We start from the raw sequence: 54052 nt of genomic DNA on the forward strand, positions 1-54052 counted from the left end.
AATGCTTTGTTTTTTAATTGACACCAAAAATCGATTTGATAAACAAAATAAACTGTTAACACTGATATGTGTCTCGTCTATTTGTTATTTTGATAATGCAAATGTTGAAATTAAAATAGCAATACTTTAACATGTAAGTTATGCAAATATTCAAAGTCAATGAACCATGACTGAAGGTACAGGGTTAAACAATCTCCATGGAAATGAGATGTGCCAATGCTAATACAACTGCAAACCAAATACCATTGACTTTTCATAAGTCGTTCCCTTTAAACAAACCTAAACACAAACATTAACTTGTAAACTATGTAAAAGTTTCAAAGTCAATGAACCATAATTAGGGGGTGGGGTTTTATAATCTCCATGGAAATGAAACTTGCAAATGCCAACCGAATATCATTGACTTAACATTAGTGGTTCATCTTAAACTGAACTAATCACAAACTAATACATGCAAACTAAGCAAAAGTTTCAAAGTCAATAGACCATGAATGAGGGGTAGAAACCAAATATTCTCCATGGAAATGAGATGTGCTAATGCTTATACAACTGCATACCAATTATCATTTACCTACCACTAACGGTTCCCCTTAAACTGACCTAATCACAAAATAATACATGAAAACTAAGCAAAAGTTTCAAAGTCAATAGACCATGAATGAGGGGGCTGGGCCAAATAATCTCCATTGAAATGAGATATACCGATGCTTATACAACTGCATACCAAATATCATTGACTTACCACTAGTGGTTCCCCATAAACTGACCTAATCACAAACTATTACATGTAAACTAAGCAAAGTTTCAAAGTCAATAGACCTTGAATGAGGGGGCAGGGCCAAATAATGTCCATGGTAATGAGATGTGCCAATGCTAATACAACTGCATACCAAATATCATTGACCTACCACTAGTGGTTCACCATGAACTAGACCTAATCACAAACTAATACATTGTTGACGCCGCCACCGACGCCAGAAACAATATACCTATGTCTCGTTTTTTGACTCCGTCAAGGCGAGACAATAAAACCGGAGGTACTTGGAATAAAATGAACATTAGAGAATTATGTGTGGACAAACTTTATAAGTATAAATGATAAAGTGGATTTTTTGCTAGGGAAAACTAAAAAAATCAATCAATAGGAGGTACACAACTACATGTGGTATGAAGTTGTTCTATTTTAACAGATTGCTTTCAGATATTTTTAAGACAGAAAAAAGCAATATAGTTCTTGAATCATAGGAGGGGGATAAGAGCAGGTATATAAGAAATTAATAATAATGGTATAGATAGCAAATCTTTCAATTAAATGATAGCAAATGTTAATAAATATTTCTTTTTGCAGATTTTCAAAAAATAGAAGCAAAATGAAAGCAATAGCTTATAAATATTTCAACTCCATGTTTATAACAGTGGAAATATCAGAAACAGATCTAACATTGACTGTGGAAAAAGTTACAAGTAGAGTCACAGAAAATATTGCATATTTTTTGTTTTGGTATGTCCCCTTTCAATGGCTTCAATCCACTTTTGATTATGTTACACAATTTTACCAACAAAACTGATTAATTGTGTTTTCATTGAAACCAGAGCTCTCTGGATAGTATCCCTGTCTGCATCACTAGGATCTTTCTTCAGAAACAGTTCAAAGTGTTGAATAACTTTCTTCAGAATTTCCTTCTTGTTGTATTTACTTTCTATATGCATCATTCTTTCACAAACCAGGGCAAAGTTTTTGTGCCAGTAGCTTGGAACATTAACATTTCTCTTGATTGCTGAATCATAAATCTGAAAATAAATTAAAATGTAATAACAATCATTTGGTTTACTAAATTCAAAAGCATTCCATCACTATCATTGATAATTGAGAACAAACTAAAAACTTTGAATCTCTGTTGATTACATGATCCTTGCCACCACATTTAGAAGCATTCTTTGATGTCTGTTTTTCTTAATACAAATTGAAAACCAAATTCAAAGAAAAAATAACAATTTTTTTGTTTATTACAATGTAAGATTAAATAAAATAGTTTTCATATTTAAACATTATTAAGAGAAATATATGTAATATAATGTATACTGTATTATATATACAAGTAAGAGCAGAAGCTTGGGTCTCATCTATAAAATCACAATTACAACAAATGTATTTGCAATATTTACCCCTTTTCATTGACATGCATTGTACTTTTAAAGATTAAATTCATAAAAACGTCAATTTTATTCTGTTTTCCCTTTTATGTCTTATTTATTGTTTAAGGATTTCCCACTTCAACTTCATCATTTGACTTTAAGGAGTCTATCTTTTCTTGTTTTACCTGATAAGAGGCTATTAAATATTCTGATTTTTTCTTGGCAATATTTGTCTCTTCAGCCATCTGATATAGTTGGAAAGCATTGCTAATTCTAAAAAGAAAAGTTTGATATCTTGTATGATGTAAAAAATGTTCTTTAAAATACATTTTATTTCAATCCCCACCTTACTATTACATCTGTTTAGAATCAATTTTATCTTACATGAACCATATTTGATAATTGCAAGTGAACAACTTATGACTAAATAATATTCTGGAAATAAACAAAAGGGTCTAAGGAGCCTTATAAAATGAAAACAACACGTTATAAATTCATGCGTCCGCATCAATTTTCTGGATTTTCCTTCATCATGGAAGCTCAAAGCCGAATATTTGAAAGCCAAAGATGTATAAGAACCGCTACAGCAAATGAGCTATATGACCAAAAAGGACATAAAAATAGCTGAATCCATCTAAGGTCAACTTTGCCTGAGGGAGTTGAAATCTTGAGTTTCTTTACAATTTGAAAATTTATAAAGGACAATTACTGTTAAGTGCTCACCTATCAAAAATATAGCTTGCATTGATCTTTTTGTTGTTCATAGTTTATATGTATCTATTATAGTTTTAGATCTTGTATTCCTACATTTACAGTTTCTACCTATCTATCATAATTTTTGAGATAATATGCAGCAATTAAACAAGAGTGCACACACTGAAATGCCTCGCCTGTTTAACTAACCACGATTGATTTTATGTTTATAGTCCTAAAGATAAAGTTTTACTACAAGTATCACATAAAGTTAACATTATCAATGATCTGTATAAATGAGGTCAAGGTCAGATATTAAAACAAAGCCAGACAGACATTTAACTTTACAATAATTCCATACACTGAATATAATTGACCTTACTGCTTATAGTATCTAAGCAACAGATTAAACCAGGAAAACTAAACATTGACCAATGAACCATGAAAATGAAGTCAAGGACGGTTGATAACAGCCAGAATGACGTGTACACCTTACAATCATGCCATACACCAAATATAGCTGAACTATTGCTTGTAGTATTTGAAAAACAGACCAAAACACAAAAACTTAACATTGACTAATGAACCATAAATATGAGGTCAAGGTCAGATGATAACTACCAGACAGACATGTACATCTTACAATCATTCCAAACACCAAATATAGCTGACCTATTGCTTATGGTATTTGCAAAACAGACCAAAACACAAAAACTTAACATTGATCAATGAACCATGAAAATGAGGTAAAGATCAGATGAAACTTGCCAGACTGACATGTACCCCTTACAATCATTCCTTACACCACATACAGTTGACCTACTGCTTATAGTATCTGAGAAACGGACCTAATCATGTAACTTTAACCGTGATCGGTGATTCATGAATTGAGGTTGAGGTCAGGTGAACCCTGTCTGACAGACATGTAGACATTGCAAGGAACCCATATTCCAAATATAGTTATCCTTCTACTCAAGTGAGAAATTCACATGACAAAAAACTAAAAAAAAATTCAAGCAGTTGATGAACCATGAAAATGAGGTCATGGACAATGGACATAAACTTCGTAGGCGAGACAAAAAAATTATCAAAAATCCTTATTTAGGCACCAATCATTCATTGTCTGTGGGGGGCATGGGTTTTCCTCTTCTCTGGACAAACAATTTTAAAAATATAGATATATAAAACTAGAGGCTCTCAAGAGCCTGTGTCGCTCACCTGATTCTACTTTGGTTTTGGAAATCATGTAAAAATAGATTAAAATCATAACACATACCCTAATAATGAGTGAGGCCAAATTTGGTTTAATATTGGTCCTGTAATTTAATAAAAAATCCTGGTGACCATCTTGAACAGTAAATCGGCAACAAAGTAGCAACACTTAATCAGCACCTCATAAGAAACATTTATGCCATGTTTTGGTTTCATTCCATTCAGTGCACTTTTAGAAGAAGCATTTGTATGTATTTCCCATAGGGTCTTATGTTAAAGGAAGTCCTGGATGAAGGATCAGCTTCAAAGTAACAAAACTTAGTCAGCACCTCATAAGGAACATTCATGCCATGTTTGGTTTCAATCCATTCAGTATGTGGTTCTCTAAAAGAAGACATTTGTATGTATTGTCCATAGGGTCCTTTGTTAAACATTGTCCCCATCTGGCAGCCTTCATGGATGAAGGATCAGCTTCAAAGTAACAACACTTGGTCAGCTACTCAAAAGGAACATGCATGCCATGTTTGGTTTCATTCCATTCAATGGTTTTCTTAAAGAAGACATTTGTATGTATTTCCCTTAGGGTCCCATGTTAAACTAAGTCCCCCGCTGGCTGCCATCTTGGATGATGGATCAGCTTCAAAGTAACAACACTTGGTCAGCACCTCATAAGGAACATTTTTGTCATACTTGGTTTCATTCCATTCAGTGGTTCTCTAAAAGAAGACGTTTGTATGTATTTCCCAAAGGGTCCCATGTTAAACTAAGTCCCCCGCTGGCGGCCATCTTGGATTATGGATCGGCTTCAAAGTAACAACACTCGGTCAGCACCTCATAAGGAACATTCATGCCATGTTTGGTTTCATTCCATTCAGTGGTTCTCTAAAAGAAGACATTTGTATGTATTTCTCATAGGGTCCCATGTAAAACTAAGTCCCCTGCAGGCGGCCATCTTGGATTATGGATCGGCTTCAAAGTAACAACACTCGGTCAGCACCTCATAAGAAACATTCATGCCATGTTTGGTTTCATTCCATTCAGTGGTTCTCTAAAAAAAATTTGTATGTATTTCCCATAGGGTCCAATGTTAAACTAAGTCCCCCGCTGGCGGCCATCTTGGATTATGGATCAGCTTCATAGTAACAACACTTGGTCAGCACCTCATAAGGAACATTCATGCCATGTTTTGTTTCATTCCATTCAGTGGTTCTCTAAAAGAAGACATTTGTATGTATTTCCCTTAGGGTCCCATGTTAAACTACGTCCCCCGCTGGCGGCCATCTTGGATTATGGATCGGCTTCAAAGTAACAACACTCGGTCAACACCTCATAAGGAACACACATGCCATGTTTGGTTTCATTCCATTCAGTGGTTCTCTAAAAGAAGACATTTGTATGTATTTCCCATAGGGTCCTATGTTAAACTAAGTCCCCCGCTGGTGGCCATCTTGGATTATGGATCGGCTTCAAAGTAACAACACTCGGTCAGCACCTCGTAAGAAACATTCATGCCATGTTTGGTTTCATTCCATTCAGTGGTTCTCTAAAAGAAGACATTTGTATGTATTTCCCATAGGGTCCTATGTTAAACTAAGTCCCCCGCTGGCGGCCATCTTGGATGATGGATCCGCTACAAAGTAACAACACTTGGTCAGCACCTCATAAGGAACATTCATGCCATGTTTGGTTTCATTCCATTCAGTGGTTCTCTAGAAGAAGTTCAAAATGTAAAAAGTTAACGCCGACGACGGACGATGACGGATGACGGACGCCAAGTGATGAGAAAAGTTCACTTGGCCCTTTGGGCCAGGTGAGCTAAAAATAAAACTGTGATGACTAAAGGATGTCATCTTTTACTACTGCTGGCTTTTATATTAATTTTTCTCTTTCTTTCCTTTTGTTGTTTCTTTTTTTTCTGTGTTTTTTGGGAGGGAAGGGGAGGTTTTCAGCAATGAAGAGGTAAACAATATCAGGAAATTCTTTAGTAATTATCTTTAAAACATAGTTTGTAGAAGTATATGACCTACATTAAATGTCGCATTTATTGCTCCATTTAAATCCCACATTTTATATTTATGACTACCGGTAGCTTTTGTACCTTGACCTCGAACAAGGAAGTTATTTATCTGTAACATATAGATACAGTGATATGCATAAAAAACATCAAGGATTTTCTTAGATCATAAAGAAATGGCATTTTCTCAACCTACAGATGAAGCCCAGACACCAGCTTTGTGTCAGTTCTGTGAAGAGTCATCAGATCTAAGGTGGAAATGCATAAACTGTGATGTATTTATGTGTCAACTTTGTATAACAAAGATTCATAGTAAAATTAAATCATCTGATCAACATGAATTAATTAATCTTAAAGACTTTGGAAGTGAAAATGCTGCAAGAACAATTCATAAGGTGAATATAAAAAACATGACATGTACAATTCACAGTGATCAAATATGCTGTGCATTCTGTACAGATTGTGACAAACCAGTTTGTATAAACTGTTTAATTGAGTCCCATCAAAAACACAAATATAGAACACTGAATGAAGTTTATGATACGGCCATTTCTGAAATGAAGGAATTACAAAATAAACTTGAAACTTGTCTTCAATTTTTTGGTGACCAAAAGGAAAGACTAGAAAAACTACTTCTAGATGGTGATAAAAAATACCAAGAAATAAAAGATAAAATTCTACTAAATGAGAAGAAAATGATAGAAACAGTATCAAAATATGCCAAAGAACTTTTACAGGAACTTGAATCAAAATGGAAGCCTACCGAAAATAAGATCAAAACAGAACTCTCTGCCGCGCAGAAGACCGAAGAAGACTTAATAGCAAGGGAAGAAAATTTGAAGAAGACCTTGCAGTCTCATCAAGCTTCAGAAATTTTCTCTTCAAGAAAAAAGCTGGATAAGACTTTGCCAAAAAAATCAGAAGAAAGAATTAACTGTGACATTCTTAAAACAAAATTTATTTCTGGAAATATATTCGAAAAACAAAACACAAGAAGTACGATATTTGGTGACCTGTATGCAGTTCCTGATTTAGAACTAGTCAGTACCTATCAAAGTGATCTTCGAAATGTACTGGACATACTTAATTGTGATAACAAAACTGCATTCATTGCATGCTATACTGAGAAAAAACTACAAAAAGTAAAATTTGAGGAAAATAATATCAAAGTAGAGGAAAACCTTAGTATATCTGTACTTACTATGGCAAAATTAAATAATAATGACATTCTTTTGTCAACAGGGGAAAGTGAACTACAAGTTTATTCTATTGATAAACAGTTTAAAACATTTAAGTCCTTTTCTCCCTTAAAATCTGTAAGTGTTCATGTTTCTAAAAACAATAAAATATTTGTGGGGTTGACTGCAAGCTATCCTGTCACATATCCCGCTACAGAAGACAGTGTGGGAAGAGTGGTGGTTCTTAATCAGGATGCAGACCTTCAATATACCTATGAATATGACAAAGATAATCAGAGACTGTTAACATCACCACGGAGAATAATAACCTTGAATGACAATATTTACATAATTGATAGTGTAAATGAAAATAGGGAAGGGAGGGCAGTGGTGTTAGACTATGGGGGAAAACTGCTGTGGACATATAATGGTTGTGATATCAAGTTAGATTCAGCAAAATTTTATCCTATTGACATATCAGCAACATCTTCTGGTATGATTTTAGTTTCAGATCAATACAATCATACTATACATGTTTTAAATTCTGCTGGGGAAGTTATTGTATGTAAGAATGTAAAAGCCTTAGGGATTGAATTACCACTTAGTCTTAGTATTGACAAAGATGGAATTTTGTGGATTAGCTGCAATTCATGGACAGCTGACAAAGAAAGTAAAGGGAAAATATTTGCTGTAAAACTATTTTAGTCCACATCTTTTTTAAGTAAATATTGGTTGATAATTTTGTGACACAGAATATATTTTATGTATACAATCTGACTTTTGGCTGAATTAACTAATTACCCTGGTAATGGGAATACCAGGGTTGGCAAAGTATTACCCGGGCCCGGGTTTTCCCGGGCTGGGCAATACTCCTAGAAAGGGGCAATACTGGGCAATACGATTTTTCAAACTTATTTTTACACAAAATAGTAAAGACTTGTTGTGGTTTAATAGTATTATAGCTAAATATATACATTTTATACAGATAACCATTGAGAGTCAATCCTGATGATTGAAAATTCAATTTCTTCCTTTTCTCCACTAATTCTATGTAGGCAGAATACAAGTTTTGGACATTTCAGGATACCTTGTTAATTTCCAAGCTTTGTTTCAATATAAATTCAAGTTGAAAAAATGCATTATATTGCAGTGTTTAAGTGAATTGTAAATTTTAATTGTTATACAATCATATTGCTAAATAAACACCCTATGTGGACAGGCCATGAACACTTATAGAAATCAAAAGTCTGATTATTGTTATATAAACAAATCTGTATTATAATCTGAATAATTACTTATTGATTAGTGATGTACATAAACATATTCAAAAACTTAGTAAGCATTTTTAGTAATGAACAAAAAATGTTTAAAAGTAATTTTCCTTACATAGAATTGTTAATCATGTTAATTCTTAATATTAGTTATATTTATTTAAAAAAAAAACAAAATTGAATTCTTCGACTTTAATGCATTGCATTTGTGATTAATCACTGAATCCTCTTTGAAATTCAGGCCAGTATTTCATATTACCCAGTATTGGCCGGTATTATCCAGTAAAACCCAGTAAAACCTGGGTTTTCCCAGTATTTCCCACTGGGCTGGGCAATACTCATAAAACCTGGGGTTTTGCAAACCCTGGGGAATACATATTTCGTTAAAGGGACATTAGCTACATAGTTGACAAAAAAAGAAAATTATTATAATATGATTTATTTAAGTGAAATTGTGAAATTATATTTTGCTATTAGCAGTCAGTTTTGGTGCAATTTTGTCAAAATAAGTTCAAAAACATTGATGCTGTATTATTGGCTTGCAAGTCAATAATTCAACTCAAATTTGAATCAGTATTCATGCGAACTTGAATTTAACCTTTAACTAGGGCAAAGCATATTTAGTTATTTAAAAGCATGATTAGTAATTCAAAAGAAAAGAATGTCAACATTAATAAACAAGCTGCGCCATGAGCGCATGATACGCCCATTGCTTTTTCAAAGAATAAAGTTCAATAACTTTTAAAAGATATAAACCAGTCACCAAAGATTCATGAAAACTGCTCAAAGCACTTTTGAGTTATTGTCTGAAAACTGGAAAATCACCCCTTTCTTATGAATAAAATCCCATAACTCGGAAAGGTAAAATCTACAAATGGAAAAATTGCTGAAATATAAATGGAAAAATTGCTGAAATATTTGTTTCTGTTCTCTAACTTTAGTTTGCCTCAACCCAATGTTATGAAACTTATGCACAATGCCAATTACCACAAAACACAGATCATGATCGGATTTTTGTGGCGTCACTTTTACCGTTCTAGAGTTATGCCCCTTTACACATGAAAAATTTACAGGGTAATTAATTATTTCGGCCAAAAGTCAGATTGTGGTAACTTAGTTAATAATTAAGAAATAACTGAGTCTGCTCCAAACCCAAATCAAAGTAGAAGTTGAGTTAAATTTTTATTAAGAAGTTTTATGTAGTCATTGTAGATACATTGCAGTAGAATTTTATATGACAGTATATTTTTTGTGAAATTGAATATCTAAATTATCTTAATAACATGATTTTAGTCATAGAATTACTTTAGTATTTGTCTTATTATTACATTAGGGAGTGATATCTTTATTTAGCATTTGTTAAGCTGATAGTAAGTCAACATCACTTTTCTTATTGCTATACATGTACCAGTACTAGTAATAAGATCCATCATCAAATACATACATGTACATGTAGAACACTTCATTGCAACTATGGGGTATATGTCAATGACTTCTTAGCAGAGTCAAAACAGCTACATGTATTTGGACAACAACTTTATCTTCATTACACCACAAAGCATGCTAATCAGATGTTTTTGTGCTTTGTATCGATCCGATGAGTTAAGTCCTTTTCAACTGAATTTTATAGTTTGTTCATATGTTGTACTGTTACACCACTGTCACAGGTTAGGGGGAGGGTTGGACGCCCGCTAACATGTTAAACCCCGCCACATTCTGTATGTGCCTGTCCCAAGTCAGGAGCCTGTATTTTCAGTGGTTGTCGTTTGTTGCTGTATATCATATTTGTTTTTCGTTCATTATTTTGTACATAAATCAGGCCATTAGTTTTCCCGTTTGAATTGTTTTACATATGTCATTTCTGGGCCTTTTATAGCTGACTATGCAGTATGGGTTTTACTCATTGTTGAAGGCCGTAGGGTGACCTATAGTTGTTAAATTCTGTGTCATTTGGTCTCTTTTGGAGAGTTGTCTCATTGGCAATCATACCACATCTTCTTATTTTTATAACCACATTGTTTTAAATTTAAGTCTTACATCAAGTGGTACTTTTACATAGCAATATAAATGGGCATGGTTTATTGGATAAAGCTCAACACGAGCTTACATGAAAGTCAGTTTTGCAATTATAAAAAAATACCTCATTATGATACTGAGCAAACAATGTACTACATATAAGCTACATTTTTGTACATTTGTTGCAAGTGTGTGTTATGTCATGATTACATTGAAATCATGTTAGGTTTTTCATTGGGATGGTACAGATTAAAGATACAATACAAACTAATAAGGATTCTAAGTCATGATTTATTTATAGTATTCATAATTGGGTACAAATACAGCCATGTCCTGTTTATGACTTCAGTCGACGATGATGGAATGAATAAACTAGAGTTTCTGTCCAAGTCTGGCATTTTCTACATGTGTTTTATCAGAAAATTACAAATAAATATTTATGTTCAGGCTAATGAAAATTGATTGCTTACTGTCAAATATTTTATATGACAAAAAGATTGATTGATTGATTGATTGGTGTTTAACGCCACTTTCAACACTATTGTGCTATTTTGTGGTGGTCAGTTTTTATTGGTGGAGGAAACCGGAGTGCCCAGAGAGAACGATCGACCTTCGGTAAGAAAACTGACAATCCTAGTCAATTAAGATTGGAGTCGAGTACACCTGCCCCGTGCAGGATTCGAACTCACAATCTCAGTGTTGACTGGCTAGTGATACAGTAGTTCAACTACTTAGACCACTCGTCCACTGAGACCCCATGACAAAAAGAAGATTGAGAAATATTCCAATGAGACAGCAACCCAACCACAATAATAACAAAAAAACAAATTGAGGGCACTATTCTTGTTCTGAATATGCATGAAATATTTGCAACAGTACATTAAGCAAACAACAACCAATCAACATAGTGGCAAAACAAGAGGCAGAAGAGACCAAAGGGACAATATAAAAAAGTCAGTAGACTTAGTCAAATAAAAAAAAGACAAAACAATGTTAAAAAATAAAAGAAGAATGTGTGCATGGGACACAGATGGCCCCACTTGTAAGTATGTGGCAAAATCAGCAATTTTTCCATTCATAAAGGACATAGCTCAAGAATGATGAAATTGATGCAACCCAAATTCAAAATTTATCTGTGTTTGGTGGTTATAAGCATTGTGTATAAATTTCATAACATTTGGTTGAGGGAAAGTAAAGTTAGAGTGCAGAAAAATTCAGCAGTTATTCCATTTATACAGGGACATAACTCAAAAACGGTGAAAGCGAAGCTACCAAATTTGAACTTCATCAGTGTTTGGTAGTAATAATCATAGTGTATAAGCTTCATAACATTTAATTGAGATAAACTAAAGTTAGAGAACTGAAACCATTTTTGGGATGTATGGACAGACAGACAGATAAACGGACAAGAAAAAATCTTAATGCCCCTGTCCTGTCAGCAGCAACACTCTATCAAGGAAATCATCATAGGAAAGCAAACTCTAGAATTTCCCATCAACTGTAAGATATTTTCTCCATTCACAGGGGCTGATGAAATGTTGATACACAGAAATGGAAAGTTTACAATAGGACAGTTGGAATCATTTAAATATAACAAGAATGTGTCCATAGTACATGGATGCCCCACTCGCACTATCATTTTCTATATTCAGTGGACTGTAAAAATTGGGGTCAAAACTCTAATTTGGCATTAAAATTAGAAAGATCGTGTCACAGGGAACATGTGTACTAAGTTTCAAGTTGATTGGACTTCAACTTCATCAAAAACTACCTTGATCAAAAACTTTAACCTGAAGCGGGACAGACGGACGGAGGAACGAACGAACGGACACACAGACCGAAAAACATAATGCCCCTAGTTGGGGCATAAAAATAAGAAGATGTGGTATGATTGCCAATGAGAACTCTCCACCCGAGATCACAGGACATAGAAGTTAACAATTATAGGTCACCGTACCACCTTCAACAATGAGCAAAACCCATACCGCATAGACAGCTATAAAAGGCCCTGACATGACAAATGTAAAACAATTCAAACAAGTAAACTAATGGCCTGATTTATGTACAAAACATTGAACAAAAAAAGATATATGATATACTGAGTGAGTGAGCAACAAACGACAATAACTGAATTACAGGCTCCTGACTTGGGACAGGCACATACATAATGTGGCGGAGTTAAACATGTTTTGAGGGAGCCAAACCCTCCCCTAACCTGGGACAGTGGTATAACAGCACAATATTTGAACAAACACTAAAAATCAGTTGAAAAGGGCTTAACTCATCAGATCAATACAGAGCAGAAAAACAAGTAACAAAAACACAGACCGGACATGGCAGGGCATTCTAATATACATCCCCACAACAAAAAGGACACCAAGTACAGATCTGAGAGTACTCGCAGTTACTGACAGATAGTTCAAAGCCAATAACAACTAATAAAAAAACTTTAACCACAGACTGAACCCAAATGTTGATGCCGCCGACAGAATCTAGGGTGGCTATGTCACACTTTCGCGACATTTATGTCGCAGGCTTGACAAAATTCATGTACCGGTATCTAACACTAAAATACCAATCTGACAGTACATATCCAACATTCAATTGATATAGCTTGAAGACATCATTAACAGTCAGAGAAAAACATGACCTTGTGCAATGCCAAAATACAGACATCGACAGATTGTAGAACTGTGAATGTGCATATGTATTTGTATATATCATTAAATATAAGAATAAGAAGATGTGGTATGATTGCCAATGAGACAACTCTCCACAAAGGACCAAATGAAACAGAAATTAACAACTATAGGTCACTGTACGGCCTTCAACAATGAGAAAAGCCCAAGTTTAGTTCTTATCTGACCCTAATTGTCAAGGACTCAAGATATATCCTTTATTTCAAGTTTGATGGGATAAATAAATTCAACAAAGATGGCAAACTTTGAATTATTAAATGAGAGGACATTATCGTTATAGCAGAACATGACGCTAAAGGATATTGCTAGATTCTTTTCTTTCTCTCTGAGAAGCTTCTATATGAAATCGACCTCATATACATAAATTAACAAGTCTGCAAGAAGAGATGCACAGTTGGTTCCCATATGCTGGACAATGTCTTTTTTAAATAAACGTTCTCTAAATGTTACAAATATGTTGTCAATTACATAATCAGGCATTTTGGTGATGTCAGTTTCACAATATTTTTTGTTTGCATAAAAGTCAGGTTTTTAACAAAGTAGGATTTATCCCTTCCTAAAATAAGATATGTGTATCTACCTTGGCCATTCTTTTTTTATGAAACAAAGTTGTTGAACTAATTCTTTCCTTCTGTCTTTAAGTTTATAATAAGGAATACTAAAGTAAAGGGTAGAGAAGTGAAATGTTTTATGCTATTGAACAAGGAAAGACATAGATTGTATGTACTCTAACAGATCTAAGCACCATCCTTAGAGTAGGTAGTTTCACAGTAACTCTGAAGCCCTGTTTTGATTGCTGATAAAATAGATGTTAATAATTTGGAAAGGTTTTTTTTTCAAGCATTTGGCAGACCCAGCAATATGACCTTGTGTGTAAGGACTTTTCCAGTACAGAGCGGGAAGATCTCATTCTTCATCTTAAAAAAATTCTTTGGTTGAAAGTCCTAAGGAACATAGAACAAACCAGGATTGTTCAGGATTTCCTATTGTAGATTAAACAGAAACAATCACAAATACTTATTCAGGACAGGAACAAATTAAGGTACCAATGAATTCGAAAGGTAGATTTTGCATGGAAATGTAAGATTTTAAAGTTAATTTCTTAAAAAAATAAATCTAATTGCTTCTAAAGTTGAATAAAAAGTACATTTATTTTAAAAGGGTCCATATCATGCCTAATAGTAAAGTGTGCACTTATCAATCTGATAATTTAAAATTCAAACCATTTTCATGACTGATTGTTTGCAGTCATATTATAAAGAAAAATGTGTTTAAAGACACAATGCCCTCCAGCTCTGCAATTTTCCAAGTTAAAAAGGGGTATTACTCTAGAACGGTAAATGACTCACTGCCCAAATTCGAACTCTGTCTGTGTTGTGGTTCTTAGCATTGTGTATGAGTTTCATAAAAAATTTGGATTAGACAAACTTAAGTTAGAGTACTGAAACTAAAAAAATTGCAATTTTCCAAGTTATAAAGGGGCATAACTCTAGAACAGTTAAAGACATACTGCCAAAATTTATCTGCTGTCTGTTTGCTGTGGTTTTTAGTAGTGTGTACGAGTTTCATAAAATTTGGATGAGGCAAATTTAAGTAAGAATCCGGAAACAAACAAATTTGCAAGTTATAAAGGGGCATAACTCTAGAATGGTTAATGACATACTGCCAAAATTCTAACTCTGTCTGCAACTTTTCGTTCTTAGAATTGTGTACGAGTTTCATAAAATTTGGATGAGGTAAATTTAAATTAGAGTGTGGAAACGAAAAAATTTGCAATTTTCAAAGTTATAAAGGGGCATAACTCTAGAACAGTAAATGACTCACTGCCCAAATAAGAACTGTCTGCTTGTTTTAGTTCTAAGCATTGTGTATGAGTTTCATAAAATTTGGATGAGAAAACAAAAATGGGACAAATGGAAGGACGGTCAAGGGTTACACTTAATGCGCCTGTTGCCTACAGCCGGGCCATAAAAAAGATCACATCAATCCTGTAGCTCTGAGAGACTTGTAGAGTTTTTAAAACAAATACTGTCCCTGAAACTGGAAAATTTCAGAGAACTTTTGATTAACATTTTTTTCTTTTTTCAAATAACTGAAAAGAGGTAAATTTTCAAACCTTGACATCAAAAAGCAATGGTGGAATATCCCTGGTTTGATCGCGATCGTGCCCACATTTTTAGAATGAAGCGTGTTATGCGCTTCATACAAAATGTACTTTGGTCAATGCTTTTAGACCCCAATAAAATTATAAAAAGAAGCATTCAATTCTTAAATGAATTAATCCACTGATGCAACTACTATAGACAGCCAGTATTGCTATGTAGGGAGTACACACATGGAACTATATATAAACACATAATACATACTTAGCATGCCACATTTCATTGGTAGCTACTCTTTCCCAGGATGAGTCTTCAAAGCTAAAAATAATGATTAAATAAGAATATGTAGAAAAAAAAACTGGTAATACTTGTACCTTCGTAACACAAAAAATCATTACCCTTAATTAGAAGCATACAGACATTTATTTGCTTTTCTTACTTTACAAAACCTTGACTGATTAAATCTTAAATGCAGCACATGATTATTTTCATTAATTTTTAGAAGAGACCGAGTCTACTTCTTTATCATATCGTTTATGATAATTTTCCACTCTCAAATTTTTAAAATATAACTATCTTAAGTGGACCAATATTATAATCAATGGTATTTTGGTAGAGTCTATATTTAAGTGTGAATTCAATTAATTTCTTTGTTTCCAATTGTCTGGAATGAGGAAAAATTGTTTTTTGGTGGATACTATTTTTCAAGGTTTTAACAGTTTGCATACAAGCTTATAGAAAAGCATTTTGTAGAACACTGAAATTCGTGGTAAAACTTTACTGCCAAAATCTGCAAAAAACAGTATCCAACAAATAATAATAAATCTACAGTAATCAAATGAAAATGAAAATTTCCCGATTTTTATCTCATTTGTACTTTTTCTAGTTTGTAAATGCTATTTTTATATTCAATATGTTGTTAACTTGTGTCAATCCTTTACTGATCAAAATCTAATAATGATGAAAAATTTCCATGCTTTAAAAAATGAAAAAAATAGAAATATGGTATCTCATTTCGAAGAAGAGGTGTACTTTATATTTATCTTACCCATTATAAGGATGAGTCCAGTTTTCTGCTATATTTTGTGTCTGTTTTGTATACTGAGACAAATTAATGCTGGAACCTTTCTTAATAAACTGTGAACATACTCCAAACGGCAGTAAATCATAACTAGATTTCCAGGAATTCTCATGGTCTTGTACGCCAATGCAGCCATATATAGACCTACTGTTAATAAAAAAGAAAATATGAGTAAATTTCTGATGTACCAGTAAAAGTTTAACCAAAAATTTAGCAACTGTTGATTCCATGTCTTAAAGACTTCAAATAAGCTTTTTCTTAACCATAAACATGAGCAGTATGAACATCCATTTCATACAATTTTCACAATATCTTAATTTCTCCAAGCTTCATTGCATAATGATACATTTAATGAGAATGTTGCTACTTTGAAGCAAATATGTAAATTAATTGATTCATTTAATATGAAATAAGGATATCTGGTAGGATTGCCAATGAGACAACTATCCACAAACGATGTAGTTGTTAGCCACAATAGATCATCGTAAAAAGAACATTCATTTTGTACCCCGTTATGGCAGTTTACCTCACAAGAGGCTGTTGCATGATTTTCTGATATGATCATTCTCTTCAAAACCGTATTGTAGAATAAGGCAATGATTGATTTTCTCAAAAGTTAGTAAGAAATGGAATAAATTCAGCATATTTCGGTAAAGTGACTAAACATGCGAATTGTCACACTTAATGTTTTATCTTCTGTCATATTGCTATAATTATCAATAAAGTATGTTTTTAAAAGGTTAAAGTATTATTACCTTTGTGAGTTAACATCTAAGAATCTTTTGAAGCTAAATGCAGTCCTTCCATCTGACATTATTGCATCTTGTGTGTATAAATGATCTCCTGGGAATACTATATCTGGGTATACTGTTTTCATCATAGAAACTGACCAATCATAGGTCAAAATCTGTAACAGTTATTAGAAATATTACATCTTATAATCGCAACATGCATGCATGGTAGCCTTGCCATTTGATTTGAATTACATTTGTAATGTCCTTTGGTAACATTTATAATTGGAAAAGGTTAACAGTTATTCCTACACAAGAAAAGACCTTGCTTGTATTTTAGCCAATATTTTTTCTACATAATAAAATAAGTGAAAGAATCTTACAAATAAAAAAGCAAAAAAAAGCCTAATTGTCAGTACATTATAAGAACAAGAGTGCACATGCTGAAATGTCTCGCCTTCTTTACTAACCATTGATTTTATATTGATAGTCCTAAATATAAAGCTTTACTACAAGTAACACATAAACATAACATGATCCAAGAAAATGAGGTCAAGGTCAGATAAACCTAACAAGAAATACATGTACACCTTACAATCATTCAATAAATCAAACATAGTTGCCCTATTGCTTATAGTTTCTAAGAAACAGTCTTAACCAAGAAAACTTAACATTGACCAATGAACCATGAAAATGAGGTCAAGGTCAGATGAACCTTGCCAGACAGACATGTACACCTTACAATCAATTTATGCATTAAATATAGTTGACCTATTGCTTATATTATCTAAGAAACAAACTTAACCATGAAAACTAAACATTAACCAAAGCACCATACAACAAATATAGTTGATCTATTGCTTATAGTTGAAGAAAAACAGACCAAAACACAAAAACTTAACACTGAGAAATGAATCGTGAAAATGAGGTCAAGGTCAAATAAAACCTATGAGACTGACATGTACATCATAAAATATTTCAATACACCAAATATAGTTGACCTATTGCATATAGTATTAGAAAAAAAGACCAAAACTCAAAAACTTAACTTTGACCACTGAAGCATGAAAATGAGGCCAAGGTCAGATGACTACTACCAGTTGGACATGTACACCTTACAATCATTCCATATACCAAATATAGTAGACCTACTGCTTATAGTATCTGATATATGGACTTGACCACAAAAACTTAACCTTGTTCACGGATCCATGAAATGAGGTTGAGGTCAAATGAAAATTGTCTGACGGGCATGAGGACCTTGCAAGGTACGCACATACTAAATATAGTTATCCTATTACTCATAATAAGAAAGAAATTAACATTACAAAAAAAGTTGACTTTTTTTTCAAGTAGTTACTGAACCATGAAAATGAGGTCAAGGTCAATGGACATATGACAGACGGTAACTTCGTAACATAAGGCATCTATATACAAAGTATGAAGCATTCAGGTCTTCTAGCTTCTAAAATATAAAAGCTTTTAAGAAGTTAGATAACGCCGCCGCATCACTATCCCTATGTCGAGCTTTCTGCGACAAAAGTCGCAGGCTCGACAAAAATGAAAAGATATGACACTATTTCTAGAGAAAAAATTTGCATGCTAAAGATGCCACAAAAAATATAACCCTTATAAATGTCCCACACATAAACCCTCGTGAAGATTTTTAAAAGTTGGCAAGTATTTTTAACATTAATTTTGTCCAATATATTTTGTACAAATATGCAGAGACCAAGACTTCCAAAACGGTCATATATTCTGGACATTTGTATAATGTCCGGTAAAAGTCCGGCTGGGCAAAGCATGAAACGGTTATCTACTTTTTAGTTTTCAAGGCTTTCTTAAGAGACGGTCATTTTAACATAATTCGCGATCTTTTTGACCCAACCTTTTGCCTTTAATAGCCACACATTTCCGGTCATAAAAGTGACATGATCATTAAGTACTATCAAAACAACCCCTACTTTAATACCTTCTCATTTTAATCAAGGCTAATTAGTTGTTGAACAGCTGAAATTGACCTGTTCAGGTGACAGGTAAACTATTTTGAACCGGACATTGATCGGTCTATTCAAAGTTATTTTCTTACATTTCACCGGTTTGCATCTTATTAATTTAGTCAAAAAGATTTAAATTATCAGAAATACATTTACAAATATGATTTGATGAAAAAATTAAAAAGGTGAAAATGAAAAATCGTCATAACCACGTTGTTTGAACCAGAGACATGTCTCTGTTTGAACTAGTACATGTGTGCGCATGTGCGCAGGTGTGAAATTTAATTATGCATCCTAATTTCTTCAAAAAATGCTTAAATTGTCATTAATACCTTTATCTCACGTTTATTTCGAATATTTTCTTGAAGAAATAACGTAGAATGAGCTACTTATACACTCATTCATGCTTTGCAAACGTACACGGAATTTACGTATTCGTCTCTGGTCCATGTTTTACCATTGTCAAGATATCATCCGGTAGATTTAAATACGAAAGTAAAGTTTTTGACAATGTTATTTTGCACAAATAAAAAGTCTAAGGCAGATATAAGTACGGTGATGTTGCAAACTTCGAATGATGCACTGCCAATTTAACAGTTTACGTCAGAACTTCGAATTTGAATCAAAGAAAGTTTAATATCGTTTTCTTTTTAATGTCAATCATTGGGATGGCCAACTCGGCAACTGATTACCATAATTGCCTTTTCTTTATTTAGTCTTAAGGGATTAAAATCGGGATAATATTTAAAATGTCCGGCTGGCTAAAAATAATTTTGGAAGCCCTGGCAGAGACATCTTTTCACAACTGAAATTTATTATTTTCAAAATTCTTATATCTCCATAACTAACACATGGGCCTTTCTTTATCTTCCATAGTTTTGATGAATAATACATTATTTATTGAAATGACATTTTTTATGAACATATTTTATTTTAAATTTTATTAGTGACTAGCAATAATCCTAACAATAAACAGCTTGTGAGTTCGATTACCAATTCAATTTCCTATGACAAATAAATATTCCAGTTGGAATTTCACTCATTAAAACAAAATTTGGTTAGCTTACCTCTTGATCAAACAGTAATAAATCTGGTCTAACATTTTCACACAAGTATAAATATCTGTAATAAATAGTAATGAAGTCATAAATAATGAAGCACAATCACAGACTACAAAACTAGACCTATATCAAAGGGCTGGAATAAGTGGTCAGGTTAAGTCACAACATCATCAGTTCTGAGCTGCTTTAGACCTCTATGATATCATGTTAAAAAAAATTGCTCCATCAATGTTAAATTGCCACCAATCCCACTAAATCGTACTCAAATGATATGAAAACAAACAGTGTATCTTCCTGAAAATATATTGGGTGATAGTTGGTTGCTTAATGTTCAGTGGCAAATATTTCATACATGTTCAGGACGGGAACAAATTACAGTGCTTATCTAGAAGGCTGTGTCCCCGTGCCTGTAGTGTATGCCCTTATATTTTTACAGTTAGGGGTTTTTTGCTTGTGAGAGAGCTGTCTACATATTCCATTGGTCTCTTGTGGAGAGTTGTCTCATTGGCAATCATACCACATCTTCTTTTTTATATTTACTGCAGGGTTTGTTACTCGTGCTGTGTGGATGCAGTAGAATGTGTTCCCGTGCCTGTAGTGTATGCCCTTATATTTTTACAGTTAGGGGTTTCTTGCTTGTGAGAGAGCTGTCTACATATTCCATTGGTATCTTGTGGAGAGTTGTCTCATTGGCAATCATACCACATCTTCTTTTTTATATTTACTGCAGGGTTTGTTACTCGTGCTGTGTGGATGCAGTAGAATGTGTCCCTGTGCCTGTAGTGTATGCCCTTATATTTTTATAGTCAGGGGTTTTTTGCTTGTGAGAGAGCTGTCTACATTTTCCATTGGTCTCTTGTGGAGAGTTGTCTCATCGGCAATCATACCACATCTTCTTTTTTTATATTTAGCCTTTAACTATACCAATTGCTTAAAAAAAGTTTTACACAATTGCAGTATGTATTCACCTCAACTGGTAAGACAGTTTACCTAATTGCTTTAGTAAAAGGTTGTAAGTGTTCAGTGAAATAAAAATTATGCTTACCATCCAATTCCAGTTATTTAATGTCTGTGTCATGAAATTGAAATTAAAAATCACCTCCGATAATATAAGGCACTTGTTTTTAAAGGTCTAACTTGGATATGAAAACTTTTATCCTAATGACTTTTTATACATAGTTAGTTCTGAAAATTGTTTGGTAGGTCAATAATTTACTAATAAATATAATAGGTATGTGCTGTAATAGAGGCCATCCAGGATGAGGGTTGAGGAAATTTGGACTGCCACATGAAAATGAGGGTATATTGGATAGGTACAGAAATTTTGCCTGCAACAGACCCCTGAATAGATAAGGAGATAGTTTATGTTGGAAACTTGGCAAGTTAATTCATTTTTTTTCTTTATTAGTTGTGCCTTTTTCAAAATTAAGGAATGCTATTCTACCCTTTAGTTTTCTTTAACATGATTTCATTACTTGATTATATATGGATTATTTTTTTTTGCTTGAACTTTTGTCAGAGTGAATTATCATGCAAATATGTATGAGATCTATTAGGGCAGTTCAATCTAATCATTAAACAGACAGGTTTTGGTGGAATACTTGTAAATTTCATGACTTCTGTAAATACTGTAAGATATAAATCCAATCTAGATATGTAAAAAATCATAAAAACTAGTAGTACCCAGTAAAAGAAAGATTTCAACAATAATGAGAAATCTCAATACTAAAATAATCTATGTTTATTATTGTGGATTCATTATTATTCTATGGATACTAATTCTTAAAAGTTAAGATGAATGGTGAATTTAAGTGTTCAACAAAATAAAAAATGTCCTGTAGCTTGTAAGCAGAATTTGTCAAAACAATGAAATTAAGCATTCATTGATCAAAAATAATTCAATTTATATTCAATTAAAAAAATTGGTTCCCACAAAAATCCACAGTACCTGAGTGTATTAGAAGGTAGATCTCCTTTAGACAAAACTAATGATCCATTTGGTATTGTACTGATAACATCCATTCCAAACTCATACACAGCTGTGTTCCGACTCTGATTACAGGATGAATAATTTCTATTCTGAAATACAAAGCAATGTAACTGACTTGAAGGCAACACATCTATCTAAGTACCAGTAGTTACCTTTTTTTTATTTCAGTAACAAGAATATGTGTACATAGGACACAAAGTCCATTTCACGCTATCACATTTCCATGTTCAATGAACTGTGAAATGGGCAAAACCTTAACTTGGCATATAAATTAAAAAGTTTACAGCATAAATTTTTATGTAATAAGGTTCAAGATGATGGGACCACAACTTTATGGTAAACTATCTTGACCAAAAACTTTAACCTGATATGGGACAGACAGAAGAACAGACAAACCATCGCACAGACCAGAAAAACATAATGTCCCCTGTCCCCTACTATTGTAGGTTAGGCATTTAAATTTGCAAGCTATATTTGTTACTGTTACACTTGACCTCATATGCAATACCATAGAATCTGCATGCCATTTTTAAAATAGTATGACCATCATTGTCATTGACATCACAGCAAAATTTTGAATAGAAGTAGTCTTATATGAGAAAATATGAAATTTATTTAAGAGAGAGATGTAATGAATTTCTATTATCACTAATGGATTGACTGATGTTCTATAGGATTCAAGTTAGACAGAAAATCTGTTGCTCAATTACAGATAATAAACAAGAGGCTGTCAGATTAACACCAAACCGGATCTTCCTGCATGAAAATGTTATTTGTAAATATGCCCCCCCCCCCCGAACAGGATCAAGAAAAAAATTAATGAAATTTTGTAGAGTTCAGAAATGGAAAGGCCAAAATCAATTTAAGTATCACTTTTCATTACTTAAAGGTCTCAACAACTCAACAACAATAGAAGTTAAAATCGTGAAAATTGAACTTGAACTTCATTTAGTCAGAGGAAACAACATATCTAAATTTAGAAAGATTTCGTCAGAGCGTTTTCAAGTTATTGCACAATAACACTCTAAGTATCACTTTTCGCTACTTACAGGTCTACAACTCAACAACGATAAAAGCTTAAATCTTGAAATTCGAACTTGACCTTCATATAGTCACAGAAAACAACATATCTAAATTTGAAAATATTTCGTCAGAGCGTTTTCAAGTTAATGCACAGACACTGTTTGGCAGCCGCCCGACCGCCTGCAGTACATCAACAAATTAATAACCAATATTTTCCTTCGGAAATCCGGTTAAAAATTGTTCAATAGACAATATTGTTACCAGATATTTGTGTTTGTGACCCGGTTTTTTGCAATACTTGACCAACTGATGCCATACACTTTTGCTTTGATGGGTCAGATATTTTCTGTTGTGACATCAAAATTGCATGGGAACGTCTGTGATATCCTATATAGTTTGACTTACAGCAATAAGGTGTATTTAGTTCTGTGAATGAATGGGCAAAAGTACAACAATATGATTTTTTATGTACAAAAAAAAATTGAGCTTTCAATGGCATTTTTAAACACAGTGTATAATAACAAGAAAGATATATACAGTAATTAACATACCAGTTGAAAAGCAGTCAATGCTATCACTATAAGTATATCAATGAGAAATTTTCTGACTACTGGAAACTGTTCTTCAAGAAACCTAAAAGGTAATTAGAAAGCATACAATTTATGATATAAATGCAACTTATAACTTCATGTGTAAATATTCATAAAAAAATCATTACTAACTTATATTCACTGTTTTCATGCTACATGAAAGGACCTTATCTATTAACTACCAACCTTTTTTATGAGATATAAAGGGCAATAACTCTGGAAACATACCTCAATAATGCAAAAACAATATGGCAATAAATAAATGTTAAAGATTGATTCTACAAAGCTTAATTCAGTTCCATACATATTCACAAATCCTGCTAAGTCAGTGAGATTTTTAGGTCAGATTTTATATTAGTCCTTGACTCAATTGTTCAATGCAAATCCTTATTATTCATTTTTACAGCAGATCTAGGACAAATCTTCAGGATTAATTATATCCCTCAAAATGATATCTTACCAACTAACTAACAAATGGACTTACCTTACAATGAAATCAAAACCAAGTGCAGATATCACAATGACAACAATATCACTCTGCATCCAAAACCTTTCAACCTGGAATACAAAGGGGAAAATGTTCTGCTAAAAGGTTGTAGAGCCTGCAAAGAATTTCTTGTCTTATGAATAAGTATATTTTTCATTATTTATGATATTGATGTCTTTTATCTTCTAGCTAAACTAAACGTAATTGCAATTTTTTGTTTAGGGTCAAAGGTATATTAAATAACTGAACTAATAATTCTTAAAATATTTGCAAATTTCTGTTAAAAAATGTTTCTTCATGAATTTAAACATTTCTTTATGGGTATTGTCCAACCCAAGAAAATCCAGGTTTTCCTACCCAGATTTGCTTGCCCATATTATACTTTGCCAACACTGTTTTGTTTCAAAATAAGTCATGATAGTGGTTTGATGTTATTTAATGGTAGACTAAAATTCATCATTACTTAAAATAAACATATGAAGAAAAAATAGATATTAAAATAATCAGATACTGGAATTCCATACAACAAATCACATAAAATTTTTAAGAAGGGATCCCATAATATTTGTCTTTCATAACATTCGGCTGATATATTTATCATGAACACTTACGACACCATACATAAGAGGATTGTTGACATCTAGATTGGCTCTCCATGAGAAAAATACTGTATACACTAACATCATCAATACAAATATAAAACTTAGCCGGTCTTTCTTCTGTACAAATCTGAAAAACAGAAATCAATATGGTAAATGTATAAGTCTCCAGGATTTTTCTTAAAAAACCTACAAAAGAATTATATTTAACCCAAAAATTGTATTAATTTTAAACAACATCGGATGGTTATTTTATGCTAAAACTACAAAATATCCATCAATATGATGAGACAAACAGTTCTGTAAAAATTGATATGTTTTCAAAAGTACTACTTAAGTAATATAAGCTGAAGATAAAGATAATGAAGAGTCAAACAAAAACTTTATTAACATTTATACATAACAATGATAGATATCTTGCTGACTTTTGTTATACAGTACTCAAAATGCTGTGTATTATTCTTGTTACAGATTTTTCACAGTGAATACCAATGTTTTTGATGATTCTTTAAGAAATATATATATATGTATTTTGTAAGTACGTCTAAACAAGTGACAGATCCATCCATTGGATCACCAGTGAAGGTGATACACGGCTGAAAACACATATTATATTTATAATTACTCTAAATATCAGCACAACAATGTTAAATCTGAAAATTTGCGTAAGATTTGGGAAGAACAAAATTTTGCTTATGCAAATTTCTAGATTTATCATTGTTGTGCTGATATTTAGAGTAACTAAGTATAAATTTTTTGTAGATATATACATTCAGGTTGTAACATCATAGATTTCATACAAATTCATTGGCAATCACAGCAATTCACAAACTAGAAAAAATCATTTTTACACCAAAGTCTGTACAAATGTAAATAAATTTTCTTGCAACCAGTCAGCTTAATTTGAATTTCACCAAGGCATGTTAAGGCATTCAAGGCCAGTATGCTACCACTGGATCAAAAAGCATCTTTGGTTTACAAATTTACAACAATGGGGCATATAGTTCCTTTGATGTTTTCTGCCTCTAATGTCCTTTAAATTTAAAACAGTGAATACACTTCTTTTCCATAAATCCCAGAACTGTGATGGAATGCCAGAAAATGCTTTATAAATGCATGTTGTTTGACAAATTTTAGTGACTCACTTTTCAAGATATTCATTTATATCATTATTACTTTGAATATGGTATGAATCTCCTAAAAAGTGTCTCTCCCAGTATAATAATGAGAAATTTATAACGTATCAGATTTAGAGAGAACAAAGTAACTTATAGTTTAAAGATCAGACAATTTCCTTACCTATAACCAGCATGTACCATTCCAAAACAGAACAATAACAATACTATAACAGTCATTTCACTGACTAGATGAGACATATACAATCTGAAACAGAAGAACTATAATAAATTTTATTTATCAGGGACTTATAAAAATATGGTGGATTTATCTATTTTTCGTTGGTTTGAATAAAAAATTGCTATTTCTAGGACATTAAATTTAGTGATTTCATCATTTGCTGGTATCATCAAAGTTATTAATAAACTTAAAACAGCTCTGAATTTGGATTGTGATTGAATATTTGATACAGCATAGGTTTGTGACACAAAATAAATGTGGTCAAAGAACTGAAAAATTTGAAATTGGACATTTACCTATTATGGTCCAATATCTAAAATCTATGTACATTGCTAGAATCAGCATATCAAGGAACCCCAAGAATTCAATTTTTGATGAAATACTTCTTAGTTAAACCATTTCTGTTCAAAGGGAAATAACTTTATTTCCATGAACCAATAATGTAAATTAAAAATTAGAAATGATTTTACTATAGTTCTCTAAAATTAGACATGATGTAATTAGATGTGATGTTATATTTATTTTCAAATTATAATCTAATATAATTAATAGTTTTCAAATAAATCTGTCACTACAACTATAATTGGGTGATTGACAATTACCAGATGGTGTGTTATCTTGATAAAAGGTGAAAATCATTTAAAAACACTTAGTGTAATCAAACTTTATATATATAGTTAATAGTATCCAATATTTTTTCTTTCATTTGTAACAAACTAATAAAGATCTGCAACTTATCTATGAAATTCTACAACTTTATCAACACAATGTAATGTAATGAAATATATCCTTTAATACAAATAGTTTATTATCTAATGGATTTGCAAATCTGGAACAGGATCAAGTAAAAATTAAAATTAACACACTCAGACAATTAGTTTTTACAGAATAACAAACAAACCTACCACAAAATTGTTCAAATAATTTCCCAAAGAAAAGAAAAAAAATCCAAAATGTCATTTATCATTAATACAATGTCTTTTAAAAATCTGTTTAAAAATGAGTTATTTCCCTTCGTACAGAAATGGATTAATTCATCATAAATTGAATTCTTGGAAAAGGGCTATAACTGACTAACGAGAAAAACTAAAATCGTGAAAATTGAACTTGACCTTCACTTAGTCACAGGAAACAACATATCTAAATTTGAAAAAATTTCTTCAAAGTGTTTTCATGTAAATGAATGAACACTGTTTGGCAGGCGAATGTCCGTCCGTCTGCCCGCCCGCCCGCCGTACATCGCAAAATCAATAACTGATTTTTACTTCGAAAATCCGCTTAAAAATTCATACTTCTTTTAAGTAATTGAACTTGTGATTTTCCCATTCCAACATAATCCACAAAATTTGGTATGCCACATATATTAAATGAATCCACAATAAGCCATTCAAAGGTATTCAGCACTATATCAATTTATTTTTTTCCTTTCCCGATGCTCTGATTATGCATACAAATTTTATGCAATTACTTCTTTTCTAGGGTATACAACTTGTCTAAACTTGAGGCAAAAAAGTGCTTGAAATAAAGTTTCTAAATAATATTTGTTAACTATTTATGGTTTTTTGCATCTTTTTACTTTTTATTTGTGAAACAAGCATTCTGAGAGTATTGCATGGCAATACATAGTCCCCTACCGGTTAAAAATTTATTGCACTGGAACAAAATGCTAACTTGATCTATAACTTGTCATGGTGTAAACTATATCATAAATATCAAGTCAATATCTTCAAGCATGACGAAAAAAAGTGCAGAAAAGTAATTATTTGATTGAATTTTCTAAGTCCAAGGACCCTAACTCTGCACAAAATCATCAGACTAGAACAAAATTCAAACTTGATCTGTAACTTCTCATGATAAAACAATACACCAAATATAAGATCAATATCTTCAAGCACGAAGAAAAAAAGTGTGGAAAACTGATTTGCCGGACTGACGGATGGACAGACAGACAGACGGACGGACGGACGGACGGAATGCAAACCTAAAGTCCCCTTCGACTTCGTTGGTAGGAGACTAATAAGCCAGAATGCCTGGAGAGAACCACCAACCTTTTGCAGGAAAACTTGCAATCCTAGTCAATTAAAATTGGAGTTGAATGCACCCATGTGCAGTGTTTCAACTCTTAACCTGAGTGTTGACAGGCTAGTGATACAGTAGATAAACTACTTAGACCACTCTGCAACAAAAGCCTCCCTCCTCCTAATGTTTAATTATGCTATGGCATCTACAGGGTTTAAAATTCATAAAACTCATCTAACTTACCATAGCTTTTAAATTGTGTGGTCATATTTGCATGGGTTGTTAATGTAAGAAAATTATGAGATTTACAACACTCTTTTCCCCCTTAATTTTTTATCTTAAAAGGCCAACTTACTGTAAAGACTGGAACAATCCCTGTTGTACCCCATCTTTACCCTGGATAATGAAAAAAACATTATTCATTAACTGAAAAAAAACATTAAGGCACTGCTTCTCCATTTTTACTCTGTAAAAAGAGAAAAGCGCTTCGGACACATGAAATTTTTAATTAGCTGTTTTCATTTTTTTGTTAATCAAAGTTTTCTGATAATAAGAACCTTGCTCAGGAACTTCCACACATACTTAATCTAATCAAAACTTTCTTAGCAATTTTAGAAAAGATCATGATTTATAACAGTTGTACTACATGTATTAGAAAAGAAAGAATATATAGGACACATAAATACAATTGTCTACAATTAAATATACAAACCAAATCAAAAGTTCCATATTCTTTGCGTAGAAGATGCTTAAGAAATCCAGAAATGGTCCTTTGATCACCCCAAGTCCATCTGGCTTGGTTGTAATATGAAGACAAAGGTAGGTAAATGTACGGTAGAAGTCCAAGAGCAAATGTTAATCCTAATTTTATCAAAAATGTGAATGACAGCAGCTGAAATATATATATAAAAAAAAAATGGTTAATTCAACTTGTAACTATTCGAAATATTGTAAATTTAGAATATGTTTTGATGTTTTCGGGGTCATCCATAATTGCCAACAATTGAACAAAGCATACTCATCCCAACATGCTATGGTGGATGAGGTAAAATTATTAACTTTTGTGCATGCTTTTTTACATTCTGGATTCTTTGCTTTTCGCTAAATACAATTTTATTCTATTAAAAATGGTTGCTGCATACTTTTTGGGGAGGGTTGAATGTGTGTTTTTGCACTCTTGGGAAAATGGTTGGCAATTATGGATGCAACCTGATTTAATGTGACGAATGTGACAATACATTCTGACATCACATCTTAAAAACTCACATTTCTATTTACATTAGTAATGTTCTTTAACAAAATGCTTTATCACCTTATCAAAAAATCTTCATTATGGACAGTCATGCAATATTATGTATCAATAGTAAAATTTAACTAAAAATTCAGATCAGTCCTATAAAAATCGTCAAATAAAATGGTAGCATAGCATGGTCAACTTAATATGATACTTCCAATCTTAGCAAATGTAAAGATTGTGTGACAAAGGTTTTGGTGTCATTATGCTACAATAGGCCAAACATTGTCAAAGTCCAATAACTCCAACAAATATTGGTAAATCAAAATGTTGGCACAGTATTGTTAACTACACATGACAACAAACAATCCTACATAGAAATATTATGGACAAACAGTCACACGGTAGTAGTGTTAACAATGTTTGACTCTTAAGATGCTCATAGGATGACTTATACCCCGACATATATATTTGCAATAGCCAAGGGGTAAAGAAGACCTACACTGGGTTGCTGCATGTAATTGATTGAAGTATCATGCATACAGGAGCATTACTGATCATTCCCTTTAATTAAAGACAAAAAAAAAGTTTAGAAAATTTTACTTGTACAATGAGTATTGTGTTGTCAAAATATTGGCAAATTGTAAGTGGCGATATGGAGGATGTAAAAATTGCTTACTGGTTACAACAGAACATATTCAAGTTGCAGACAAAAGTTAAATTATACCCTTTAGCACAAGCCAAGAAAAGTTCGACAAAAATTTTCTTTGTACAATGAGTGCTGTATAATTTCAAACTATCAGCAAACAGGAAGTGGCTGCACAGCGGATGTTTTAAATTTGCTTACTAGCTACACCTCAACATTATGAAGCTGCAGACCAAATATTAAATCATTCCCTCCAATAGAAGCCAAGAAAAATTAGACGAAAATTTTCCAAGTACAATGAGCGTTAAAACTTTCAAGCACTTGGCAAACAGGAAGTGGCTGCACGGCAGACGTGAAAATTGCTTACTTGATACAACTCAACATTATCAAGCTGCTATTATTCACATCATATCTATAAAAAATGTAAAGGTAGGAGGACTGTGACTGCAGCAAAGATTTCTATAATATTCTGCTGTAACCATAAATTTCACTATGAGTAAAATGGGAATACATGTATCTTAAATTGGAAAGTATTAGAGCTGTTTTCCTAATGCATGTAGTTTAAAGGTTTGGTTGGCTTGCTTGCTTTGTTTGTATGAATGTTTGCTCAAGCATTGTAATTAAGATTGACATCTGCAATCATTAGATAGGCAGGGCTTTAGCTTGTATACCCTATACTCAATAACATTTAAATATAATTTATAAAATGCTTTATTCAAACAAAGCAAACAAGCCATTCAAACCTTTAAACTACAAGCATTAGGAAACTAGTTCTAAACTAGAATACAAGACAGTTATTAATGATTACCTGATTTTGTTTAAGTTCTAACAGCACCCATAAAATGAGGATCATATTATAAACAACAATTGTATGTTGATTACACAGTGATAAACCACACATCAGTGCTCCAAATAAGGAAATCTGAAACAGAGCCAAAAGTTTAATACACAAATCAACCAAAATGTAATTCAAGGGAAATAACTCTAAAATAAAAAAAAGTAAAAACTGATCTCAATCATGTAGAATGTAAACTAGTCCATGACACTGTATGAGCCATCAAATATTTTTTTTTTAAATTGTGCTGTATTTATCTATAGAATCTCACCTTTATCAGCAAATCAAAAGCTATTATTCTCACAGAATGTTAAATCAATCCAAAAATCAAACTCTTACTTACAGAATGAGACTTCATCTATTTGTGGTTTATAGTATTAAATATAATTGTAATTCAAATGGGAATTACAAATAAATTGTGACAGAAGGATGCACAGCAAACATTTAAGTTGTGCCAGAAGTTTTAATGAAAATGTAAAAAAAGAAATGAAAGATAAAAAAATTATCTATATCCAAACTATTACATGAGAAAGTATAATAATTTTATTAAATTCTATAATTATTTTCAATGTAAAATGTGGTAATTCAAAATGTAAAGTGTGGATCATCTGTTGTTAGCTGCTGTCTGTCTTTGTTTGTATATCTGGTTGTTGTAAGAGGTGACTGTGATTGGTTGAGGTCTGTTGTACTGTGCAGTATTTATGGTGATTATTGTTATCCCTTTTTGTGGATTATTTATTTAAGTAATTATTTCATATCCTATTATTTCTTGAGTTTATGCAGATATTTTTCATTTTTTTTAAATTTTACAGAAAATTTAACTGATCTAAAATTTAAATTAAAAATTGTTACTAACCCTCTTCAAAACTGATTGGCCTTGACACATTCATTACAGGGAACCCGTTCTAAAAGCTACTTTTTCGAAATTCAACACCAGGTGAAATTAACTGAAGAAACAATTAAATCAGGACACATCAAATTATCTAGTTCTTGCTCACTTGTAAAATTTCTTTATGATTTTGAAGAAAAAAAAGAATTCGTTTTATTGCTTTCTTTTTTTCAAAACTAAATTTTTCAATACAGTAGTGTTTGCTACTATTGAAATGACAGCATGAATTTAGGCTGCTTACAAAGCATTTGTACTTGTACAAAAACAATAGCTAACTTGTAGAAAATAAAAAAAGTCAATTTTGGTTTGGATTTAGAACCGAGTTCTGTTAACTTCACTAAAAATGGATTTCAAATCTGCCTACATGTATTTGTAAACTTACTTTTTGCTTCATGCCACCAGCAGAATAATAAAAATCTACAGACAGCTTCATTATAATTGTGATAAACAGATTGTTAAGTGAAAAGACCTCTGATGTTATTGACCAGGTCCATGTCAGTTTACACCAACACCAAAGTCCTACTGCTAATGCACCACATGAAAGTCTGCCTGTTAATCTAAAATAATTAAAATGTACAAAATTAGACAAAATTATGCTATAAAACATGTTTCATATGATCTCTTTTATTCTTGTACACTAATCTTGTAAATATGTAAATAAAAGGAAAGAATTTGTCAAACAAACAAAAAGACAAAAAAAATTACATCATCAACAACGGAAAATATTGTATTAAAACAAAACAGTCACCATATATGTATCATGATATAATTTTATGAAATTTTCATCAGAAGCTAAAATAAATGCTTTTCCGAGCGCAGCCTGATACGATCGCAGAGGTCAAACCCTGAACAATTGGGGCAAGTTTGAACACAATATTCAAACTTGATACTGTCTGAATTTGGATTGTGATCAAATTTTTGACATAATATAGGTTTCTGACACAAAATAAATGTGGTCAAGGATCTTAAAAATTTGAAATGGGACATTTAATTTACCAAGTATGGTCTGATATCCAAATCTAACAACATGGTTAGATTCAGCATATAAAAAACACCCAAAATTAAATTTTAGTTGAAATCAAACAAAGTTTAATTTTGGACCCTTCAAACCTTAATATGGACTTATTTGAAAACAGGGCCCAAAAAATCTAAATGCACAATAAGATTCAGCATATCATAGAGCAATAATTCAGTTTTTGATGAACTCAAACAAAAGTTTAATTTTGGACCTTTTGGACCTCAATGTAGACCAATTTAAAAATGGGGCCCAATATCCAAAATAGTAATAATCTGTTATATATATAATAATTTACACACCCTGTTTGGTGTGTATCTCCTGCCATATCAGTATTTGTTGCTTTTATATATAAATTAGAAATAATCAACGTAAAATGGAAAATTTTTCAGGATTCCAAAATTTTGAAGAAAAAAAAATATGAACCCCCTAAAAAAATTTGAAACCCCCAATTTTTTTTTGAAATTTTGAAGATTATTTTCTTTTCAGGAAAAATGTACAATTTCAGAGAGTTCCATAAACTTTAACACAAGTTATTGTCTGGAAACTTGAAAAATGCTTATTTTTGGCCCCTTTTTTGCCCCTAATTTCTAAACTTTTGGGGTAATTACCCCAAAACTCACTCCCAACCTTGCAGTATAGTTTCAGAGAGATCCATACACTTACACACAAGTTATTGTCTTGAAACTAGAAAAATACTTGTTTTTAATAGGCCTTTTTTTTGCCCCTAATTCCTGAACGTTTGGGCCAATTACCCCTAAACTCAATCCCAGCCTTCCCTTTGTGATATGGAACCTTACGGTACAATTTCAGAGAGATCCATACACTTACACGCAAGTTATTGTCCGGAAACTATCAAAATGCTTGTTTTTGGTCCCTAATTCCTAAACTGTTGGTAACATAACCCCCAAAATCAATCCCAACCTTTCTTTTGTGGTATTGAACCTTCTGGTAAAATTCCATAGAGATCCATTCAATTAAACTAAAGTTATTGTCCGCAAACAAAATGGGTCTTCGGACAGTGACGACATTATAGCATTATATGAACGCAAATTCCTATTGCATTATAATTTATCTTAATGTTACCTTATAACAAGTTTGGATAAAAATGCTGCAGCCATTCCACCACATACAGCTGTAAGTAAATTTACTCTCCATGCTATACTCCCAAATGGTACCAGTCTTATCACACAGTTTGCCAGTAAAGTAAATAATGGATATCCAGGAGGATGGGCCACCTAAAAAGTTCAAAGAAAAAGGTTAAAACATCTAACTGTATTTCTTCATATAAACTTTATTTATTTACAGAAAAATATGAAAAACAACTTAGGATTTGCTAAACATAAATATGCCCCTCCCCCCTAAAATAAAATATATTAACTTAAAGTTGCTTAGAACTGGACCTAAATGCAAAATTGAACCAGTCTTTCGTGTATAAAATATTTAATTTGAGGTAATCTGAATGGCCTTTGTAATGTTTGTGTAGTACAGTTCATAGGGATTCAACTAATATATTGAGCATTATATAACATATATTGACTTATACTTGCTTAGATCTAGATCTAAATAAAAAACTGAACCAGTCATTCATGTCTTAAATGTAATCAGAGTTAATCTCATCTTTGAATGGCCCTTCGTGACTACCTTATGAAGATGTGGGATCTACAAGCGTATTTTTCCTTTTTTCTTTTATATGCTAACAAATTGACCTTAACATAAAACTTCACCAGTAAATCCATGCATATAGGTTGTCTTACTTTTGCAATGATTTTTGTTGCTATCCAAAATTTGTGCATTAAAAAAAACGCATAACTCTAATTCTATGACTTGCACTTTTTTGGGGTTAAGACATTGCCATAAATCTAAACCAGTCATTCAATCATAAAATGTTGGTCAAAGTGACCCAATTGTTGACATGACCTTTGTTAATATCCAAGATGTACCAACTGAATAAATATTACTTAATGAATTGTTGTTTCCTACATTTTGACCTGAACATAAAACTTGACTGGGATGGAATAATCAACAACAGACAAAAGATTATATTCCCTGCACAACACTGTCAGTAAACAATGGATAGTTTGCATTATATGAACTAAAATAAATATCTCACATGACACAAAGATAATACACAAGAAATGTTCATGAAGTAAAATATCTAAAATATTTTTAGTATTTTTCTTATACAATATTGTAATCTTCACTTTATTCAAACTTACTCCGAGTTCATATGCAGCTGCAATAAGCTCCCCTGCAAAAATAAAAAATAAGGCTGACTTACAAGACAAAAATGTAATAGCCATGAAATGTAGGCTGGTGCTTATACAAAAAAATGAAACTGAAAGTTTATCCTGGATAAAGATTCAAATTCACAGTAAATTCTTTATTCAACTGTAAATTCCTTTTAACAAAGAACTATCTCCAGTTATTGGATTTAAAAAAATTATATTTTCATATAAAAGTATCATCTGAGTTAGAAGATAAAGGAATTGTAGAAAAACAATTCAAATCAATAAAACCTATTCATATCAATATTAGATTTATGTATCGGACTGAAACTTAAAAGTTAATGTGATGTTTGTATCCATGTGAACAGCGGGAAAGGATAAACTTGCATTTTGATTTTGCTGGTGATATTTTACTGTAACAAGTAAAGGAAATTTTACATCATCCCCACCAATTTTACTGTTTTCTCAATGTTCATTGAACATTGAGCAAACATCAGGTAGGATGATAACAGAATATTTGCTGAACATTTTACATAACTATTAATGTTATTAAATGGTTGATTGTAAAGCTAATAAACCTCTCAGATAATGACCATTGGAAAATGTTGGGGTTTTTTTTGCCTAAAAAGTTTAAGAGGAATCTACTTAAGATTGATCTTATATAAGGATATAAAAGAACTTTTAATATGATTACAGCAAAGAAAAGTGTGTTGATCATATATTGACTGTAAATTCAGAACTTTTAGGCATTGACTATTGAAACTTTATTATGATTTCAGGAAATGCTGTATGCAAATACTGCTACTAAATTTTAAAATGCAAGTGTTTACTTTTGCAAAACCTTCCCTGTTGCTATTTTTGCAATAATAAAAACATGGCAAATGTTTTTTAAATTACCAGTACTGTTTAGTTATGTAAAATCTAACCTGAATCTCCCCCTGGCACTGATGGGTATAAGGTAACAACATATAATCCTGTGGTTAATACACCCAAAGCTAACGATAATTCAGAATCATAATTCTGAGAAGGGCTGGTTTTACTTCTGTAATAATAAGAGAAAAAATATAAAAATAAAAATTGTTGTATAATCAGAAATTATCATCATTTCTTTTATTCATGTTATTAGTGAAGATAAAATGCTCCGCTGGGGCGCAGCTTGATCAGACCGCAGAGGTCGAACCCTGAACAGTTGGGGCAAGTATGGACACAACATTCAAGCTTGATACAGCACTGAATTTGGATTGTAATTAAATATTTGACACAGCATAGGTTTCTGACACAGAATGAATGTGGTCTAAGAACTTAAAAAAAATTAATTTACCTATTCAAACCATATCATTATTATTTGCTTTTATATATAAATCAGAAATAACCAATTTAAAAAGGAAATTTAAAAGAAAAAAAAGGAAAAAAAAATCCCCCCCCCCCAAATTTTTTGAACCCCCTTATGATTCATCACCCCCAAACTCAATCCCTGCCTTCCCTTTGTAGTAATGTTACCTTGCACTACAATTTCAGAGAGATCCATACACTTGAACACAAGTTATTGTCTGGAAACTAGAAAAATGAGTGTTTTTTTGGCCCCTTTTTGGCCCCAAATTCCTAAACGTTTACGGCAATTATCCCCAAACTCAAACACAGCTTTCCCTTTGTGATATGGAACCTTGTAGTACAATTTCATAAAGATCCATACACTTACACACAAGTTATTGTCCTGAAACTAGAAAAATGCTTGTTTTTTTGCCCCTATATGGCCCCTAATTCCTAAAATTTTGAGGCAATTACCCCCAAAATCAATAACAGCCTTCCCTTTGTGGTATGGTACCTTGCAGAACAATTTCAGAGAGATCCATAAACTTCAACACAAGTTATTGTCTGGAAACTAGAAAAATGCTTATTTTTGGCCCCTTTTTCCTAAACGTTTTGGGCAATTACCCCCAAACTCAATTCCAGCTTTCCCTTTGTGATATGGAACCTTGTAGTACAATTTCATAAAGATCCATACACTTACACACAAGTTATTGTCATGAAACTAGAAAACTGCTTGTTTTTTGCCCCTTTTTGGCCCCTAATTCCTAAAATTTGGAGGCAATTACCCCTAAAATCAATCCCAACATTCCCTTTGTGATATGGAACCTTGTGGTACAATGTCAGAGAGATCCATACACTTACACACAAGTTATTGTCATGAAACTAGAAAAATGCTTGTTTTTTGCCCCTTTTTGGCCCCTAATTCCAAAAATTTGGAGGCAATTACCCCCAAAATCAATCCCAGCATTCCCTTTGTGATATGGAACCTTGTGGTACAATGTCAGAGAGATCCATACACTAACACACAAGTTATGTCTGGAAGTTACAAAAATGCTTATTTTTGGCCCCTTTTTGGCCCCTAATTCCTTAACTGTTGGTACCATAACCCCCTAAATCAATCCACACCTTCCTTTTGTGGTATTGAACCTTATGGTAAAATTTCATAGAGATCCATTCACTTAAACTTAAGTTAGAGTGCGAAAACCAATGTGTCTTCGGACGACGACGACGCCGTCATACCAATATACGACCGCAAATTTTTTTTGCGGTCGTATAAAAATGATTAGATTTCAATTCTATTGTTTACATAGATCATGCTAATTGATGTAGGAACGTAATCATGGTAATTGGCTTTAGATTTACATCACACATTTTTTTATTCTAAGCATGCATATTTCCATGAAAGATCTATAAGAACTGCATTGATAAATACTGCCTTTCAGTCGACTTTTGATGACTTACAATCTGTGATAAGTAAATACAAAATATGCAATCAACATAATATCAAATATTTCATTATAAATCTTAAATACACCTTAATATGAATAAAAGGATATGTGAGATAAACACATTATATCCCTAAAAAGATGGGGGGGGGGAGGGGAGTTTTACTTTGAAATCACTACTTACTCTGATTCAGATTCTGTTTTGTTGCTCTTTTTCTGTAAACGTTTGTTTCTTTTCTTAGCATCCATTCCACAAACCCAAACTTGTTATCTGCTGATAATTCAAAAGCAAATATTTAACATATGTTTAATATATAAGCATATCCTGAAACTTCACATTCATGTAGCTAAATAAATTTCAATATTTGAATGAAAAATCTTTTGGCTGTGAAAAGTTCTTCCAATATAATGTAAATATATAGTCATTATACATTATCATGATTATAACAATTACAGCTCTTCTATAAAAGCATGCAAAGCAAACCTTTGATCAACTTGCTTGCTATGTTTGTTTGGATGTTTGTAAACAAAAGGTAGGTAGTCTGTTTCAGTCTGTTTACTATATAATGGAATTTGATTGGACAATAAACATTAACTTCATTGCATGTCAATTTTTATTGCCCAATCAAATCCCAGTATATATAAAACAGACTGAAACTCAGCCTACCTATTGTTTGCAAACATCCAATCAAACATAGCAAGCAAGTTGATCAAAGGTTTGCTTTGCATGCTATTATCATGATTATAGAAGAGCTGTAACCAAAAAACGTTGTTTGAATTTTTTCCAGTCCCAAGAATAATGAAAATTATGAATAAATAATGAAAGGTCAAAGATGATTTGAAATTTTAAGTGATGTGTACTCCATAAGAATTCAAGTATCAGTGTAAAGAATGGAAGGTCCTTGACTTTTGTAATTTAAAAATGAAAAGACTGGTCCCAGACCTCAGACCTACACTAATTTGAACCCCTGAGAAATATATGCCCAGGGTTTAAGCTAGGATTTTGAGGGCTTTAGTCACTTTTGCGAGAGATGAAAATCAACATTATTTTGGGTAACAGCAATAGACCAAGTATGTATGTATATTACTAGCTATACATCTTTGTCAGACTTTGAAGGACTAAGGCATAAATTTACTAGGCAGTAATTGCATGACTTGGCTGATTTGTCACTTAAATATGAAGATTAGGATATAAGATCTGAAAATCTAGTTCAAAATTTACGTCAATAATTAGTTTCATGGGTCATTCCTGATCAACAAAATTTGGGTTCCTTTTTTTAAAACCAGTAATCACAGTATAAATGAACTTGTTGAACTTTGAAAAACTATTACACTGCATAATCATTATCCTTATGAAACGTTTAAATCAATATTTTGAATTAATTTCCATAAAGTTGGAACCAAGGATTTGTACAAATTCACATGGAACGAATCCAATAACTGTAAATTGTAAATTAATCGAGAATTGATCACGTTTACTTTCGATTTTCAAATGAAATGTAAACGGGAAGTGACAAGTAGATAATAAATTCAGAATGAATCCGGATTCATCTACGGATTGGTTCGTGTTTAAAAGGCAGGAAATTATCATTTTTTTATTTCAATTTGCTTAGTAAGAACTATATCCATATATCTGTCTTTCTCATTTATTTTGGCACTGAATTTATTTCGTATTTTACGTTTTAGTGTCTATAAATTCATAGGAATAATTTCACGCATGCGCAGTATATTGTAAAGGAAGCACCTGTTTGACTCCTCGATGATGATGGAAGTTTTTAACGTGAAAACATTTCTGAACGTTTTGAATAAAGTTCTATCTTTTTAATCGAAATTGAACATTTTATATCAAAGATGACTAAAATACGATCATTTGACAAAACTACGACAAACGAACTGCAAATTATGATCATTTTAGAAATATTGAAATTAAAAAGCGAACTGTCCAGGAGGAAACAATTTTGTTCAAATGACAAAACTACGACAAACGAACTGCAAATTGTGGTCGTTGGCCTTGAGAAATTTTGAAATTAAAATGAACATCAACTAATTTTACTGTGAAAAATAATTATTAAACCGGATTAGTGACCCATCCGATTGCGATAAGCTGATTAGCTGTTATCACAACTTTATAACACCTGTTGTTAATATTAATTAGCTGGGAGTCATAAACTTGTCAGAAACATGTAGACAGGTAGAATTATAGTATTTTCATGCGAAAATATTTTTACACTTCCAAATTTAAGTGACGAAATTGATTTGAAATACTTTCGTCATTTTGAAAACAGTTTAGTAAATTACGAAAGTGACGAGCGCTAGCAAAATCACTGTACATGTATATGCCATTACTGCTTTATATAGCATCAAACAATCTGTCAGACCTATAAGAATAGAGAATGGAAATGGGGAATGTGTCAAAGAGACAACCCCACATAAGAGCAGAAAACAGCCCAATAATTCGGTCTAACACTACACTACTACATGTACAGTGCTAGGGTCCAAAACTGTACTTCTGGGGCAAATAGTGCTGTGCAGTGGTGTCAAGAAAATTCCTTCAAATGGAAAAATATTCAAGGATATTGTTTCCACTGAAACATATATTACAGTATTTGTTCGTAATGGCTCACTAATGGAATAAATGGTATCAGGGTATAGAATATTTGTTCCAACAGGCAGAATGTTTATAAAAAAGTTTCCTGGGGAACATATGATCTGTTACTGTTAGGCGAAACAAATATGCGTCGACAAGCGAAGTAAAAAAGTTTCTGAATAAAGAATTCATACGTATATGCATTATATAAAGTAACCCTTACTACTATATACTATATAATCATTATTTCCCCATTTCGCTCGTTCGCCGGCTTTGCAAAATCAAATCCTTCATGGTAAAGTCAAGAAAAGTTCCGAGAACAGGAAACAGTTAAACTAAAACTAAAAACTAGATCGGTTGATCGGGAATGAATCGTTATTTCAATGAAAAACTGTACATAATTAACAGAAAGTTGATTTTTATAATAAATTACTTTTATTAATATCAAATTAAGTTAAACATTTGTTTTTCTCAAACAGACAAATCAATTTGGAATCATTTACAAAGCCGGAATTCCATTCGCAGCCTTTCGAGACTTGTCTTATCAATTCTTTTAAAAAGCAGACGACGCAGTCTTTAGAAAGATTCAAGTTCAAAAATGAAAATTTACCTACCTGGATATTATCTTCGTAGCTTGAGGAATAGACCTCTAGTAGAAATTGACGCTGAAGAAATCAGTTCCACTATCCAGGTGTTTTTTCTATTCTGTACAAATATGAATGATGTCTATAGCAACTTCAATAGTCTTAACTTTATCGTGGATACTGTTTTTTTTTACCAAATTTTGGGCCATATTTCTTACTTTCTGATACAGTAAATGGACACTCATCTAACTCTCTTTGCTTGATCTCCTTGAGTTGGGTACATTGTATCATCCTGATTTTACACCAATCATAAAATTATTTTTTTAAAGAATCTTTCAAATTTTTTTTTGAAAGTTCTGAAACAAGGAAAGTAAAATTGGTCTATGTGCCAAAAATGGAATATTTATTAAATACATGTAAGCTGTTAAAATGTAACAAGAAATTAACATATTGATTATATAATCAACTGTGTTTGGTGTTATAGAATATGGGGGATATTCATATATATCATTTTTTGCACAGTCCGTGAGTCACAGATGTAAAACTTTTCTTAAGGCAACTTTAAAAAAATAATTCTTTCTTTCTTAAGCCCTTCCTGCATCATTATGTAACTAATGGAATATACCATATTTTTTATAATCTTTTTTGTAGATTAAAGGTTTATTTTGTTTTCTTTCCAAATCTGTAAGAAAATTATTACCTAGAGTTATTTCCCTTATGAAAATAAAGGTATGAATTATTTTGGGATAGGATCAGATAATATAAGATATTTTTTTAATTTATAATCCCAAATAAAAGAATTGCTACCAAAATTTCAGAAACACTTAAAATTTGAGTATTCAATTCCAATCTCGGTTTTACTTTTCACTTTAGAATTCTAAAGGACGGCAGAATAAAAGATGTCATCAAAAATTCATCCTTTAATATAAGCTGAGATCAGACTTTCAGTTTTATTTTTATTTTTTCAGTCATTCCCAAGGTCCGTCAGACACGTGGCAATGTCCAGTTATAAATGGTTTGGTCCAGTTAAAGGTCATCAATTACTGGACCAAATTACCAATGTAGATGTAAGAATTTTGTAATACTCATAATGTAAAAGACTGCTAAAACACTGACTGGACCAGTATAATGCTTGAACAATTACTTGCTTTACTAAAAGACCACTGAGGTCCAAAAAACCTTCGGAACCTCTGTTTTTTTCGTTGCATTTATAGCTCAATTTATTTTAAGGTATGGGTTTTGCACATTGTTGAAGGAATTTTAAAAAACTCATCAAAGATATCAGGGTTATAATTTTGAGTGCCAGACACACTGTTCGTCTAAAACTCATCAGTGAAGCTTGTATCAAAACAGTTAAAAGGAAAAATAAAGTATGTTGTTGAAAAGCATTGAGGACCCAAAATTCCAAAAGGTTTTGCCATATACTCAAGGTAATTTGATAATTCCTAAGCCAAAAACTGAACTGTTTAAAAAATCTTTTGCTTATTCTGGATCAGTTTTATGGAACGGACAACCATATGAAATGTGTAAAGTGCAAAACACTTTTTCTTTTAAACAAATTATAAAACGATACTTGAGGCAGTCCCAATATTCAGTCTTGAAATGATTGCAACTATTACTTTTTTAGAATGTATGATTTTGATTTGTATATTATATCTATTTACTGCAATCTGTAACTGTTTTATATGTTCTAATGGTACATGTACATTGAACTATCATGAGATCGACTATACGATTGTGTTAATATGTTGTCATATGTTTGTTTTTTGTTTTTTTGTTGTTTTTTTTTCTCTTATTATTTTTTTACTTGTATTGTATATGAGGGCCTCAGGGAAGATTAGTAATTGTAACTAACTGTGTTTACCCTCTTTAAATAAAGAATTTATTATTATTATTATTATATATACAGTTGAAGTAATCTATTCCTGGGGTTTAAAATCATTAGTACTCAAACAATTCAGTTTTTTTGAACAGTTAATAAATATGACAACATAATGATAATTCATATCAACACAGGTTAAGGCCGTACCTGCAACTTTTTTGTACTTTGGTATTAGGTAGATAGTTGTCTTGTTGGCAACCATACCACATCTCTTTGTTTTTATTACTGGTATTGGAAATGTGAAGATATTTTAATAAGATAAAGTGGATTCATATATTTTTCATGGAACCGGGATTAATTGTATATTCATGTATACTGCAATTCTTGGTTTTAACTATTGAATTCTGCATACAAGCCTTATGGAAAACTTGTATTTTGTTGAACAATTATATCTGTTGTCAATCTTTGCTCACAAAATTCACAACAAATAGTACCCTACTGAGGGTAATAAATCCCCAATATTATAGAAGGCCTAAAAATGTTTTTCTTAAATTAAAGAGATAAAAAAATCACAAAAATAAAAACTAGAGGCTCTCAAGAGCCTGTGTCGCTCACCTGATTCTACTTTGGTTTTGGAAATCTTGTAAAAAAAGATTAAAATCATAACAGATACCCTAATAATGATTGAGGCCAAATTTGGTTTAACACTGGCCCCGTAATTTAGTCAAAAGCAGAAGACTTTTTTAAAGTTAACAGAAATTACCAATAAATTCATTGAAATTGTAGAAAATGACTTTATAAGGACAACGACAAATCAGCTACAAAGTAACAACACTTGGTCAGCACCTCAAAAGAAACATTCATACAATGTTTGGTTTCAATCCATTAAGTGGTTTTCAAGAAGAAAACATTTGTATATATTTCCCATAGGGTCCTATGTTAAACTAAGTCCCCCATTGGCAGCCATCTTGGTTGATGGATTTGCTACAAAGTAACAACACTTGGTCAGCACCTCATAAGGAACATTCCTACCATGTTTGGTTTCATTCCATTAAGTGGTTCTTCAAAAGAAGACTTTTGTATGTATTATTTCTCATACCTGGGTCCTTTGTTAAACTAAGTTCCCTGCTGGCAGCCATCATGGATGTTTGATTGGCTACAAAGTAACAACACATGGTCAGCACCTCATTAGCAACATTCATGCCATGTTTGGTTTCATTCCATTCAGTGGTTCTCTAAAAGAAAACATTTGTATGTATTTCCCATAGGGTCCTATGTTAAACTAAGTCCCCACTGGCGGCCATCTTTGATGATTGATCGCCTACAAAGTTACAACACTTGGTCAGCACCTCATAAAGAATATTCATGCCATGTTTTATTTCATTCCATTTAGTGGTTCTCTAAAAGAAGACATTTGTATGTATTTCCCATTGGGTCCTATGTTAAACTAAGTCCCTCTCTGGCGGCCATCTTGGATGATGGATCAACTTTAAAGTAACAACACTTGGTCAGCACCTCATAAGGAACATTCATGCCATGTTTGATTTTATTCCATTCAGTGGTTCTTTAAAAGAAGACATTTGTATGTATTGTCCATAGGGTCCTATATGTTAAACGAAGTTCCCGGCTGGCGACCATCTTGAATGATGGATCAGCTACATAGTAACAACCCTTGGTCAGCACCTCATAAGGAATATTCATGCAATGTTTGGTTTCATTCCATTCAGTGGTTCTCTAGAAGAAGACATTTGTATGTATTGTCCATAGGGTCCTATGTTAAATGAAGTCCCCAGCTGGCGGCCATCTTGGATGATAGATAGCCTACAAAGTTACAACACTTGGTCAGCACCTTATAAGGAACATTCATGCCATGTTTTATTTCATTCCATTCAGTGATTCTCTAAAAGAAGACATTTGTATGTATTTCCCATAGGGTCCTATGTTAAACTAAGTCCCCTACTGGCAGCCATCTTGAATGATGGATCAGCTTCAAAGTAACAACACTTGGTCAGCACCTCATAAGGAACATTCATGCTATGTTTGGTTTCATTCCATTCAGTGGTTCTCTAAAAGAAGACATTTGTATGTATTTCCCATAGAGTCCTATGTTAAATGAAGTCCCCCACTAGCGGCAATCTTGGATGATGGATCAGCTACAAAGTAACAACACTTGGTCAGCACCTCATAAGGAACATTCATGCCATGTTTGGTTTCATTCCATTTAGTGGTTCTCTAGAAGAAGTTCAAAATGTAAAAAGTTAAGGATGTCGACAACAGACGACGACGACAACGGATGACAGACGCCAAGTGGTGAGAATAGCTCACCTGGCCCAAAGGGGCCAGGTGAGCTAAAAATGGGACTAATCAACAATTATTCTAATTTGGCCTTTTTGTAAACAGTTATGTTGAGTTTAATTCAAAAATATTTATGTTTTAGCTGCTCTTTAAACAAAAGTGTCAAAATTTTCCAGGTTCATCAATATGAAGTTCTAAAGACAAGAAAGAGAAAAAATCTCAAAGCTTTTGAAGAAATGAGCAAGTCAAATAGAATGGTAAAGTCTTTGGAAAACAAAAAAATCAGACCAATTGAAGTACCTCTAGTCCAAGAGTTCATAAGAAATGCAATTGATGAAGAACAATGCGTTCCAGAAACAACAGAAAATGAAGAATTCAGCTTGACACAGACATTAAATAGTATTCCAGAAATGAGCAGTTCACAAAACTTTGGACAAGAACCCAGTATTCATGACAAAGATTCCAGTATTCATGACAAAGATTCCAGTATTCATGACAATGTGTTACAATCTGGAATGTTTGATTCTGCAAAACAAAAAACTACATCTTTTGATTTGCCCTCAGAATGTCCAAGAGTTCCAACAATACAATCACCGTATGCATCAGTCAGTACACAAACTATTATTTACCAGGAAGTGTATCCTACAAATGAGTCACATTTGCCAAAAGCATTCAAAGCAAAACTGAAAAAGAACCTTATGAACTCTCTTTTGAAAAGTCCATGTTATAATTCTGCTAGACTTACAGGTTTAAGTTATAGCCAACCATCAACTCCAAAGACACCAATGTTTAGATCAGTTTTGTGTGCAACACCTAGAATGCAGAAACGGAGAAATATAAGGTATATTTATTGTTTGAAAATGTGTATTCTATTATTAATTCTTATGGGTACACCATAAATTATTAGTGATATTGTAAACCATGCAGACACTGCAAAATGGTGTATTGTTGATCAAAGTTATTAATAATAGTTGATCTTGAATAGCAAAGGAAAAGATAGATGAAAATAAGTAGAAGAAAATAGCACTGAAACTTGAGTAAATTGATTAACTCCCACTTGCAATGCAACTAGAAAACTGACATGTCAGCATGGGCCCTGCTTGCAAATTTATGTGTGAGGAACAGAGAATGATACATACAAAGCAATTTATGATCATTGGATCAATGTTGTCAATCCCAAACAGAAAAAAAACTGTACATCTTACAATCATTCCAGTCTTCACATATAGTTGAACTATTGCTTATAGTATCTCAGAAAGAGGCTAAACCAGGAAAAACAAAACATTGACCAATGAACCATGAAGATGAGGTCATGGTCAGATGAACACTGCCAGACAGACATATACACCTTACAATCATTCCAAACACCAAATATAGTTGACATATGATTGCTTATAGTATCAAAGAAGTGATCCTAAATACAGAAACTTAACATTGACCCATCAACCATGAAAAGGAGGTCAAGGACAGGTGAACCCTGAATGGACATGTACACATTGCAAGGAACCCATATATACCAAATATAGTTATCCTATTACTCATATTAAGTGATAAATTCACAAAACAAAACAAAACAGTACATTTTTTTTAATCAGTTGCTGAACCATGAAAATGAGGTCAAGAACAATGGGCATATGACAGATGGAAACTATGTAACATAAGGCATCTGTATACAAGATATGTAGCATCCAGGTCGTCTTCCCTCTAAAATATGTAGCTTACCATAATATGAATAGTTTAAGCAGCTGCTAGATTGTAATCATATTCTGAGACTTTCATCACAGGCGAGACAAATACTCATTAAGATAACAAAGACAACAACTTGATAAAGACATGTGGTGGGTTAGACAATTTTGTTAAAAGATAAAAACCCTCCCCCTTTTTTATCTTGGTCATATATATATGTGCATGCCACAAACACTGAATTTAATTTCTTTTTTCAGTTCTCCATCATTAAGCCAGTATGTTCCCTTTACTCCTATTTTACACGAGGCTGTGAGGCTGCTAGACAGCATTCCAGAAAAATGTGAGGAAAATGTTGACCTGTTGAATATCATAGGTATGGGGCTTAAATGTGCATATAAATAAATTTCAAACTGGAAAAATTATAAAATATGAGGGATCCTCATCTGAACAGAAAAAAAATTACCTTAAAACAAGGAAGAGAAATAATAAGTATTTGATTTAAAGTGGCACTAGCTACGAGATATATAAAAAATCTAATATATGAATTTTTTTTTTGTTCAATCATTAATGAAAGTGAAATAGTGAAATAATTATTCGCTTTAAACCGCCAGTATGGTTCAATTTTGTCAAAATAAGCTAAGAAACATTGATGATGAATTTGCAAGTGAATAATTCGACCTTATTGAATCTGTATTCATGTGAACTTCAATTTAACCCCTTAGCTAGAGATGGATAACACGTGAATTGTATGTATAAAGTTATTTAAAGGAAAAGAATGTCAACATTGAAAGTGAAACAAAGGTAAATCATTTGATTGACTGATCCAATCCACAAAAAATCATTCTTTTACAGGTAAAAACGATGATAAACATATATTTTTAATCTATAATATGAAATTAAACAGACCTAGAAAAATCCAATAGCACGAATTTTGCTTAATCTATTTATATCTTTATTTATGTTTACATCGCTTATATGGTCATTGGAAGGCTTTGGAGGTCAACTCGATAGTTAATTAGATGGCGTCTAGACTAAACTACACACGAAACGAAGCTACGTGTTATCATGCCCATGTCCTGTTAACTGTTTATTTTAGACTTTTAATAGTTTGGATAAATGTTTTACATTGTTATAAATCAAATATGAGAATTTGAGTCAAATCGGTGAACATGAATTTGACAGCTAGTGCCCCTTTAAATAAAATCTCTGAACTTTGAACTTAGGAATAAATAAGAATCACTGTTTGCATCTAGTTTTAGTTTTTGTTTCCTTGTATCTCCTACTTTTTGTCTCATTCTAAAATTTAAAAAAAAAATGTTAAAACTATGATTTACATAAAAAATGTCATTTAAGTCAATATTTTTTTTTTTTTTACAAGTAACTATATTTCAAACAGAAAATAGATTTTAAAACATGATTACATCTTTTTTGTTAAGGCATACTATTACTATAACTACAAAATCGAAAAGATGCCTATCAAATAATAATTGCAGATGACGATACTAAACCAGTTGAAATGGTGGATAAAGAAATTGATATGTACAATGAAGTCAATGATGCCAATGTAGCTGATTATGTACTTAATATTGTAAATGACTACCCTATTCAAGAATATAGAGAAATATTTCAAAAGGTACAGCTGAGCATAATAGGTCTTTCTCTAATTTTTTCAATATTTTCACATTTCCCAACCGATTGTGAAACCATTGTTCTACTCACTAGTGAAATAACTGTTCTCGTTAAATGATTGGTCGAAATTTAATTATGACGTCAAATTTTCTTGGTTTCTTCTGAATTTCCTATTGTGATGTCATGAAAAAAGGCCATCATGTCTGATGACGTCACATATAAAGAACACAACTTTCTGTAAATCTTTGAAAAGGAAGGATAAAAATCATAAGAGAAACAGATTCCACCAATATAACTCGTGTATTACAACATTTCTCCACTCTCAACAGTTAGATTTTAATTATTTAAAAAGTTCGGCAAGCCTCGCGCTTTAAATATTAAAATGTCTCGAGTGGAGAAATATCATAACACACTTGTAGCAGTGGTGAAATCTATATTTCTCATCAAAACTTGAAGTAATTCAGTCCATAAGAGGTGTCACAAAAAAAGACAATATGTCACAAATTATACATCAGAATAGTTACCTCCCTTTGAATATGATTGTATAGGACATATTTAACATAATTTTTTAGCCACAAACTATTAAAACCGAATTGAACTGTGATGAATAAATGATTTATAAAGATTCAACGACTTCATCAAAAAGTATGTTTATCCCATACATTACACTTTCAAATTGACTCTATTCTGAAATACAATAGCATGTGCATTAAGTAAACATCAAATTAATAGAGAGATCATGAGGTATGAGACAAGTATAAGCCTTGATTGAAAATATATACTCTTAAGAATACTGGGTACATATTGTTTTGTTTTTCAAAAGTTGTAAATCCAACTCGTCCTCATACCATATTGCCCAATGTTGCCACATTGATATGGAGATGTTTCCTTCCTTCTCCTTCTAGAATGGATTTACAATTCTGAGAATAACCTAGGTTTATTCAATTCTTAATGCTATATTTCTTCTTTGAAGGAATGATGACTCAAAGGCTACAAAAGTCATACTCTGTGGTAAGTAATACATTTATGCTGAAATCTAATTTCTAGGTACCCAAAGTAGAGTTCAAAAAAAGAAAATGCCAGAGAGCAAAACCAGTCTTTTTTGAGGAATCTGAGGCATTTAAAGAACAAAAACGTCAAAGAGACCGGGAAAGAAGGAAGAAAAGAAAGCAGATGTTTGAAAATAAGTCACCTCTTGGAACTCGAAGGGTAAAGATCTTCATCAGTTTGCTGAAATACATAATGAAAAATCGTCATCTTACGGGAAAAAAAAGAAAACTTGTTCTATAAACACACTGTTGTGGTGATTAAAAACATTAACTGATATTATTAAATATATCAAAAATACCTTGTTTAAAATTCTAAGGTATGGTCCCATGTTCCCTAAAATCATATTATTGATGAATCATATAAATGTGATAAATCTGTATGGATTGTAAAGACCAATGCAGTTATTTAACAAGAAGTTGCATGCATTATCATGATAGGCAGGCATATACCCCAACTTGTAATTCATTGTATCATCATACAGGAAGTAGGTTTTGTCAGATCAAAAATCACATACACATTATCAAGCAACTAAAGGTTAGTTTGTATGGGAGAAATGTGTAAAAAATATTTAGTTCATTCTGAAAAATTCAAAAGTATTGGCAAACATGAAGTAGGTGTCTGACAGTTCTGAAAAGTGTTCACACCCTACAACTCATTGCTGTCAAGCTGTCGACCAAATAGGAAGTTATTCAGTGTAGAACTACCTGATGAAAGTGTGGGGAAATCATTTGTTGAGTAAACAGACAGATAATTTGAATGCATATAGCACCCAGTCTAGGAATGCTAATAAGGGTATATCATCAATATAACAGACATTTTTTAATTCTTAAGAAAACAATATGTGTCCATAGGACATCATGCCCCAATAACATTTCCACGTTCATTGAAATGTGAAATCTTGGTAAGAACACTAATTTAGCTTATATAGTTTTAAAAGTTAACATCATTAGGAACTCCTGAATTTATACTAAGATATGATATACAGTTCTTATTTTTTTTCATTTGTTGGAATAAAGTGAAGGGTTAGTTTATATTATTTATAAATGTGAAAATTCGGAAAAGCAGCAAAAAAATGAATGTTTTTTGTTGATGAAATTTTTCTCCAGCAAATTTATAAGTGACTGGGTTGGCAAGGACTTTATCCAGTGATGCTTAAATGTCCATTTTATAGAATTAAAGCAACTTTGCAATACAAACAAAATGAATTGCTGTAATACTGTCTGTTTCTATAATATATTGATAATAAAATGCTCCTCTGGGCACAGCTTGATACGACCGCAGAGGTTGACCCTGAACAGTTGGGGCAAGTATGGTCACAACATTCAAGCTTGATACAGCTCTGAATTTGGATTGTGATTAAATATTTGACACAGCATAGGTTTCTGACACAGAATGAATGTGGTCTAAGAACTTAAAATTTTTTAATTTACCTATTATGGTCCAATATCCAAAATCTAAATACATACACGGTTAGATTCAGCATATCAAAGAACCCCAAAAATTCAATTTTTGTTAGAATCAAACTAAGTTTAATTTTGGACCCTTTGGACCTTAATGTAGACCAATATGAAAACGGGACCAAATATTAAGAATCTAAATACACGGTTAGATTCAGCATATCAAAGAACCCCAATATTTCATTTTTTGATGAAATCAAACCATATCATTATTATTTGCTTTTATATATAAATCAAAAATAACAAACTCAAAATGGAAAATTTTAAGAAAAAAAAAAGGAAAAAAGGAAAAATAAATCCCCCCCCAATTTTTTGAACCCCCTTATGATTCATCACCCCAAACTCAATCCCAGCCTTCCCTTTGTGATATGGTACTTTGCAGTACAATTTCAGAGAGATCCATACACTTGAACACAAGTTATTGTCTGGAAACTGTAAAAATGCTTGTTTTTTGGCCCCAAATTCCTAAACGTTTAGGGCAATTACCCCCAAACTCAAACCCAGCTTTCCCTTTGTGATATGGAACCTTGTAGTACAATTTCATAAAGATCCATACACTTACACACAAGTTATCGTCCTGAAACAAGAAAAATGCTTGTTTTTTGCCCCTTTTTGCCCCTAATTCCTAAAATTTTGAGGCAATTACCCCCAAAATCAATCCCAGCCTTCCCTATGTGGTATGGTACCTTGCAGTACAATTTTGGAGAGATCCATACACTTTTTAACACAAGTTATTGTCTGGAAACTAGAAACATGCTTATTTTTGGACCCTTTTTGGCCCCTTATTCCTAAACGTTTTGGGCAATTACCCCCAAACTAAATTCCAGCTTTCCCTTTGTGATATGGAACCTTGAAGTACAATTTCAGAAAGATCCATACACTTACACACAAGTTATTGTCATGAAACTAGAAAAATGCTTGTTTTTTGCCCTTTTTTGGTCCCTAATTCCTAAAATTTTGAGGCAATTACCCCCAAAATCAATCCCAGCATTCCCTTTGTGATATGGAACGACGTCATACCAATATACGACCGCAAAATTTTTTTGCAGTCATATAAAAACTCACTGCACTCCTCACAATTTGGATATCAAGGGAAATATAAATATAATGGACCTGAGCAAAAAACTTTACCAAGTTGTTCAAGCATGAAATTAAATTTTTGGCAACCCATTCAAAATTTAGCTTAGTGGGTTCATATGAAACTTAGAGCTTGACAATATGAGAACTATAAAGTAAAGACAGTGGCATGCATATATCCTGCAAACTAAAAGATATTACTTCAACCCTCTGTCTGATACACTAGAATAATTATCTTTTCAATCATGTCACAAAACAGTATGATACAAGGGGTCATCAATTTTTCGAATCAGTCACATAGCCATAACTCATTTCATTAATTCAATTAATTAGTATTTACTCATTCAGATTATAAATATACTCCTTGTATCAATTTTTATAGATTATATAAAAAAGAAGATGTGGTATGATTGCCAATGAGACAACTCTCCACAAGAGATCAAATGACACAGAAATTAACAACTATAGGTCACCGTACGACCTTCAACAATGAGCAAAGCCCATACCGCACAGTCAGCTATAAAAGGCCCGAAATGACAATGTAAAACAATTCAAACGAGTCATGCAAATAATTATTGAGGCCACAAAATCTTACATGTGGATTATCATCTCTCTCCCTACCCATTTTTCTTCTTCGATTTCACATTTTATTTTGTATTTTCAAATGTATTTATTAAACATTCTTGCCAATTTACTGTGGATTCATTATTATTCATGGTTAATTTACTAGGATTGTCAGTTTTCCTACCGAAGGTCGGTGGTTCTCTCCAAGCTCTCTGGCTTCCTCCAATAAAAAACTGACTGCCACGAAATAGCACAATAGTGTTGAAAGTGGCGTTAAACACCAATCAATCAATCAATCATTATTCATGGGGTACCAATTTTTCTGAATTTTGTTGGTAAAGATAAACCAAAGACTTAACTGTTCAATGAAGCATATATTTTCTATAGGCTTGCATGCAAACTTTGGCTGAACCAGATGCATGAAGTAAAATATCCATGAAAATACATTTTTTCCTCAATCCATGAAAATTGGTACCCTAAAAAATAAATGAATCCACAGTAAATGAAAATTATCAATATATTTTCACCAAAATATGTTGAAAGAGGATTAAAATCTTAAACTTCCATTTTATGTGGCCTAAATAAGAATATATTTCATTATCACATATTTTTTTTACAGAGTAATCGCAAGCTGAGACCTCCACCAAAGGTATAGGCAGCAGAAAGATGGATACAAAGGACTAAAGATTAGAGCAGGAGGTGGCACTTCCAGTGATAATGTCGTTCCTCTGGTTTAAAGTTCAGAGACATTGATTTATTTCGGTATCAAAGAGACTTAATCAAGTACAGTTTAAAACCAAGAGTGATCCAAATACTTGTGATGTAGAGAGATTTGTAACTAGAGCTTGTATAATAAATTTTGCAGAACTTTAATGATTGCTTCGTTTCGATTATTACTATAAAATACAGTTTTTTTTATTCATTACTTCTACCAGTTTAAGTATTAGGAGACTGATAGTTTTGGCTATATTTTTGGTTTTTACATCCTTTATATCTGTAAAACAATTATTACAAAAATGTAATTCCAGAGGAAAAGATCATTACTTATGTTCCACACTTTCTTTCAAGTGAAGGTAATTGCAGCCATGTTTGTAGATTACAATGTATTTGGATAAATTAAAATAATTTTAAAAGTTGGCCAACTGATGATGACATTGTAGTCCATATTTTCCTGGTGGATTCAAATGAGTTTTTTCATGCATTTTCCATTCAGATGCTTTGTAAAAAATATTCTGCAATAATGTCCCCTTGACTAGATGTCAAGCAGGTAATTGGTATGATTTTTTCGTAGAAATTATCTTAAGATAATTTATGACAATATTGTCTTTCACATATAACAAGAGTGCACATGCTGAAATGTCTCACCTGCTTTACTGACCATTGGTTTTGTTGAAAATCTGAACCATGAAAATGAGGTCAAGGTCAGATGTTACCTGCTAGACA

General features: G+C 32.3%; 3 protein-coding genes across 3 annotated transcripts; 2 read left to right on the plus strand and 1 right to left on the minus strand.

Moving 5' to 3' along the window:
- Positions 1-1502: 1502 nt before the first annotated feature.
- Positions 1503-40736, minus strand: LOC127737141 (transmembrane protein 260-like). Its single transcript, XM_052247673.1, has 20 exons — positions 40669-40736; positions 38043-38132; positions 36029-36144; positions 35094-35125; positions 33961-34112; positions 32242-32416; positions 30944-31057; positions 28968-29147; positions 28611-28651; positions 26180-26263; positions 24893-25010; positions 24279-24352; positions 23756-23837; positions 22140-22270; positions 20198-20252; positions 17158-17309; positions 16370-16549; positions 15586-15639; positions 2322-2409; positions 1503-1791 (listed from the first exon to the last, which is right to left on the minus strand). Exons 2-20 carry the CDS (start codon positions 38105-38107, stop codon positions 1543-1545), a joined length of 2142 nt encoding a protein of 713 aa, XP_052103633.1. The 5' UTR covers positions 38108-38132; positions 40669-40736; the 3' UTR covers positions 1503-1542.
- Positions 6182-8449, plus strand: LOC127698803 (uncharacterized). Its single transcript, XM_052202487.1, has one exon. It carries the CDS (start codon positions 6232-6234, stop codon positions 7936-7938), a length of 1707 nt encoding a protein of 568 aa, XP_052058447.1. The 5' UTR covers positions 6182-6231; the 3' UTR covers positions 7939-8449.
- Positions 40737-41023: 287 nt separating the features above from the next.
- On the plus strand, positions 41024-53351 carry LOC127698814 (uncharacterized). The gene is made up of 6 exons (XM_052202501.1): positions 41024-41136; positions 45323-45987; positions 47090-47205; positions 48326-48465; positions 49509-49670; positions 53229-53351. The coding sequence occupies exons 1-6, from the start codon at positions 41044-41046 to the stop codon at positions 53262-53264; spliced, it is 1212 nt and encodes a 403-aa protein (XP_052058461.1). The 5' UTR covers positions 41024-41043; the 3' UTR covers positions 53265-53351.
- Positions 53352-54052: the final 701 nt, after the last annotated feature.

Source organism: Mytilus californianus, unplaced genomic scaffold (assembly GCF_021869535.1).
Source record: "Mytilus californianus isolate M0D057914Y unplaced genomic scaffold, xbMytCali1.0.p SCAF_4, whole genome shotgun sequence".
In the NCBI taxonomy this organism is placed as follows: domain Eukaryota; kingdom Metazoa; phylum Mollusca; class Bivalvia; order Mytilida; family Mytilidae; genus Mytilus; species Mytilus californianus.

Bases quoted from the DNA above. Each gene is read 5' to 3' on its own strand.
- LOC127698803 (XM_052202487.1), top strand. From the start codon at position 6,232: ATGGCATTTTCTCAACCTACAGATGAAGCCCAGACACCAGCTTTGTGT.
- LOC127737141 (XM_052247673.1), bottom strand. From the start codon at position 38,107: ATGGATGCTAAGAAAAGAAACAAACGTTTACAGAAAAAGAGCAACAAA. The intron at 35,126-36,028 runs GTTAGATTTTAC...TTATTTTTGCAG, and splicing joins AGTGCCAGGGGGAGATTCAG to GGGAGCTTATTGCAGCTGCA. The intron at 2,410-15,585 runs GTATGTATTATG...TTTTCTTTTTAG, and splicing joins AATGAAATGTGGCATGCTAA to AATTAGCAATGCTTTCCAAC.
- LOC127698814 (XM_052202501.1), top strand. From the start codon at position 41,044: ATGAAAATTTACCTACCTGGATATTATCTTCGTAGCTTGAGGAATAGA. The intron at 45,988-47,089 runs GTATATTTATTG...TTCTTTTTTCAG, and splicing joins CAGAAACGGAGAAATATAAG to TTCTCCATCATTAAGCCAGT. The intron at 47,206-48,325 runs GTATGGGGCTTA...TAATAATTGCAG, and splicing joins TGACCTGTTGAATATCATAG to ATGACGATACTAAACCAGTT.